Here is a 72,089-nt window from a genome sequence, read left to right as displayed (position 1 = left end):
CGCATTTGCCGTGACTATTGTATGTTGATCTGCCTAACCTGCAAGGTCAGATAATTGTCTGACTATTGTGGTATTGTGATTTGAATAATTGTTTCCAGTCAGGAGATTGCATGCTAGCCTAGCCTAGGTTGGGTTTAGGGTTGAACTTACTGAGAAGTGTCTCACGGTTGTTTTCAACCAAATATTTCAGAACCCAAACCTGAGCCGTGAATAATCCTCCAGTACGTTTTGGAGTTCCAGTGCATACAGAGTATGAGACAGCTGAGTTTCAAATGGGAGACGGGATGATGTGGAGTTAGATTCTGAGTGGACGCCAAGCAAGGGGTGTTAAAGGTTGTTACGGGTTGGATGGCAGGTCATCGGTTTTTGTTCTTACTCTTGAAGGGTTAGTAATGTGTGCACCGGTAAACTAAGGTTTGTATTTTGTAAATATGGTGGTACAAGTTTGACCGAGTAATGGAAATGTATATATTCTCCCAATGTTTCCCCAGTTAAATTTTTGTTCGGGTGTTTTATGGATTCCGTGTGCGCAATTAAATCTCTGATGTTTAGATGAGGTCGGCGACAACCTGGGACGTCGCAACTGATCGACCGGAGGCGGGCTCGTGACGTGACATCGCCGTTTGAATTGGTATCAGAGCAAGGTCAGCTCGATCTAGAACTGGTCGAAAATTGGAGAGATAAGGAGCGGAAACCCTGGGGTAGTAATTGGGGAGATCTAGGTGGGTTGTAGGGTGAAATGAGCTACACGTGCCTCCAGATTGTTTATTGTGATTGTTTGTGTAAGTTAAATTGTTGTGTGATAATAGAATTGCAGGTGCGTCTGGACCTGAGGTAAGTGTTCAGGCTTTTGCAATTGTGATTTCGTGATTGATAGTAGGAAATGCTTGTTGAGTGAGCGGTCGAGTTAATTCACTGCTTAGAATTGGATTGAGCTAGTTGGTTTAGACCACTAATTCCTGAATGGAATTATAGCAGGTAGGTGAGTAGCAAAGGATTGTAAGGATAGGAAAGGGGAAAAGAAACTCAAGGACAGTCCAGTGTAGTGGGCTAAGGGGCCCGAGAATCCCAAATGAGATGAGCTTGAGAGATAGGAGTATTTTATAAAGGGCCAATGAAGTCGTGAGAACCAAGTAGCAATGAACTCGTAAGTAAACGAGGGTCGTGAGGACTTGAGGAAAATTGGTAATTTTATGGGTGGATAAGCTCAAGAGCAAGCTGTCACTAAAGCCCAGACTGTTGAGGCCGTTGCATTTACTACTATTGGTGAAAATGAGAATCCTAACTGGAGTCAAGGAAATACGATTAGATAGAGGTATTAGTTGATTGAGCAGTTTCTGAAACGGAAGCCTTTAAGTCTAATGAAAAAAAAATGGGATTCTAGCAGTATACCGGCTACAAGAAAATGCAAGTAATTGGTAGAAAACCCACCAGAGGAAAAATATTTCCTGCTAGTACCGCTTGGATTTGAGTTATGTTTGTGAGGCCTTCAAAGGCAAGTGCTACCCCGAGAGGGCACGAGAGTGGGAATTGGCTAAATTTATGAGATTCCATCAAGAATAGATGATAGCGAACCTGTATGAAGTTGAGTTTGCTCGAGTACCCAAGTTTGCCCCAAAAATGGTGAAGGACCTATTGGATAAGGCCCGGAAGTTCGGAGATGGGTTGAAGCCGGACCCCCCATAGTCAGATGATGTCACTGAGTCCGACGGGTTATATTGAGGATTATGAGCGGACCTAAGCAATTAAATATGATGAGATAGAAGAGGCCAATGTTTTTGTGATTGGGGGTAGAGAAGAAAGGATCAACTTGATTGTGTTGGTCAGGTGCGATTTTGAGTGGGGAATTGAAATAGATTGGCTAATAAGACAGAAAATCGTTATGGATTGTGACTATAAGACGATCCAGTTCAACCTAGTTGGACGTCTTAGGATTGATCTTCAGGAAAATCGAGGAGGAATCTCGATTCCTTGAATGCCCTCGTTTGAGGTGACTAGATACCCGATGATAGTTGCGAAGGATACGAGGTGAATATGGTTGACCCGATCGTGACGGAACTAAAGTTGAAAGAATAAACGAGGTGTGTAACCTTTCGAGGTCTTTCCTTAAGAATTGCCGAGTTGCCACTAGAACGAGAAGTGGAATCGTGACAGATTTGGCCCGGGAGTTGAATTGATTTCGAGGGAGTTGTATTGAGTGTCCTTGCCGGAAATCAAAGGAATCGAAGGTTCATATGTAAGAACTCGGGGACAAAAAAAAAATGGGTATCCATTACCGAGGATCGATAGCCTGTTCGATCAATTGCAAGGAACTTTAGTGTCCTCTAAGGTTGAACTATGAACGGATGTCACCGGCAAAGAATTTAGAAAGAGAATGTTCCGAAGATTGTGTGACGGACTGGAAATTTTTCGTTAAGGACATGAAAAGAAGGTGTAATTACGACTGCTTAATAGACGAGGTGGCTACTACGCATTCATAGTAATGCCCATTGAGCTAAGGGATGCCTCGCTGCTTCTGTGGACCTAATGAACCGAATGTTCCAAGAATTATGGGATTAGTTCATGACAATCTTCGTTAATGATGTATTGAGAGACTCGAGGAACCTGCGAACAAGAAGCAAGTTTGACTGAAGTGCTGCGAACCTTGAGAGAACTCGCACTCTACACCAAGTATGGCAAGTGTGAATTTTGGCTCAATAGAATAATATTCCCTGGACATATAATATAGGGGAAATGGAATTACAGTGAACTCGATTAAGGTTGAGGTGATGACTAAGTGGCCAAGGTTGATGCCAATAACGGAGGTTGGTAGTGTCTTAGATTTGGCCGACGATTATCGACGTTATGTGGAAGATTTTCGTCGATAGCCGTGCTATGGGCATGATTGATTGAGAAGGAAATCCGTTTGAATGGAATGATCATGGTGAACAGAGTTCCCAAGAACTGAAGCGTAGGTTGATAATTGCCCCGGTATTAAATATTCAACCTGAACCGGGAGGATTCGAAATCTATAGTGACGCTTCATTAAGAAGACTTGGGTGTGTGATGATGCAACACAGTAGAGTAGCAAATTATGCGTCGTGCCAGTTGAGGCAACGTGTAAAGAATTACCCAACGCATGACAGAAAATTGACTGCAATACCCTGTATCGCTATAGATAGACTGGATGAGTAATAGATACGTTAAGTCGTGAGTCGATTGGGACGTATGGGGTGATCAAGGAATGAACCTCGTCGGGAAGGTTTAGGGACTTGGAAATTAAGTTTGAGGTGAACTGGATGTGGAATTTGTTGATCGCCTTAAGGATTAGTTGGAAATCCAGGCCCAGGACAAGGAATGGCATTATGTGGATCGCGAGATACGAAGAGTCATTAAGGTGGATGCCGATAAGAGGAAGTCAAATTTCCATATACTTGGGGATAGAAATCTTGAGGTTCTAGGAATGATTGTGTGTACCCGATGAGGCGAAACTTGAGGAATAAAAATTTGAATGGAAATTTACACAGTAAGCATAAGGTTCACTCAAGTAACATAAAGGTGTGTCCAACGACGTAGGGAGTAAGAAAGAAATCATATTTGAGACCCACGAGAGCAATTATGACGTTCACACGGGCAATACGAAATGTGCTAGAATTTGTGGCGACACTGCCGGAAAAATGGGGTGTAAGTAAATATGGCCAAGTAGATGGCCAAGTGTTTGACGTGCCTATAAGTGAAGACACAGCACAGTAAGCCTAGAAGGCTATTATAACCGTTGAATGGAAATGTGACATGATCCCGCGAATGTAGTAACAGGATCAAAGTGAAGCCGGAGGAAACCCGATTCCATCGGAATAGTAGTTGATAGACTGACTAAGTCGGTACGCTTCCTGACATTGTGAACGGACTTTTAGTCGGACACAAAAGTAAAGTTGTCGGAAAGGTCTCACAATCGAAGACGATGACTTTTAAAGCTTGAGATTGGGAACTAAGTGGCAGCCCAAGTGTTTATCAATGGAAAGATTATCCTAGTTTGACAGAAAAGGGAAGTTGAGCCGAGGCATGTCAGATTATTCGATATTCGGGAAAAGATCGGAGATATGATCTAGCAAATTGCCTCGTTGCCTAATCTGTCCTAAGTATACGATGTATGCCACGTGCCGACGTTGAAGAAGTATAAACCAAATATGACTCACGTTAAGGGGAAACGGACATGGACAATAAAGTGTCGTACGTGGAAAAGGCCGATGAAGCTTGAGGACAGAAAGATCATGGGCCGCATAATAAGTCAGTCCCAGTGATCCAAGTGTATGGAAGTACCGAAGGACAAAAGGTGTCGTTGGGAAAGCGAAAAGATGATGCAACGTCAGTACCCCCAGTTGTTTGAGTAGCAGTAAGGATTGTAATTTTAAGTATTAGTGAGATTGTAAATTTCGAGGACGAAATTTCATAAGGGGGGAAGATTGTGACATTCCGAAATTTCCGCCAATTGGATATTATGAAATAACTGAGTTTTATGAAATGTGCTCGCAGTAAATTCTCGCCCGGAACTGATCATTCCTGGGAATGCTAACCATTAGGGAAAGGCTAATAGGGGAATTAAATTCGCGCGACTAAAGAAAATTCGACCGTGAACGAACTTCGATCATTAAATCGCGTAAGTGATATTTTGAGCCACTGTTGGCCGATCCAAGGACAGTTAGGGGTCAGTTCACCACTGTCCTAGTAGTGGATCGCGGGTGATTCCATAGGACCACGAAACGACGTGACGAATGATTCTGAAATTATACCGAACGATCGTACCCCTCAGATAAAGTGATTGATCTTCGCGATTTTAATGACAACCGAGGTTGTCACGCACCGAACGGACTTGCACGTGACTCGATTCAGTATTAGTCATGAGTCGATTCTGCGAATTTCCCGAGCAAGCCGCCCGTTGGCTCGAGAAACGCTCGAGTTGCGTTTAATAGAATTTAATTATGGAATTTTTGCCCAAATTGGACACCGGAAAATTAGGAAGTCACGCCGGAAGGTTAGGATGACGTTGCACGTGACACGTGTGAATTTTGGTACGCTCAATTCCTTCGGAAAAATTCGATTTGGACAAGAAACGGAGAAAGTGACCAAAATACCCCTAGGATTTATTAAAGGGTATGTTTTAAGGGTAAAGGGCATTTTGGTCATTTCCGCATTTAGTCAAAATTTACTATTTAGGTCAAGAATGTCATCTTTCTCACCTCATTTTTCTATTCCTTTGCCGTGAAACACCTCCCCCAAAATTGCCGTGAGCTCTCCCTCTCTCTCCCGTGAATTTCCTTGGCCATTCTTCTTCACGCCGGCACCACCGCCGCTTGCCACACCGTCGGACCGCCACCTTGCCGTCGCCGTGCCGCCCTCCAACCTCACCGTCTCTCTCTCTTTCCCCGCTCTTTCTCTCTTTCCCCGTGACCCATTTCCGGCCGTGCAAGACCACGCCGCTGCCGGACCGCCGCCGTGCAAGCCGGAAACCACCGTGAGTTGTTCGCCTTCGCCGTAGAGCCCCACCGCTTTACGTTCTAGCCGTTTTAGCCTAGAACGCGGTAAGTCATACTCTAATCCCGATTTAGGATTTTGGGTATCGCCGAACAATTTGATTTTGGGTAAAATTGGACTTGTACGGGTGTGAAATGTTGGGCCTTTAGACCGGGAATGTATGGCGGGCCTTAAGGAATTAATTTGGAATTTTTGGAGGACGATTTGAGGGAATTTTAAGCTAAGAATCACTGTTCACGAGCTGTGATTCACTGTTCACGAGGCTGTCATGCTCGGTTCGGGACGCAAGTTGGATTTTTAGAACCGGTATTTAATGGCGAGAAAGTCCCATGAAGGATCGGAATTAATCCGACGCCACTAGACTGCGGGTAAGTCGCGCCTAAACCTAATTTAGGACTTCGGGTATCGACAGGTAAATTCGAACAAAATCAGTATGGAGTTAGGTGCGGAATCACATGGATAGGGGGTGAAAATTTTATGGCGGGCCTTAGGAATTAATTCGGGTAATATTTATTGGAAATTCAGAAAATTAGGGGCTGCGAATTACTGTACATATGCCTCGAATCACTGTTCACTGGCTGTGGGTTACTGTTCACCGAGCTGTGATGGTCCGATTGGGACGCAAGTTGAATTTTTGGAACCTAGATATTTTGGCGAGAAAGTCCCGTGAATGATCGGAATTAATCCGACGCCGTTTGGTTGGAGAAAAATGGGAATTATCGTATTGGATGCATATTTAAATTATTAGTAAATTGTGGTAATTAAGTTGAGTATGCTGTGGCGTGCTGTTGGGTACGAGAATGATACCGTTGAGTCCGGCTCAGAGTTTCATGTAAGTGTCGGGAAGAGTCGGTGGTGTGATTTTGTGGTTTGAGTGTAGAAATTACTGTTCACGAGCTGTGGGAGTACTGTGCACTGTGCTGTGGTGAGTCGTTTGATGCGAGTTCGGTACCGTTAGGTCCGTCTTGGAATTTTATGAAAATTCCGTGAAGGGCTGAAAATGATTTGAAAATATTTGAACAAAGAAAAATGTTGTTTTATGCGAAAATGTGCTTTTGTGTGAAAATGGTGATGTGGTGAAGTGTTGGGTGCAAGTGTGCACGGAATTTGAGGCAATGGCATGAGAAAGTGAATGTGGGATCGGACCGAGGCGTGTGATGCTCGGGGCGCGATCGAGGGGCCTGAGGAGTGAACGAGTACGCGGGGCGGATGTGGTGAGTGGTTGCAGTGTACCTGAGGCGTGTACGTTTACGCGGGTCACTGGCGAAGAATGAGAAAGAGGAAATGAGAATGGTCGGAATAATGGGATAAAAGTGGTATATGCGCGTGTTTACATCTGACAGGATTGAGTTTGAATGATGTTGTGCGCATGTTTGAGCCTGGCAATATTATGTGTTGTGTCTGCAATGTGATGTTTCAGCATGTGGTGATATTGAGTGTTTGAATTTAATTGGCGCTCATGGTGCATTGCATTGCATAACATGGACACGCATTATGTATGCCGAGAGTAAGGTATGTGATGAAATTGTGTGAGAATGCGTGTCTGCCATGAGCATGTGATTACCTAAAATGCCCTGAAGCGTTATACGCTGGGTTCAGATAATAATAAGTTGTGTGATCACCGAAGGACCTTCGGGTCGTCACCTTCGGGTCGATACCATCCTCATGCACTTTGAAGTAGGACGATGCCCGGTACGTCTGGAAGACGACCATCCTTATGCACTTTGAAGCAGACTCTGGTTCGTAAGAACATCAGTGTTGCGCCTCATGCACTTTGAAGCAGGCTAGAGACACTGGGCCAGATCCATTGTTGCGCCTCATGCACTTTGAAGCAGGCTAGACGCACCGGGCCGTTAATAATGTGGACTCGAGTCGTAATTAATAATAATTGGGAAATTGCCAGTGTGCCAGTGTGGGCCAGTGGGCCGGAGAATGCGTATGACATGTAGACGATATTTGCATGCATGGAACATGCATAGACTGGCATGCGAATGTATGAGAATCGGTGCATGAACGTGTGATTGACATACGTGTGATTATGCGTGCCACGCATATGCCGTGACTATTGTATGTTGATCTGCCTAACCTGCAAGGTCAGATAATTGTCTGACTATTGTGGTATTGTGATTTGAATAATTGTTTCCAGTCAGGAGATTGCATGCTAGCCTAGCCTAGGTTGGGTTTAGGGTTGAACTTACTGAGAAGTGTCTCACGGTTGTTTTCAACCAAATATTTCAGAACCCAAACTTGAGCCGTGAATAATCCTCCAGTACGTTTTGGAGTTCCAGTGCATACAGAGTATGAGACAGCTGAGTTTCAAATGGGAGACGGGATGATGTGGAGTTAGATTCTGAGTGGACGCCAAGCAAGGGGTGTTAAAGGTTGTTACGGGTTGGATGGCAGGTCATCGGTTTTTGTTCTTACTCTTGAAGGGTTAGTAATGTGTGCACCGGTAAACTAAGGTTTGTTTTTTGTAAATATGGTGGTACAAGTTTGACCGAGTAATGGAAATGTATATATTCTCCCAATGTTTCCCCAGTTAAATTTTTGTTCGGGTGTTTTATGGATTCCGTGTGCGCAATTAAATCTCTGATGTTTAGATGAGGTCGGCGACAACCTAGGACGTCGCAACTGATCGACCGGAGGCGGGCTCGTGGCGTGACATCCCCGTTTGAATTGGTATCAGAGCAAGGTCAGCTCGATCTAGAACTGGTCGAAAATTGGAGTGATAAGGAGCGGAAACCCTGGGGTAGTAATTGGGGAGATCTAGGTGGGTTGTAGGGTGAAATGAGCTACACGTGCCTCCAGATTGTTTATTGTGATTGCTTGTGTAAGTTAAATTGTTGTGTGATAATAGAATTGCAGGTGCGTCTGGACCTGAGGTAAGTGTTCAGGCTTTTGCAATTGTGATTTCGTGATTGATAGTAGGAAATGCTTGTTGAGTGAGCGGTCGAGTTAATTCACTGCTTAGAATTGGATTGAGCTAGTTGGTTTAGACCACTAATTCCTGAATGGAATTATAGCAGGTAGGTGAGTAGCAAAGGATTGTAAGGATAGGAAAGGGGAAAAGAAACTCAAGGACAGTCCAGTGTAGTGGGCTAAGGGGCCCGAGAATCCCAAATGGGATGAGCTTGAGAGATAGGAGTATTTTATAAAGGGCCAATGAAGTCCTGAGAACCAAGTAGCAATGAACTCGTAAGTAAACGAGGGTCGTGAGGACTTGAGGAAAATTGGTAATTTTATGGGTGGATAAGCTCAAGAGCAAGCTGTCACTAAAGCCCAGACTGTTGAGGCCGTTGCATTTGCTACTATTGGTGAAAATGAGAATCCTGACTGGAGTCAAGGAAATGCGATAAGATAGAGGTATTAGTTGATTGAGCAGTTTCTGAAACGGAAGCCTTTAAGTCTAATGAAAAAAAAAATAGGATTCTAGCAGTATACCGGCTACAAGAAAATGCAAGTAATTGGTAGAAAACCCACAAGAGGAAAAATATTTCCTGCTAGTACCGCTTGGATTTGAGTTATGTTTGTGAGGCCTTCAAAGGCAAGTGCTACCCCGAGAGGGCACGAGAGTGGGAATTGGCTAAATTTATGAGATTCCATCAAGAATAGATGATAGCGAACCTGTATGAAGTTGAGTTTGCTCGAGTACCCAAGTTTGCCCCAAAAATGGTGAAGGACCTATTGGATAAGGCCCGGAAGTTCGGAGATGGGTTGAAGCCGGACCCCCCATAGTCAGATGATGTCACTGAGTCCGACGGGTTATATTGAGGTTTATGAGCGGACCTAAGCAATTAAATATGATGAGATAGAAGAGGCCAATGTTTTTGTGATTGGGGGTAGAGAAGAAAGGATCAACTTGATTGTGTTGGTCAGGTGCGATTTTGAGTGGGGAATTGAAATAGATTGGCTAATAAGACAGAAAATCGTTATGGATTGTGACTATAAGACGATCCAGTTCAACCTAGTTGGACGTCTTAGGATTGATCTTTAGGAAAATCAAGGAGGAATCTCGATTCCTTGAATGCCCTCGTTTGAGGTGACTAGATACCCGATGATAGTTGCGAAGGATACGAGGTGAATGTGGTTGACCCGATCGTGACGGAACTAAAGTTGAAAGAATAAACGAGGTGTGTAACCTTTCGAGGTCTTTCCTTAAGAATTGCCGAGTTGCCACTAGAACGAGAAGTGGAATCGTGACAGATTTGGCCCGGGAGTTGAATTGATTTCGAGGGAGTTGTATTGAGTGTCCTTGCCGGAAATCAAAGGAATCGAAGGTTCATATGTAAGAACTCGGGGACAAAAAAAAAATGGGTATCCATTACCGAGGATCGATAGCCTGTTCGATCAATTGCAAGGAACTTTAGTGTCCTCTAAGGTTGAACTATGAACGGATGTCACTGGCAAAGAATTTAGAAAGGGAATGTTCCTAAGATTGTGTGATGGACTGGAAATTTTTCGTTAAGGACATGAAAAGAAGGTGTAATTACGACTGCTTAATAGACGAGGTGGCTACTACGCATTCATAGTAATGCCCATTGAGCTAAGGGATGCCTCGCTGCTTCTGTGGACCTAATGAACCGAATGTTCCAAGAATTATGGGATTAGTTCATGACAATCTTCGTTAATGATGTATTGAGAGACTCGAGGAGCCTGGGAACAAGAAGCAAGTTTGACTGAAGTGCTGCGAACCTTGAGAGAACTCGCACTCTACACCAAGTATGGCAAGTGCGAATTTTGGCTCAATAGAATAATATTCCCTGGAAAGATAATATAGGGGAAATGGAATTACAGTGAACTCGATTAAGGTTGAGGTGATGACTAAGTTGCCAAGCTTGATGCCAGTAATGGAGGTTGGCAGTGTCTTAGATTTGGCCGACGATTATCGACGTTTTGTGGAAGATTTTCGTCGATAGCCGTGCTATGGGCATGATTGATTGAGAAGGAAATCCGTTTGAATGGAATGATCATGGTGAACAGAGTTCCCAAGAACTGAAGCGTAGGCTGATAATTGCCCCGGTATTAAATATTCAACCTGAACCGGGAGGATTCGAAATCTATAGTGACGCTTCATTAAGAAGACTTGGGTGTGTGATGATGCAACACAGTAGAGTAGCAAATTATGCGTCGTGCCAGTTGAGGCAACGTGTAAAGAATTACCCAACGCATGACAGAAAATTGACTGTAACACCCTGTATCGCTATAAAAAGACTGGATGAGTAATAGATACGTTAAGTCGTGAGTCGATTGGGACGTATGGGGTGATCAAGGAATGAACCTCATCGGGAAGGTTTAGGGACTTGGAAATTAAGTTTGAGGTGAACTGGATGTGGAATTTGTTGATCGCCTTAAGGATTAGTTGGAAATCCAGGCCCAGGACAAGGAATGGCATTATGTGGATCGCGAGATACGAAGAGTCATTAAGGTGGATGCCGATAAGAGGAAGTCAAATTTCCGTATACTTGGGGATAGAAATCTTGAGGTTCTAGGAATGATTGTGTGTACCCGATGAGGTGAAACTTGAGGAAAAAAAAATTTGAATGGAAATTTACACAGTAAGCATAAGGTTCACTCAAGTAACATAAAGGTGTGTCCAACGACGTAGGGAGTAAGAAAGAAATCATATTTGAGACCCACGAGAGCAATTATGACGTTCACACGGGCAATACGAAATGTGCTAGAATTAGTGGCGACACTGCTGGAAAAATGGGGTGAAAGTAAATATGGCCAAGTAGATGGCCAAGTGTTTGACGTGCCTATAAGTGAAGACACAGCACAATAAGCCTAGAAGGCTATTATAACCGTTGAATGGAAATGTGACATGATCCCACGAATGTAGTAACAGGATCAAAGTGAAGCCGGAGGAAACCCGATTCCATCGGAATAGTAGTTGATAGACTGACTAAGTCGGTACGCTTCCTGACATTGTGAACGGACTTTTAGTCGGACAGATAAGTAAAGTTGTCGGAAATGTCTCACAATCGGAGACGATGACTTTTAAAGCTTGAGATTGGGAACTAAGTGGCAGCCCAAGTGTTCATCAATGGAAAGATTTTCCTAGTTTGACAGAAAAGGGAAGTTGAGCCGAGGCATGTCAGATTGTTCGATATTCGGGAAAAGATCGCAGATATGATCTAGCAAATTGCCTCGTTGCCTAATCTGTCCTAAGTATACGATGTATGCCACGTGCCAACGTTGAAGAAGTATAAACCAAATATGACTCACGTTAAGGGGAAACGGACATGGACGATAAAGTGTCGTACGTGGAAAGGGCCAATGAAGCTTGAGGACAGAAAGATCATGGGCCGCATAATAAGTCAGTCCCAGTGTTCCAAGTGTATGGGAGTACCGAAGGACAAAAGGTGTCGTTGGGAAAGCGAAAAGATGATGCAACGTCAGTACCCCCAGTTGTTTGAGTAGCAGTAAGGATTGTAATTTTAAGTATTAGTGAGATTGTAAATTTCGAGGACGAAATTTCATAAGGGAGAAGATTGTGACATTCCGAAATTTCCGCCAATTGGATATTATGAAATAACTGAGTTTTATGAAATGTGCTCGCAGTAAATTCTCGCCCGGAACTGATCATTCCTGAGAATGCTAACCATTAGGGAAAGGCTAATAGGGGAATTAAATTCGCGCGACTAAAGAAAATTCAACCGTGAACGGACTTCGATCATTAAATCGCGTAAGTGATATTTTGAGCCACTGTTGGCCGATCCAAGGACAGTTAGGGGTCAGTTCACCACTGTCCTAGTAGTGGATCGCGGGTGATTCCATAGGACCACGAAACGATGTGACGAATGATTCCGAAATTATACCGAACGATCGTACCCCTCGGATAAAGTGATTGATCTTCGCAATTTTAATGACAACCGAGGTCGTCACGCACCGAACGGACTTGCACGTGACTCGATTCAGTATCAGTCATGAGTCGATTCTGCGAATTTCCCCAGCAAGCCGCCCGTTGGCTCGAGAAACGCTCGAGTTGCGTTTAATAGAATTTAATTATGGAATTTTTGCCCAAATTGGACACCGGAAAATTAGGAAGTCATGCCGGAAGGTTAGGATGACGTTGCACGTGACACGTGTGAATTTTGGTACGCTCAATTCCTTCGGAAAAATTCGATTTGGACAAGAAACGGAGAAAGTGACCAAAATACCCCTAGGATTTATTAAAGGGTATGTTTTAAGGGTAAAGGGCATTTTGGTCATTTTCGCATTTAGTCAAAATTTACTATTTAGGTCAAGAATGTCATCTTTCTCACCTCATTTTTCTATTCCTTTGCCGTGAAACACCTCCCCCAAAATTGCCGTGAGCTCTCCCTCTCTCTCCCGTGAATTTCCTTGGCCATTCTTCTTCACGCCGGCGCCACCGCCGCTTGCCACACCGCCGGACCGCCACCTTGCCGTCGCCGTGCCGCCCTCCAACCTCACCGTCTCTCTCTCTTTCCCCTCTCTTTCTCTCTCTCCCCGTGATCCATTTCCGGCCGTGCAAGACCACGCCGCTGCCGGACCGCCGCCGTGCAAGCCGGAAACCACTGTGAGTTGTTCGCCTTCGCCGTAGAGCGCCACCGCTTTCCGTTCTAGCCGTTTTAGCCTAGAACGCGGTAAGTCATACTCTAATCCCGATTTAGGATTTTGGGTATCGCCGAACAATTTGATTTTGGGTGAAATTGGACTTGTGCGGGTGTGAAATGTTGGGGCTTTAGACCGGGAATGTATGGCGGGCCTTAAGGAATTAATTTGGAATTTTTGGAGGACGATTTGAGGGAATTTTAAGCTAAGAATCACTGTTCACGAGCTGTGATTCACTGTTCACGAGGCTGTGATGCTCGGTTCGGGACGCAAGTTGGATTTTTAGAACCGGTATTTAATAGCGAGAAAGTCCCATGAAGGATCGGAATTAATCCGACGCCACTAGAACGCGGGTAAGTCGCGCCTAAACCTAATTTAGGACTTCGGGTATCGACAGGTAAATTCGAACAAAATCAGTATGGAATTAGGTGCGGAATCACATGGATAGGGGGTGAAAATTGTATGGCGGGCCTTAGGAATTAATTCGGGTAATATTTATTGGAAATTCAGAAAATTAGGGGCTGCGAATTACTGTACATATGCCTCGAATCACTGTTCACTGGCTGTGGGTTACTGTTCACCGAGCTGTGATGGTCCGATTGGGACGCAAGTTGAATTTTTGGAACCTAGATATTTTGGCGAGAAAGTCCCGTGAATGATCGGAATTAATCCGACGCCGTTTGGTCGGAGAAAAATGGGAATTATCGTATTGGATGCATATTTAAATTATTAGTAAATTGTGGTAATTAAGTTGAGTATGCTGTGGCGTGCTGTTGGGTACGAGAATGATACCGTTGAGTCCGGCTTGGAGTTTCATGTAAGTGTCGGGAAGAGTCGGTGGTGTGATTTTGTGGTTTGAGTGTAGAAATTACTGTTCACGAGCTGTGGGAGTACTGTGCACTGTGCTGTGGTGAGTCGTTTGATGCGTGTTCGGTACCGTTAGGTCCGTCTTGGAATTTTATGAAAATCCCGTGAAGGGCTGAAAATGATTTGAAAACATTTGAACAAAGAAAAATGTTGTTTTATGCGAAAATGTGCTTTTGTGTGAAAATGGTGATGTGGTGAAGTGTGGGGTGCAAGTGTGCATGGAATTTGAGGCAATGGCATGAGAAAGTGAATGTGGGATCGGACCGAGGCGTGTGATGCTCGGGGCGCGATCGAGGGGCCTGAGGAGTGAACGAGTACACGGGGCGGATGTGGTGAGTGGTCGCAGTGTACCTGAGGCGTGTACGTTTACGCGGGTCACTGGCAAAGAATGAGAAAGAGGAAATGAGAATGGTCGGAATAATGGGATAAAAGTGGTATATGCGCGTGTTTACATCTGACAGGATTGAGTTTGAATGATGTTGTACGCATGTTTGAGCCTGGCAATATTATGTGTTGTGCTTGCAATGTGATGTTTCAGCGTGTGGTGATATTGAGTGTTTGAATTTAATTGGCGCTCATGGTGCATTGCATTGCATAACATGGACACGCATTGTGTATGCCGAGAGTGAGGTATGTGATGAAATTGTGTGAGAATGCGTGTCTGCCATGAGCATGTGATTACCTAAAATGCCCTAAGCGTTATACGCTGGGTTCAGATAATAATAAGTTGTGTGATCACCGAAGGACCTTCGGGTCGTGACCTTCGGGTCGATACCGTCCTCATGCACTTTGAAGCAGGACGATGCCCAGTACGTCCGGAAGACGACCATCCTTATGCACTTTGAAGCAGGCTCTGGTTCGTAAGGAGATCAGTGGTGCCCCTCATGCACTTTGAAGCAGGCTAGAGACACTGGGCCAGATCGGTTGCTGCGCCTCATGCACTTTGAAGCAGGCTAGACGCACCGGGCCGTTAATAATGTGGACTCGAGTCGTAATTAATAATAAATTGGGAAATTGCCAGTGTGCCAGTGTGGGCCAGTGGGCCGGAGAATGCGTATGACATGTAGACGACATTTGCATGCATGGAACATGCATAGACTGGCATGCGAATGTATGAGAATCGGTGCATGAACGTGTGATTGACATACGTGTGATTATGCGTGCCACGCATGTGCCGTGACTATTGTATGTTGATCTCGCCTAACTGCGCAGGGGTCGATAATTGTCGACTATTATGGTATTGTGATTTGAATAATTGTTTCCAATCGGGAGATTGCATGCTAGCCTAGCCTAGGTTGGGTTTACGGTTGAACTTACTGAGAAGTGTCTCACGGTTGTTTTCAACCAACTATTTCAGAACCCAAACCTGAGCCGTGAATAATCCGCCACCACCTCCAGTACGTTTTGGAGTTCCAGTGCATACAGGGTATGAGACAGCTGAGTTTCAAATGGGAGACGGGATGATGTGGAGTTAGATTCTGAGTGGACGCCAAGCAAGGGGTGTTAAAGGTTGTTACAGGTTGGATGGCAGGTCATCGGTTTTTGTTCTTACTCTTGAAGGGTTAGTAATGTGTGCACCGGTAAACTAAGGTTTGTATTTTGTAAATATGGTGGTACAAGTTTGACCGAGTAATGGAAATGTATATATTCTCCCAATGTTTCCCCAGTTAAATTTTTGGTTGGGTGTTTTATGGATTCCGTGTGCGCAATTAAATCTCTGATGTTTAGATGAGGTCGGTGACAACCTGGGACGTCGCAACTGATCGACCGGAGGCGGGATGTCGCGGGCTCGACGGGAGCTCGGGGCGTGACACGCATGGATTGATTGGAATGAGTGGCGATTGAGTATATTATGGTGTGGTTTGATTATGTGAATGATATGGAAATTGATTGAATTATGTGGCGTGTGTGTTTGCTTGACCAAGCCCAGATTGATCGGAGGGTTGCCAACCTGTAGGGTGTTGACCCGGGTTGCGAGAAAGGACCTGTGGGGTATTGACCCGGGTCGTGAGAAGGGTCCTGAGGCATGTTGACGCGGGACAAAACCCGAATTGATCGAAGGGCTGACCTGAGGCGTGTTTACGCGGGTCATGAGAAAGTGAGAAAGGACCTGTGGGGTGTTGACCCGAGTCGTGAGAAAGGTTATGGAGCGTGTTGACGGGGGACAAAGCCCGGATTGATCGGAGGGCTGCCATCTTGGATCGTGTTGACGCGGGTGGCGAGAAAGGACCCGTGGGGTGTTGACCCGGGTCGTGAGAAAGTTGGATGGATGCGTATGTGTATTGTACTTGGTTAAATTTGGTGAATGTGAGTGTATATGGCGCTCGAGTGTTTATGTTACGATCTTGAGCTATTATTGCATTATTGTGATTTGACTAATGTGCAGAGTTAGCATGTGATTTGAGGCGAGGTAAGTGCGTGTATGTGAATTCTATACGTTACTCGTTAGATTGCATGTTAAGACATGTCTGGGTACGCATTGGCCTAGGTGGGGTATAAGTTGTCTGCTTATTGAGATTTATTCTCATTGCTGTAGTGTAAACAATTTCAGATCCGCGACCGTGAATGATTTGGAGATGCCGCCAGGGTACCTCGGGGATCGAGGACGAGTCAAGTTACCTCGTCTTTTGAGTGCCCCCTTTTATAGAGGAGTTAAGCTCACCAACCACCGCCCCCTTTTGATGAATGTGGTTTGAAGTGAGTGGCCTGGGTTGTTATTGTGTATTTATGAATGCTGTAAGTTATGACATGCAATGGAAATGCATTTATTGATTAGTGCATGTATTATCCCTTGTCATTAACTATCGTCAGGGTTGCTTAAATTTCGCTTCTGCTTGCATACGTCTTTGCGTTTTTCGTATGGGTCGGCGACGTGTCCTAGAACGTCACGTTCGATACGACCACCGTAGGGGTGTTGCGAGCCCGTTAGGGTTCGAGGTGTGACATCCCAGTTGATTTGGTATCAGAGCAAGGTCAGCTCAATCCAAGATGGTCGAAGCCTGGAGTGATAAGGAGCGATGACTTTAGGGTAGTCAGTTAGTGAGACTTGTGTGCCATGCGTATCCCAAACTGTGTGGTTGTGATTGCTGAGTGATCTTATGCAATAATGTGTGAAGTGTAGGTACGTCAGGACTTGAGGTAAGTGCACGAACTCTGTTGGTTGTGATTAAGTGATATTGTGATTGGCTGCCTGCTTAGTGAATTGTTGTTGTGATTCACTGCCTAGGGCTTTAGACTGGTATAGTTGACCTAGGTCTCTAATTTCTGGGTGGAATTATAGAAGGTAGGCGAGTGTGAGATCGAACAATGAATAGTTTTGCGACGAAGTTAGAAAAGAAAAAGAGAAAAAAAAAGTCAATAAAATAAAAAAAATTCGAATCGAGCAATGAATAGTTTTGCGACGAACCGTCTTCGTTGCCAATTAGTCACGAAATTAGCCACGACACTTACCGGCAGAAAAGTTTTGCCGAGATTGATTTGCGCGCGCACAGAGAGGTTTATCGAGAGAAATGAAAGAGGGAGAGGGAGGGAGAACACCAAAGAGGGATATGAGGAATTAGCAGGGAGAGAGAGAAATTGGGGGTGGGGGTATATTACAAGTAGTGAGGGGGACAATTAGCAACTAATTTATTTTCCGTCGCAAATTAGCGACGAATTTATTTTCCGTCGCAAAATTAGCGACGAAAAAAAATTCGTCGCTAACTCCGTCGCAAATTAGTAATGAATAATTTTTCGTCGCAAAATCCATTGCAAATTAGCGACGGATTTTTTTTCGTCGCAAATTCCGTCGCAAATTAGCGACGGATTTTTTTCGTTACAAATTAGCGACGACATTTTTTTTTTCGCAAATTAGTGACGGAAAAAAAATTAGTCGCTAATTCCGTCGCAAATTAGCGATGAATAATTTTTGGTGGCAAATTCCATCATAAATTAGCGATGGATTTTTTTCCGTCGCAAATTAGCAACGAATTTTTTTTTTGTCGCAAATTAGCAACGAAAAATTTTTCGTCGCTAATTTGCGACGAATTTAGTTTTCGTCGCAAATTAGCAACGAATAATTTTTCGTCCCTAATTTTCCGTGGCTAAATCCTTGTTTTTTTGTAGTGGTGGTAATCAACAATGTCGGCACTCCCTTGAGAGTAGACGTTGATCAAAGGGCTCGAGCCATCCTTAACGAGCCAGGAGAGCAACCCCCACTTTGAAGCCTTCTTGGCAGCGAACTTGAGCTCCGACATGTTCGAACCTGTCCCCAGTGAAATCACCAGCAGTCGAGTGTAGTTCATGGGCGGTTTGATGTCGAAGAAATCTGGGTCTTCGTTCAAGATCTGCTTGCTCACTTCGCTGATGGTGATCAATGTCTGAAAAGAGGGAAAATAATGTTTGCGATATTCCAACACCTTGAAATAGAATGAAGTACTAGGTACAACACTCATATCACGTGTCGTCAACTAGATGTCATTAGAATTCTTAAGTAAAATCATAAACCAGATGTTTATAGCCGCGGCATGGGTCGTCAACTTTAAACCAATATGAAGTAATTTTCCAGTCAATTTCACTGGTGTTTACTATGAGCATTTTCTATTAAGGGTTGATCTCGGCTAATATTTGTAATTGATAATAATTTTTATATGCCAAAAGCAGTTCTTTGTAGGACGTTCTTGAAATACAATTCTCGTGTGCCAAATCCTAATAACACGAAAAAGAAACCTTTTTGCTGTGTTAATTTGCGGTATCCGAACCTTCTGTTCAGTTAATCCCGTTGAATGTAGACAAATTCCTCCATTTCGACGTGCATCGTGCAAGGCTCCATTCACGCAAATTGTGACAATGACTCCCTAATGTTACCTTGTGAAAGAAAGACTTGATTCGAATATAAAGTACAAGGTTCTCAAATCAATTGCGCAGTTGACCAGAACTTGTATGAGACTTCTTTGGCAACAAGGAAAACAAAAACAACAGAGAATATTGTTGGAAATATGGGATAAATTGATGGGTGAATGAATGAGAAATTGATGCTCAAAGAACACCCTTGAGTTGGAAGTGGGAAGTGGAAAAACACTAGTCCCACATCGGAAAAGAAAGAAGGCTATGGAGTACTTTATATACAGTTACACTTATTTGAAGTGGTAACTATTATAGCACAAATACTATGCCTCGTGCGCAGGCGCAGGGGGGTGCAAATCCGACGCTCGACAAGTTGAAACTTGGGAGTGAGCGCACATCCCGCGTACACGATTGCAGGACCGAAAAGTGGGCCTCGCGACGAGCCCAATTTTGCCTTCTGATTTATTTTTTTTCAACTCAAACTGTTACGAATTTCGTAACGTGCGGATTTTATAACGGCAGAATTAATCGTCCGTTATTCGTATTGATTTTATAACGGCAGATTTAATCGTCCGTTATTCGTATTGATTTTATAACGGCAGATTTAATCGTCCGTTATTCATATTGATTTTGTAACGACAGATTTAATCGGACGTTATTATTCCCGAAATGCTCTCCCCTGCGTTCTATTTTTATCGAAATCATTCTTCCTCTGTTTTATATTCTCTGCATTTGCACGATTTTAGATAGTGTTCAGTTTCGCAATTTGTTCAAGTTCGCCGGAAGCTTTGAAGTCCTGATTACGTCTTAGCAGTCAACCATTGTATCCTGGGAGACAGACGTTCACGAAACCTCGGACGCGTCCTGAAGGGAACGAATCTGTTTTAAGGAAACTGTGTCAAACACAGGCCTCGGTATTCATTTGTATCGGTTGCAACTTTGTTATTGCAATTTCGTTTATTTGCGATTCTGTATTGTTTGTAATTTTTATACTAATGCCGATTTGAATTTCGCAACAATCTTAAAACAGATTCACGCTTTTAGAAATTCAAATGGCTACGGGTAAAGAAGTCATGGATGTGGCTGCTGGAAACGATGGTGTCGATGTGGCTGCTGACAATATCACCAAAAACTCTGCCTATGCCTCAGCTGTCCAATTGCCTGGCTCATCCTCTATCCATCCTGCGGTTTCTGTCCACCACGGTGAGAAACCTGAAAAGTTCGACGGATCGAACTTTAAAAGGTGACAACAGAAGATGTTTTATTTAACAACTTTGAATCTTGTGAGATTCTTGACTGAGGAAGCTCCTAAGATATCCGATGGAGAAACGGATAAGCAAGCCTTCAACGCTGTTGAAGCCTGGAAGCACTCTGACTTCCTGTGCAGAAACTATGTCATGAATGGTTTACATGACTCATTGTACAATGTCTATTGTGCAAAAAAGACGGCAAAGAAGTTATGGGAAGCCTTAGACCGGAAATATAAAACAGAGGATGCCGGAGCAAAGAAATTTGTTGTCGGTCGATTCCTTGATTATAAGATGGTGGACTTTAAGACTATGATCCGTCAAGTGCAAGAAATTCAAGTGATCTTGCATGAAATTCAGGCTGAAGGAATGATCTTGAGTGAAACCTTCCAAGTGAAACCTTCCAAGTGGCCGCTATTATTGAAAAGCTACCTCCTGGGTGGAAGGATTTCAAAAACTATATCAAGCACAAGCGAAAGGAAATGAACCTGGAAGAGCTGATTGTTAGACTTCGAATCGAAGAAGACAATAGAGGATCTGAATGCAAAGGGTTCAATCCTAATACAGCTAAGGCAAATGTTGTGGAGCTTAGACAAGGCCACAAGAACAAGAAGATTGCCAAGCCAAAGCTGGGGGCCAAAAAGAGGAGTTTCCAAGAACAAGTTCCAAGGAAAATGCTTCAATTGTGGTAAAATGGGGCATAGATCTATGGAATGCAGACTTCCGAAGAAGAAGAATTATGAGACAAATATGGTGAATGGCATCGCTCAAGACGTGTCAAACATAAACCTTTCTGCAATGGTTTCTGAAGTAAACTTAGTTGGGTCCAATCCAAAAGAATGGTGGATTGACACTGGTGCCACTAGGCACATATACTCTAACAAGGACCTATTCACAAATCTTGAACCAATTAATGGGGAAAAGGTTTTTATGGAAAACTCTGCCTCTTCTGCTGTCGAAGGCCAAGGGAAAGTGTTGCTCAAGATGACCTCTGGAAAAGAGCTGACTCTAAACAATATCCTGTATGTGCCAGAAATCCGAAAGAACCTGGTTTCTGGGTCTCTGTTGATCAAGCATGGATTTCGTATGGTGTTTGAGTCAGATAAAGTTATTTTGTCTAAATCCGGAATGTATGTGGGGAAGGGATGTGACATCCCGAATTTCGGCCCATTTTTGGGATTTATAAAACACGTAATTTGTCAGTGTGCTTATAGTAAAATCTCGCCCGGGAACTGATCACTCCCGGTTATCATTTTAAATTAGAGATTTCGCTAGAATCGCACTCGATCAAATTTGGCCGTTATTTGGATCCCGAACTTGGCAGTCGATTTCCGGGAGTTTCGGGACAAAATAAATTGGACGGTGTCAATATTATGGTAGCCAACGTTGAGATTGTCAGAAATGATGGAAAAATGGGAGTTTTTGACCACGTGCGAATTTGGACTAGTAGACCTCCCTCGTTATGATTTGGTCTAATTAATTTGGCCTTTGTCCCTTTTTATGTGCGAGGCTTATTTTGGACCCGTAGACCACTTTCGGTTTTTAATTTGGGCCATCGGATCGCGATTAATATTTGAATGTTCAAATATTTTCTTTTATTCTCTCTCTCTCTCTCTCTCCTCTGCCGCACATGTCCTCTCCGCGCACGTCTCCCCCTGCCCACGTCCCCTCAGCTCACCCACTCCCACTCTGCTCTCTCTCTCTCTCTTCGTTTCTTTTCCTTCTTTCTTTTTCTTTTCTTCTTTCTTTCTCTTCTTCTTCTTCCTTCTTCCTTCCCCGAACTCGCCTGGTTCTGCTTCGTTCCTGCTCTGCTCACCGGCTGCTGCTCGACCGCCGATCCAGCTCCGCCCGACGCCACCCTACTAGTCGCCGACGCCGCCGTCCTCCTCGCACCGGCGTCGCGCCGCCGCGCCGCGCGGCAGCTCCGCTCGACGCTGCTTCCTCCCCTCCCGAGCGCACGAGCTCGGCTCGTCGCCGCTCCACCAGTCACCGCCGCCAGCAAGCTTGGCCGCCGTCGCGCCCTCCGCCAGCCGCCGCCCCGACTGTCGCCTTCTCCTCCCTCGCGCGCATAGCGGCAGGCTCGCCTCTATGCGCCTTTCGCGCCCGACGGCCTCCGCTGATCGCCGGCTCGCCGCAGCCCGGCCTTGTCGCCTGTCGCCGCCTCCGGTGCCCGATCGCCGCCATGTTCCACCACAAACAACCGGCAAGCCCCCTTCCCTCCCCTTTCTCTCTCTCTCTCTCGGTTTGGCCGTGAGAGGCCTTGAGCCGGAGGAGCTCCGCCGCCGCCGTCACTGTTCCGGCGCGGATCCGTCGCCTCGCCCGGCCGTCCAGCCGTTCCATTTCCCTCTCTATCTCTGACCGTGCCCCTCTCTCTCCCTCTCTAGGCCGTGGATTAGCTTAGACCGTCGCCGCGCTCGCGCTGCTCGGCCGGAGCCGCCGCCGGCATCGTTCCGGCGAAGGACCGCCGCTGTCCAGCCGCCATTACCACGTGTTCAGCTCGGTTTGAAGCTTAGGACATCCGGTGAGTTTGACCCTAAGCCCTAATTAGGACAATTTGCATTTCTAGACGGGTTTTAGGGGTTAATTAGGTTAATTTAGGGGTTAAACGGTGGAGGCTGTTAGGGGCTGTTATCGTGGCTGTTTTGGTGGTGAGTCGTGATGATTTAATTGAGATTTAGAGTCCCGTATTGTGCTGTGAGTCGGCTGAGCTTGGGTGCTTCGATTCGGATCGAATTTGTGGATTTGGCGGGAGAAACTCGTGATCCAAACGGTGGCTGTTAGGGACTGATTTTGTGGCACATTTGGTGACCGAGAGTGATGATTTAATCGAGGTTTAGTGGTCTATAGAGTGTTGTGATGTGGCGAAGCATAGATGCCTTGATTTGGGCGAAATTGTGGACTTGGCGGATGAAATTTGTGGACCGTATGGTGGCTGATTTTGTGGCTATTTTACGGGCTTAGTGTGACAATTTAATTGAGGATTAGTGGCCCGTAATGTGCTATGCGATGGCTGGAAGTATTGGAATGAATTGGCCCGAGTTCGGTTAAGTTCGGGTTCAATTGTGGATTATAGTGCGCGCCTAGTTTGGTCCTCATGGTGGCTGATTCGGGTGATGCTTTGGGGAGTCTAATAGAGTATTTTGAGGGTATTTGTTGGCCTAGAATGACCTGCTTGGTGGCTGTCCATACCGGGATTTAATTGGACAAGGCGCGATCAATTTGAGGCTTGATTGTGTGATTATCGGGAATGATCGCATTGATCAATTGACTGGCTAAATGAGCCTTGTTGTGATTGATTTTAGGATGCCATGTTGCTTGTTTAGCGGGACTAAGAATGGAATAGCTTGGCGGGCCTCGAATGCGAGGGTTCTTGTTATCCCGGTTGTGTGGATTGTGCATGGATTGTGTGTCAAGTTGATGTCATGGCTGATTTGAATTGATTGTCTGATTGGGCATGTTGATTTATGAAATTGAATATGCGTGGTGCAAATGCGCATGATTGCATCGTGATTTGAGTAAGTGGTGCGGTGCAAGTGAATGCCCATATGTGAACGTTATAGCCATGAGTTTGCATCACGAGCATTGGCACGGCATGTGCATTTACAAGTGTGCTCGAGTGACATGTGCATTGTGATCACCTAAAATGCCCTGATGCGTTTAACGCGGGGTTCAGATGAAAATTGGTGCTTGTGAATGTGTGATCATAATAAACCCTGATGCGTTTTACGCGGGGTAGTGAACCCGTCCTGAAGCGTTTAACGCGGGACGATGCCCGGATTGCCGGAAGACGGCCAACCCGATGCGTTTACGCGGGTTCGGTCCGTATATGGAGATCGGTGTTGCGCCCGATGCGTTTACGCGGGCTAGAGACACTGGGCCTGATGCGTTTACGCGGGCCAGGAAGTGTTGGATAGTGATAGACCTGATGCGTTTTACGCGGGTCGGACCTGATGCGTTTAACGCGGGTCGGAGGAGAAATTGATAAATGGCAAGTATGCTAGAGTGCAAGCGTGCGAAAATACATTGATGAGGCGTGAGCACGCGTATGAGCACGAGCATAAGCATGACATGCGTTGTGACCAAATGATGTGTACATGTGCTGCGACTGGATCCTATGTTTTATGCTTGAATTGTAAGTGCCTAACCTGCAGGGCAAGGTGAGTGTTGGATTTGGGCCCTAGGGCCTAAGTCAATTATGATTTGCTTGGAGTGTTGATTTAGTACTCGTCAGGAGGTGCACTTTAGCCTAATTTAGGTTTAGGGAATTACTCGCTAAGATTTATTCTCACTGTTGTTGAAAATCAATTTTTCAGACCCCCGGCCCTGAGGATGGCAGGCATATTGAAACGTTTTGGGAGGAGCCCCGGCTAGATATAGTGTTTGATCGCCGAGCCACGTACCCGCTTTTGATTTTTGAGTGTGGGCTGTATATGAATATTGTATATGTTTCTCGATGTCAAAACAAGTGTATATTTATCCGTGCTGGTTGTTGTATGGCTATCCTGGATTATGTGTATTTTATTGTACGGGTGGTTTTAATTACTTCCGCATGTGCTTTAAATCTCTGTGTTGGGTGTTGGATCGGCGACGAGTCCTGGGACGTCGCGCACGAATCGACCTTTGCGAGGGATGTGGCGCGCCGAGGAGTGCGGGGCGTGACATCCCCGTTTGATTTGGTATCAGAGCAAGGTCAGCTCGATCCAATTAGGTCGAAGCTTGGAGTGATAAGGAGCGGTGACCTTGGGTAGCCAGTAAGGTGACCTCGTGTGCTATGTGTACCTCCTGACTGCTTGTGTTTGATTGAGTGCTTGTTTTAGTTGACCGTAAAGTGCAGGTGCGGCAGGACCCGAGGTAAGTACGCGAATCTCCTTGGTTGAGATGTTGTGCTGTTTGTGTAAGACCGCATGCTGGTTGCTTGATTGCTGCTGTATATACTTGCCTAGGACCTTAGACCGGTTTAGCTTGGTTTAGGTCTCTAATTCCTGAATGGAATTATAGCAGGAAGGTGAGCGTGCGAGTTGGAAAGATGAGTAGCCAAGGAAGAGGCCGTGGTAGAGCGAGGCCGAGGTCGTGAGCGGACCACGTAGAACCGCAAGTAAGGGCTGCCGAGGATCCGAGGGTAGATGGAATTTTAAGAGCTCTCGAGGAAGCCGGAATTCGGGGAGGTAGACTAGCCCAAGAGAGAGATGCCACTATAGCTGCTGCTGTTGAGGCCGCCATGGCTGCTGCTGCCAATGGGGCCAATGGGGCCAATGGGAATGATGGAAACGATGGTGATGATGGGAATCAGGGGAATCAGGAGGATCCAATTCCAGCACCAGTGAATGTGGGCAGGCCGATGTCCAAGTTAGTAGAGCAGTTCCTGAAATTAAAGCCGCCGAAGTTCAATGGGAAAGGTGACCCTGAGGCCGCACCCCGTTGGATTGAGGGGTTGGAGAAGGCTTTCGAAGTGCTAGGGTGTACCGAGGCCGAAAAGGTGACATTGGCGGTATATCAACTGCAGGACAACGCCGATGATTGGTGGAAGGCCACCAAAGGAAGGGTATTTCCCGAAGGGACCGCCCCGACTTGGACCGTATTTTCTGAGACTTTCCTGGGAAAATTCTTTTCTGAGAGCGCCAGGGAAAGGAAATTGGCAGAATTCATGAGGCTCCGCCAGGGATTGATGACCGTAGATCAGTACGAGGCAGAATTTGCGAGACTGTCGAGGTTCGCGCCAAGGATGGTGGAACACCCTGAGGATAAGGCGCGAAGGTTTCGGGATGGCCTGAAAGCCGACATTCGCGGCCAGCTGATACCTGTGAATTTAAAGACTTATGAGGACTTATATGAGAGAGCTCAGGCTATTGAGCGAGAGCAAGTAGATAGAGCGGCCGCATCTGGATCGCGGTTCGCCCCGGCTAAGGACAACCGCCGTTTTGGGAAGAAACCAATGGCGGGAAACAGGAGGTTCGTCCCACCGATCAGGAAGAACATTGAAAAGCCGAATCCCCAGCAAAACAGGTTTGGGGCTTGCTTCAAATGCGGGAGTATGAACCATCAAATCGGGAGTTGTCCCCAAGCGGCGCCTCGCAGACCCCGATGCAACATCAACCCCGAATTGGGAATCGAGTGGGAATCTACCGCCGGCTAATGTGAACAGGCCGCAAGCACAAGGACGGTGTACGCTATGGCGCGAAGAGAAGTTGAGAATGCGCCGGGCGTGGTCACGGTACGATTTCTCTTTGCGGTCATGTCGCGTATGCATTATTTGATCCGGGAGCATCGCATTCGTTTATATCTGCTCAGTTTGTTGAGTTGGCTGGATTAAACCCTGTTTTGCTAGAAGTGCAGTTGTGCGTGACTACGCCGTTAATGGATAAGATATGCATATTGTTAGGATGTCCGGATTGTGAGATAGTGATTGGTGGCGTAGAAAGCAGGATAGACCTAGCGGTTTTGCCAATGTATGATTTTGATTTAATTGTGGGCATGGACTGGTTAGTTAAGCGGGAATGCCGTAATGGACTGCAGAGAAAGGTGATTCGGTTTAGCCCGGCTGGACACCCTAGATTCGAGTTCGTAGGGAGTCGAGGAGGAACCTCGATCCCTTGGGTTTCTTCGGTTGAGGCAACTAAATTGTTGGATGAGGGCTGCCAAGGTTATTTAGCGAGCGTAGTTGATTCGACGGCAGGAGAAGTGCGGCTAGAGGATATAGCAGTGGTGTGCAACTTTCCCGATGTCTTTCCTCAGGAATTGCCGGGATTGCCACCAGAAAGAGAAGTGGAATTCGTTATCGAGTCGGCATCCGGGACTGAGCCAATCTCGAAGCCGCCGTATAGGATGTCGTTGTCGGAATTGAAAGAACTTAAGGTTCAGATGCAAGAATTGCTAGACAAAGGTTTTATCCGACCAAGTGCGTCTCCATGGGGAGCGCCAGTCCTATTCGTCAGGAAGAAGGATGGGTCGTTGAGGCTATGTATCGACTACCGTCACCGAATCAAGTGACGATTAAGAATAAGTATCCCTCCCAAGGATAGACGACCTGTTCGACCAGTTGCAGGGAGCCTCGGTATTTTCTAAGATCGACCTAAGGACAGGTTATCATCAGTTAAGGATCCAAAAGGAGGATATCCCAAAGACGGCATTCAGGACGAGGTACGGACACTATGAATTCACGGTGATGCCGTTTGGACTGACGAATGCCCATGCTGCATTCATGGACTTAATGAACCGGGTATTCAAAAAGTTCTTGGACCAGTTCGTCATTGTCTTCATCGATGATATTCTAGTGTATTCAAAGAGCTCCGAGGAACATGAGGTACATCTGGAAAGAGTTTTACGGACGCTAAGAGAGCACGCATTGTATGCTAAATTTAGCAAGTGCGAATTTTGGCTGAATCGAGTTGCATTTCTTGGGCATATAATTTCCGGAGAAGGAATCTCCGTGGATCCGGCAAAGATTGAAGCAGTAATGGATTGGCCGAGACCGACGACAGTTACTGAGGTTCAGAGTTTCTTAGGACTGGCGGGATATTATCGGCGATTTGTGGAAGGATTCTCAGCGATAGCCACTCCGCTGACGAAGCTGCTTAAGAAGGAAACGAGGTTTGAATGGACAGAAAAGTGCGAAGAGAGTTTTCAGAAACTGAAGCAGAGATTGACGACGGCGCCAGTGTTGACGATTCCTTCAGGATCGGGCGGGTATGAGATCTATAGCGATGCTTCGCTCAAAGGATTGGGATGTGTGCTAATGCAAAATGGAAGGGTGGTTGCTTATGCATTGAGACAGTTAAGGCCTCATGAGATGAACTACCCGACCCACGACTTGGAACTGGCAGCAATTATTTTCGCACTCAAGATCTGGAGGCACTACTTATGTGGAGAAAGGTTTCAGATCTACACGGACCATCAGAGCCTCAAGTATTTGTTTTCGCAGAAAGAATTGAACATGAGACAGAGACGTTGGATGGAATTATTGAAGGACTATGACTGTGACATATTGTATCATCCCGGGAAGGCCAACCGAGTAGCGGATGCCTTGAGCAGGAAATCGAGCATCGCGCATTTGCTGGTCAAAGAGTGGATTTTATTGGAAGGAGCGCGGGACTCAGAATTTAAATTCGAGGTAGGACACCTCTCCAGTCTGATGGCGACGTTACGGATTGAACCAGAAGTGCAAGCCAAGATTAAGGCGTTGCAGTCTACGGACCCTGAGATTCAGAAGATCCTAGAGATGGATGGCACTAATAGGAAACCGGACTTCCAAGTGTCCGAGGACGGAATTCTTAAGTTTCGAGGACGGTTATGCGTGCCCGATGATTTGGGACTTAAGGAAGAGATTCTATCGGAAGCTCATAGGAGCAGTTTTAGTATTCACCCGGGCAGCACAAAAATGTACCAGAATCTCCGACAACACTATTGGTGGAACGGAATGAAAGCGGATGTGGCCAGGCATGTGGCTAAGTGCTTGACGTGCCAACAAGTGAAGGCACAAACATTGTAAGCCTGGTGGGATGTTGCGGCGTTGGAAATCCCGAGAATGGAAATGGGAGCACATTACAATGGATTTTGTAACAGGCGCAAGAAGCCGGAGGGGATACGACTCAATTTGGGTGATAGTGGACAGATTGACCAAGTCAGCGCATTTCCTGGCGGTGCGAAAAGACTTCGAGCTAGAAAGGTTGGCAGAATTATATGTGCGTCAGATAGTTCGCCTTCATGGAGTACCGGTATCAATCACATCGGACCGTGATGCCCGGTTTACTGCGAATTTTTGGAAAAGTCTGCAAGTGGCCATGGGGACTAAGTTGCAATTCAGTACGGCCTATCATCCTCAGACGGACGGCCAGTCTGAAAGGACGATTCAGACATTGGAAGACATGCTGCGAGCATGTGTTTTGGATTTTAAGGGCGGTTGGGAGGAACAGCTGCATTTGGTCGAATTTGCCTACAACAATAGCTACCAACAGAGTATCAGAATGGCACCATTCGAAGCACTATATGGCAGGGCTTGCAGAACACCGTTGTGTTGGGATGAGGTAGGAGAAACAAGTATAACGGGTCCAGAGTTGGTTCAGTAGTCAGTGGAAACAGTAAAGACTATCCGGGAAAGGTTGAGAACAGCTCAGAGCCGTCAGAAAAGTTACGCGGATCGAAGGCGTAGACCATTGGAGTTTCAAGTTGGCGACCATGTATTTCTTAAGGTCTCGCCGATGAGAGGACTATCTAGGTTTGGCAAGAAAGGGAAACTAAGTCCAAGGTATATAGGCCCGTTCGAGATTTTGGAAAGGATTGGGACGTTGGCCTATCGTCTCGCCTTGCCGCCGAATTTGTCGCAGGTTCATAACGTCTTCCACGTGTCGATGTTGAGGAAATACGAACCGGACCCGACCCACATGCTAAATCATGAGGTGGTAGACGTGGACGACAGGGTGTCGTACGTGGAAAAGCCAGTGCGAATCGAGGACAGAAAGGAGCAAGTTTTGAGAAACAAGACGATCTCGTTAGTCAAAGTTGTCTGGGAACATCACGGGACGGAAGGCGCCACATGGGAAAGCGAGGAAGTGATGCGACACCAATACCCCCATTTGTTCGAGTAGTCGGGTTTGGATTGTAAATTTCGAGGACGAAATTTTTATAAGGGGGGAAGAGTTGTGACATCCCGAATTTCGGCCCATTTTTGGGATTTATAAAACGCGTAATTTGTCAGTGTGCTTATAGTAAAATCTCGCCCAGGAACTGATCACTCCCGGTTATCATTTTAAATTAGAGATTTCGCTAAAATCGCACTCGATCAAATTTGGCCGTTATTTGGATCCCGAACTTGGCAGTCGATTTCCGGGAGTTTCGGGACAAAATAAATTGGACGGTGTCAATATTATGGTAGCCAACGTTGAGATTGTCAGGAATGATGGAAAAATGGGAGTTTTTGACCACGTGCGAATTTGGACTAGTAGACCTCCCTCGTTATGATTTGGTCTAATTAATTTGGCCTTTGTCCCTTTTTATGTGCAAGGCTTATTTTGGACCCGTAGACCACTTTCGGTTTTTAATTTGGGCCATCGGATCGCGATTAATATTTGAATGTTCAAATATTTTCTTTTATTCTCTCTCTCTCTCTCTCTCTCTCTCTCTCTCTCTCTCTCTCTCTCTCTCCTCTGCCGCGCATGTCCTCTCCGCGCACGTCTCCCCCTGCCCACGTCCCCTCAGCTCACCCACTCCCACCTGCTCTCTCTCTCTCTTCGTTTCTTTTCCTTCTTTCTTTTTCTTTTCTTCTTTCTTTCTCTTCTTCTTCTTCCTTCTTCTTTCCCCGAACTCGCCTGGTTCTGCTTCGTTCCCGCTCTGCTCACCGGCTGCTGCTCGACCGCCCATCCAGCTCCGCCCGACGCCACCCTACTGGGCCGCTGACGCCGCTGTCTCTTCCTCGCACCGGCGTCAGCGCCGCCATTGCCGCGCTGGCAGCTCTTCCGCTGACGCAGCTTCCTCCCTCCCGAGCGCACGAGCTCGGCTCGTCGCCGCTCCACCCATCGCCGCCGCTCGCCAAGCTCGGCCGCTGCCGCGCTCTCACTTGCCCGCCGCCCGATCGCCTTCTGCTCCCTTCCTCGCGCAGCACGGCCGAGCTCGCCGCTCTGCCGCTTTTTAGCGCCCGATCGCCATGCTTCGCTGGCTCGCTGGCCGGCCCCGGCCGCTCGCCGCCGCCTCGGTGCCGCTAGGCCGCCGCCATGTTCCACCACAAACAACCGGCAAGCCCCTTCCTCCCCCCTCTCTCTCTCTCTCTCGGTTTGGCCGTGAGAGGCCTTGAGCCGGAGGAGCTCCGCCGCCGCCGTCACTGTTCCGGCGCGGATCCGTCGCCTCGCCCGGCCGTCCAGCCGTTCCATTTCCCTCTCTATCTCTGACCGTGCCCCTCTCTCTCCCTCTCTAGGCCGTGGATTAGCTTAGACCGTCGCCATCGCTCGCGCCGTTCGCCGGAGCCGCCGCCGCCGTTACTGTTCCGGCGAAGGACCGCCGCTGTCCAGCCGCCATTACCATGTGTTCAGCTCGGTTTGAAGCTTAGGACATCCGGTGAGTTTGACCCTAAGCCCTAATTAGGACAATTTGCATTTCTAGACGGGTTTTAGGGGTTAATTAGGTTAATTTAGGGGTTAAACGGTGGAGGCTGTTAGGGGCTGTTATCGTGGCTGTTTTGGTGGTGAGTCGTGATGATTTAATTGAGATTTAGAGTCCCGTATTGTGCTGTGAGTCGGCTGAGCTTGGGTGCTTCGATTCGGATCGAATTTGTGGATTTGGCGGGAGAAACTCGTGATCCAAACGGTGGCTGTTAGGGACTGATTTTGTGGCACATTTGGTGACCGAGAGTGATGATTTAATCGAGGTTTAGTGGTCTATAGAGTGCTGTGATGTGGCGAAGCATAGATGCCTTGATTTGGGCGAAATTGTGGACTTGGCGGATGAAATTTGTGGACCGTATGGTGGCTGATTTTGTGGCTATTTTACGGGCTTAGTGTGACAATTTAATTGAGGATTAGTGGCCCGTAATGTGCTATGCGATGGCTGGAAGTATTGGAATGAATTGGCCCGAGTTCGGTTAAGTTCGGGTTCAATTGTGGATTATAGTGCGCGCCTAGTTTGGTCCTCATGGTGGCTGATTCGGGTGATGCTTTGGGGAGTCTAATAGAGTATTTTGAGGGTATTTGTTGGCCTAGAATGACCTGCTTGGTGGCTGTCCATACCGGGATTTAATTGGACAAGGCGCGATCAATTTGAGGCTTGATTGTGTGATTATCGGGAATGATCGCATTGATCAATTGACCGGCTAAATGAGCCTTGTTGTGATTGATTTTAGGATGCCATGTTGCTTGTTTAGCGGGACTAAGAATGGAATAGCTTGGCGGGCCTCGAATGCGAGGGTTCTTGTTATCCCGGTTGTGTGGATTGTGCATGGATTGTGTGTCAAGTTGATGTCATGGCTGATTTGAATTAATTGTCTGATTGGGCATGTTGATTTATGAAATTGAATATGCGTGGTGCAAATGCGCATGATTGCATCGTGATTTGAGTAAGTGGTGCGGTGCAAGTGAATGCCCATATGTGAACGTTATAGCCATGAGTTTGCATCACGAGCATTGGCACGGCATGTGCATTTACAAGTGTGCTCGAGTGACATGTGCATTGTGATCACCTAAAATGCCCTGATGCATTTAACGCGGGGTTCAGATGAAAATTGGTGCTTGTGAATGTGTGATCATAATAAACCCTGATGCGTTTTACGCGGGGTAGTGAATCCGTCCTGAGGCGTTTAACGCGGGACGATGCCCGGATTGCCGGAAGACGGCCAACCTGATGCGTTTACGCGGGTTCGGTCCGTATATGGAGATCGGTGTTGCGCCTGATGCGTTTACGCGGGCTAGAGATACTGGGCCTGATGCGTTTACGCGGGCCAGGAAGTGTTGGATAGTGATAGACCTGATGCGTTTTACGCGGGTCGGACCTGATGCGTTTAACGCGGGTCGGAGGAGAAATTGATAAATGGCAAGTATGCTAGAGTGCAAGCGTGCGAAAATACATTGATGAGGCGTGAGCACGCGTATGAGCACGAGCATAAGCATGACATGTGTTGTGACCAAATGATGTGTACATGTGCTGCGACTGGATCCTATGTTTTATGCTTGAATTGTAAGTGCCTAACCTGCAGAGCAAGGTGAGTGTTGGATTTGGGCCCGAGGGCCTAAGTCAATTATGATTTGCTTGGAGTGTTGATTTAGCACTCGTCAGGAGGTGCACTTTAGCCTAATTTAGGTTTAGGGAATTACTCGCTGAGATTTATTCTCACTGTTGTTGAAAACCAATTTTTCAGACCCCCGGCCCTGAGGATGGCAGGCGTATTGAAACGTTTTAGGAGGAGCCCCGGCTAGATATAGTGTTTGATCGCCGAGCCACGTACCCGCTTTTGATTTTTGAGTGTGGGCTGTATATGAATATTGTATATGTTTCCCGATGTCAAAACAAGTGTATATTTATCCGTGCTAGTTGTTGTATGGCTATCCTGGATTATGTGTATTTTATTGTACGGGTGGTTTTAATTACTTCCGCATGTGCTTTAAATCTCTATGTTGGGTGTTGGGTCGGCGACGAGTCCTGGGACGTCGCACACGAATCGACCTTTGCGAGGGATGTGGCGCGCCGAGGAGTGTGGGGCGTGACAAGGGATATGTAACTGATGGGCTTTTTAAGCTCAATGTAATGACAATTATCAATAAAGAAAATAAGTCTTCCGTTTATTTGCTTGAGTCTTCCAATTTATGGCATGGTAGACTAGGACACGTTAATTATGATACATTGCGTAGATTAATTAACTTGGAACATATACCTTCATTTCAAATTGATTCAAAACATAAATGTGAAATTTGTGTTGAGGCAAAATTAACGAGATCATCATTTCAAACAATTGAAAGAAACACTGAACCCCTTGAATTAATTCATAGTGATGATTGCGATTTGAAATTCATTCAAACGAGAAGTGGTAATAAATATTTTATTACTTTTATCGATGATAACACCAAATACTGCTATGTGTATTTGCTTAAAAGCAAAGACGAAGCCTTAGAGAAATTTGTTCTCTATAAGAATGAAGTTGAAAATCAACTCAATAAGAAAATTAAAAGATTGAGAAGTGATAGAGGTGGCGAGTATGAAGTACCAATTGGTGAATTCTGTGCACAACACGGAATTATACATGAAATAACTGCGCCTTACTCTCCTCAATCAAATGGTGTTGCTGAACGTAAAAATCGCATATTGAAAGAAATGATGAACGCGATATTACTAAATTCAGGTTTGCCTCAAAATATGTGGGGAGAAGCTATATTGTCAAGCAATTACCTTTTAAATAAGGTACCTCGAAAGAAAAAGGATAAAACCCCTTATGAGTTATGGAAAGGTAGAAGACCATCCTACAAACACTTACGAGTGTGAGGGTGTCTTGCAAAAGTGGCTGTTCCAACACCAAAGAAGACAAAGATAGGTCCTAAAACGGTGGACTGTATTTTTATAGGCTATGCACATAACAGTAATGCATATCGATTTCTTGTGCATGAATATAAAATTCCAGATATACATAAGAATACGATCATGGAATCTAGGAATGCATCATTCTTTGAAAATGTATTTCTTTGTAAATCCAATGATGGATCAAGTTCATCTAAACGAAAGAATGAAACTATGAATGAAGAAAGTCATGATTCGGCTCATGAAATTCATGACTCAGATCATGAACTAGAACCGAGACGTAGCAAAAGAGCAAGAGTGGAAAAATCTTTTGGAAATGATTTTCTAACTTATTTGTTAGAAAAGGAACCATTAAATTATGCAGAAGCTGTGAATTCTTCTGAGGGACCTCTATGGAAAGAAGCAATAAAAAGCGAAGTTGATTCTATTTTGTAGAATCATACTTGGGAGCTAGTGAATCTTCCTCCTGGCTGTAAGCCTTGAAAGTCCAAATGGATTTTTAAAAAGAAAATGAAAGCAGATGGCTCCATTGATAAGTGTAAAGCCAGACTTGTGATCAAAGGATACAATCAACGAGAAGGCTTAGATTACTTAGATACTTATTCTCCTGTGACGAGAATAACTTCCATTAGGATGATACTTGCAATTGCAGCATTGCGAAATCTAGAAGTACATCAAATGGATGTAAAAACACCTTTCCTAAATGGTGATTTGGATGAAGAAATCTACATGGAACAACCTGAGGGTTTTATAGTTCCAGGACAAGAAAGGAAAGTCTGTAAATTGGTGAAATCATTGTATGGCCTAAAACAAGCACCAAAGCAGTGGCATGAAAAGTTTTATAATACAATGATTACCAATGGTTTTAAGATCAATGAATGTGATAAATGTGTCTACATTAAAGTGACAACAAATGGCTATGTCATTTTGTGTCTTTACGTAGATGACATACTAATTGTTGGTAGTGATGATAAAATGATCAAATCTACCAAGTATATGTTGAATTCAAGATTTGACATGAAAGATATGGGACCTACTGATATGATTTTAGGAATTAAAATCACAAGAACGTCAGAAGGTCTTATTTTAAACCAGGCACACTATGTGGACAAGATTCTTGAAAAATTCAACATGAATGATTCTAGTATTGCTAGAACACCATTAGACAATAGTCTTCATCTATCCAAGAATAGAGGAGAGGGTATTTCTCAAGTAGAGTATTCTAGAGTTATTGGAAGTCTAATGTACTTAATGAGTTGTACTAGACCAGACATTGCCTATACGGTTAGTAAATTGAGTAAATATACAAGCAATCCGAGTGCTTACCATTGGAAAGCAATAGTGAGAGTATTTAGGTACTTACGATATACTCGGAATTATGGCCTACATTATATCAGATATCCAGCTGTTCTAGAAGGATATAGTGATGCGAACTGGATATTTGATATAAAAGACTCAAAATCTACTAGTGGATATGTATTCACACTAGCAGGAGCAGCCGTATCTTGGAAATCCTGTAAACAAACTGTTATAGCCAGATCCACAATGGAATATGAATTTATAGCTTTAGATAAATGTGGTGAAGAGGCTGAATGGCTTCGCCATTTCTTAGAGGATATTCCAAAATGGCAAAAACCTGTGCCACCAATAAGTATACATTGCGATAGTCAATCTGCAATTGGAAGAGCACATAGTAATATGTATAATGGTAAGTCTAGACATATACGTCGTAGACATAATACCATTAGACAACTACTCTCAATAGGAATTATCTCTATTGACTACGTAAAGTCAAGGGATAATATTGCGGATCCGTTAACCAAAGGGTTAAACAGAGAGTTAGTTGAAAAATCGACAAGAGGAATGGGACTGAAGCCCATGAAAGAATAAGTTGGTATAAAGGAAACCCAACCTAATTGACTGGAGATCCCAAGATCTAGGTTCAAAGGGACAACCTAATTATATAAACTTAGTGATGTCACTGTGGGGGTTATCCCTAAAACCATTCCTATATAAAATATCAGTGATATTGTAAAGGAAAGGATATCATTTTGCTTTAATGATTCTTAAAATTACTCAAAATTAAGTAATCACCTATGTGAGAGAGAAGTGGGGCCGCTTCAAAGGAGAATTTAAGGGCTAAATTCTTTAGAAACTCTTGCAGAACCAGGTTGATGTTCATGGCCAAAACGAACATAACTATAAGAACTGAACAAACGCTTAGATGATTCCTGTGTGAAGTGTATGATTCATTTACATAAGAAAGCTGGACAGTTCAAGGACATCATGTCTACTGGACAACTAGTAAAGTAAATATACTTTCACAAGGGAAGGTTCAAAGGGTAACACCTACCTATCCTATGCAGGTTTCAATTGTTGAACACTATCATAGAGTCAAAAACTAAAACAATTTTCATTCATGTGGGGGATTGTTGGAAATATGGGATAAATTGATGGGTGAATGAATGAGAAATTGATGCTCAAAGAACACCCTTGAGTTGGAAGTGGGAAGTGGAAAAACACTAGTTCCACATCGGAAAAGAAAGAAGGCTATGGAGTACTTTATATACAGTTACACTTATTTGAAGTGGTAACTATTATAGCACAAATACTATGCCTAGCGTGCAGGCGCAGGGGGGTGCAAATCCGACCCCGACAAGTTGAAACTTGGGCGCGAGCGCACATCCCGCGTACATGATTGCAGGACCGAAAAGTGGGCCTCGCAACGAGCCCAATTTTGCCTTCTGATTTATTTTTTTCAACTCAAACTGTTACGAATTTCGTAACGTGCGGATTTTATAACGACATAATTAATCGTCCGTTATTCGTATTGATTTTATAACGGCAGATTTAATCGTCCGTTATTCGTATTGATTTTGTAACGACAGATTTAATCGGCCGTTATTATTCCCGAAATGCTCTCCCCTGCGTTCTATTTTTATCGAAATCATTCTTCCTCTGTTTTATATTCTCTGCATTTGCACGGTTTTCGATAGTGTTCAGTTCCACAATTTGTTCAAGTTCGCCGGAAGCTTTGAAGTCCTGATTACTTCTTAGCAGTCAACCGTTGTATCCTGGGAGACAGACGTTCACGAAACCTCGGACGCGTCCTAAAGGGAACGAATCTGTTTTAAGGAAACTGTGTCAAACACAGGCCTCGGTATTCATTTGTATCGATTCCAACTTTGTTATTGCAATTTCGTTTATTTGTGATTCTGTATTGTTTGTAATTTTTATACTAATGCCGATTTGAATTTCGCAACAAATATAACAAATCATCAAGCTAGACGTGGCTTGCCGTCAGCTGGCCTGTCATCTCAAGATAACTATGTATTATGAGAAAAATTATGACTTTTGTTGATTAGCAACTTCTGAGGTGTTATCCGTAGGTTTCACACCTTAACAAAACATCCCATCGTTGGACCACAGATGAACATAGAATTGTGATTCGACGCAGAATTGTCACAGCCGAATAATCTTGATCGCATTCAATTATTTATTCATTTAAAAAATCATATTTGGTAGCTTATACCACGTCGACTCCATATTTTCAACTTTACGAAGGACTCCATATTATGGATTGAACTTACCTGTCTAGATTAGGTACATGTTAAACTCTTCATAATGTTAAGCATAATTCATGTTTCGGCCATTCATCTTGTGCCTCGGTTCATATTTCACGACTTGGACCATGAAATTAACAGGTATTTCTCGGGTCAAGGTTGCTTCACTTAAAGTGAACTTCCTCGTCGCAAAAGAAGAAGATATAGTAAAGGCACTCCGTATTAAAACCAGGCGATTCTATTTTAGCCGCATTATTTTATTTTTACGGTCTTTGATATCAAATAGGCTCTATTAATTTATGATCGTATATATACCTATATACCTTTTCTTATGTGTACATGTATGTATGTAAGTTATGATCATGTGCGTTCATGAGACGTACTTACCGGATTGTTGGCAACCATACCACCAACGATCAGATTAAATTCATGGGCTCGTCCAGCTTCATCTACTATCCCGAAGTAATGGACGGCGAGGTACGTCGGAGCAACGGATGTGCTGATGCATATGTCAGATACTTGAGCGTCCAAGGATGAGTTTTTCGACACCTACACGAGATACAAATCAATTAAAGAAAACAGCTCCTATGATTAGCGTATATGCGTATAAGTTTCCCTCTATTAGGACTAAGTAATTGATCATAATTGTCTTTGTCAAACTTGCATTATCAATAATCCCTTTTTCAATTGGAAATCAGTAGTTGCAAGAAAAGTAAGATTCCATCACATCCCTTCACACTCCAAAACTTATACACTAGGCTACAATAAATTGAATATTTCATAACATGCGCGTGCTCACATAGGGTAGTTTCGATATGAATAAGGGATTGATGTAGATCGAATTCAACAATTGGCACTAATTCAAGTAATGTGCGATTAGATCATGTCTCGCTCAATCGGTCATATACATAATAATGCTAATGCGTCATCCCAATAGAAAAAAATGGGCTTTGCTAGCATAATAGTCTTTGGGTCATTGTGAGAGTAATAGTAAGTTGTGAGTCACAAATTTTTAAAGGAGTGGACCCCTACAATAATTTTTAATTATTTGTTATTTATTTTTTTGTGGTCCAGATACGTTGTTAATCTCACAATAAATTAAGGACTGTCACTTAATCATTTCTTTAAAAGGGCTTTGCTAGCATTTTGGGCCACTGTGAAAGTAACAGCACATTGTGTCAGGCCCCGCACCCTACGGCGCGCCACATCCCTCGCAAAGGTCGATTCAAGTGCGATGTCCCAGGACGCGTCGCCGACCCAACGCCTAAATTTCAGAGAACACAAAGCACAGCGGAAATAACCAAACACCCGAACAATTTAAAACCGCATAACCAAGGATAGCCGAACAACAACCAACATGAACAAACATACACTTGCATAGATACTGGGAACCATATACATCATCCATTTACAGATTGCGCTTAAAAATCAAAAGCGGGTCAATGGCCACTACTGACAAAAAGGGGTAAGTGGCCCAGGGGTCAGGGTTACTAAAATTAGAAGGGGCTCCGGTCAAAAAGGTACTGGCCCGATCTATCTAGGACTAAGGCTGGATCTACAGAACCCAGTCCGAGTCGGATCCCGATGACTCGGAAGAGCTATCAGACAGCTCAACCTCAGAGCCTAGGGAATCGTGCTCGGACTCGGCCCCAACTGACTCCTCCTCGGAATCCATCGGCTCGGCCTCGTCCTCCTGCTCCATGGGCTCTGGCTCCTCATCACCCGGCTCCATCGGCTCCGGATCAGTGTCCCCATCAACTGGCTCCAAGTCCATCGGATCGGGCTTATCCACCTCGTACTCTACAGGTACACCATCAGAGCTCGCACTCTCTTCGGCTGAAGAACCAGGATCAGTCACCTCTCCATCAGGGCACTAGGGGTACCTCGTGCCCAGCTCGGTAAACGGGACATCAAAAGTTCAGAGAGGACCATGCTCCCCAAAACGATCCCTAAAGCACCAGGCTACATATTCGTGGGTCTGGTAATGCGCTTCCCCCACATCCACCCATACTAAAGTATAATGTCTAATATACGACTCCCCGTTCCCTACGGGGTGTACCGTCCTCGTCCGCTCTATCTGATGCGGAATCCCAAAACGAACCGGAACATCAGGCATCCTCAGGGTCGGGGGTCTGAAAGGATTGGTTTAAGCAACAGTGAGAATAAATCTCAGCGAGTAGGTTCCCTAAACCTAAGCTAGGCTAACATGCACCTCCTGACGAGTACTAAACAACACACAACCCGGAATATGAATGACTTAGGCCCTCGGGCCCAAATCCAAAACTTACCTTGGCCTTGCAGGTTAGGCACTTATAAATCACAATAATAACACAGAACCTAATCGCGGCACATGCACGCATCACTTGGTCACAACGCATGTCATGCATATTGTCGCGACCTAAAAAAAATTCCTCATTTTTCGGGCTAATGGATTATTAAGACTAATCTTAACTCGGGCCCTCCCAAGCCCTACCAATTCGCAACTTAGAGTTTAAGTTTTTAATATGCAAAAGTTTTTATGCTTGGAGTCGCCACTAATCAATTTATGGTAGGTTGATTAGAAACCTAAATAAAACATAGGGAGATATGTTTTATTCCTACGAACCAGAGATTCTAAGCCCGGGGACTTGATTACGCTAGATCTGGTCTAATGCCCTTTCGGTACCTTTTCTTTTCAAAAATGTTTTGGCAGGCAGTTTGGATCCATTTCAACTTAGTTACTAACATGTGAGGTGTTCATGCGAGTGCGCAAACCACCAATTTAACACCCAGAAAGCATTAAATAAATTGCAAGTTTGGAAGAATTACTTACCTGGAAGCAACGTAAGCATCTGCATTGTTAGCTAGAAAATCACATTGACACCCTAATATGATTTCTAATTAACAAGCAATTCACTTAATTTCTTTTTTTGGATTTTCACTTATTTAAATGAAATCTAGCCTATATGCAATGACATGCGAAAATGACATGCGATTAATGCAACCTAGCATGCAAACTATATGTCGTGCGACGACGTGACCTATTTCTAATGACAGGATGAATGATTATTTTTGGTATTTTCTCAATTTAAATTCGGAATAATAAAAATGCCTAAATTAACATGCAAACTATGATGACTTAATCTACCCTAGCATGATTTCTTTTTAGGATTTCTATTAAAATTCGAAATAATGAATTACTTAAATTAAGAATACAATCTATCCTAATCTATCCTAAAACAATTCATTCTTCTTTTTTGGGATTTTCATGGAAATTCGAAATAATAAAATAACCTGAATAATCTATTAAGATTAGAATATTACTTAATTTAAACTAGGAAATAGATCATCTCAAGTCCTCATTTAAATTAAACAACTACTCTATCTTCTAGATATATTTAGGATTCCTAGACATGTGAAAACTCTAATTCAAATCTAATTAATATTTTTTTTGAATTTTCTGTTTATTTGAAAAAGGAAAGCAATTAAATAAACAAGGATAGCAACCACATTCAAAACGTCCACGGGATCCGCCATATTTGTTTCAAACTCGGATTAGGCACAAAAATCAAACTATCGGTCATATCTATAGGGTTATAGATATCGACGGAAAGCCGATTATTCAAATTTGGAAAGCGGATAAAAATCATTATCGTAGTCGAGTGGTTATGGATAGGATAATAATTTTCCGTATCGCCGCGTATCGAACCTTAGGGATAAGGTCGGATAGTCGTCCAGATACGTTGCTAAATTAGGAAGTTTTCCTAATTTTGAATATTTAAAAATATTGCGGATATATCGAACATTATCCTAAGATATCTAAACATCCACATGATATTCACGAAATATTCAAACACCCATATTAGGAAATTAAATATTCTGAAAATATCGGATAATGTTGAATTACCTAATTTGCAGATAATTCCCAAATTCAAATCGACTCGGGATCGAGTTTACGGATCGGGATCGGACTCGGACGACGGGCGACGCGGCGTCGGCGCGGCAGCTCACAGTGGCGTCCGGCGACAGGCGCGGTGGAGCGCGCGGTGGTGGCGGGACCAACGGCGGGAGACTCGCTGAGGCTGAATTGTCACTGTTGGAGACGTCGGTATGAGCCGGTAACCTCCTGGAGTTCACCGAGAAACCTGCAGAAGATAAACAGATGGATGGGTCTCGCCGAGATGCTCGAGGAACTCGCCAGTCACTGCTGTGTATTCGGTGACTCTGTCGATGACTCGATGGTGCAGGCAAGAGCGCTTCCGTTCGGCAAAGGTGTAAAGACCGTCTTGGAAAGAAATCCGGACGTTGCTGACGCGGCTGATGCAGGGAAGTCAAGGAGCAGCAAACCACCGAGAGTGCAGAGAAGAGATGATGACCAGGGAGGTCTTCGAAGAACTCTGACTTTTCAGAACGTGCAGTGGGAGGTCCTTTCCTTTTCTTTTTCTCTGGTGCAATCCCTGTTTTGCATGTGAAGTCTCGCAAGAAGCAAGACAGCCCCTCTCTTTTCAAAGTCAAACTCTCTTCTTTCTGTACGTGATGAACATTACAGAGAAGGAGAGCTCTTTTGGCCGTCTCCCTTCGTCCAGAACGTGGAGACCTCCTCTTGAACGAAGCCTCCGACTTCTCCGAATTTCTGAACCGAAAATTCTCTCCCCCCCTAAAAATCTGACCTAAACATGTTTATATAATGCTAACCTAGGTCAATTAGATGGGCTCTATAGTCCTAATGGGCTTAGGCTTGGGCTTAGGTTTAATTTAATTTAAATGGGCTGATTTATCTTGGGCTTTTGTTTAATTAAGCATAATGGGCTGAATTAAACTCAAATTAAAACAACCGAGCCCGTTTGACTTGTAATTCCCGGCCCTTGCATTCCAAGCGAGCTGAGTCCCATTCGAAGAAATTTAAGCTCCTTCGTCACCGCCGGTCCGATGCAAAATGCAATTAATCTAAAATGAATTTAAACTATATGTTATGCAACCTAGATATTTTTGTTTAGGGGTTAAAAATTTAATCCCTAATTTTCTATACAAATTACGACTAAATGATACGCCAAAATTTAGGTGTCAACAGCTGCCCCTCTTTGAAGGTGAGCTCGTAGAGGTTGCATTCAAAGACTAAATGATACCTAAATTTCAACCATGCAAATGCAATGAATGTTGTTTTTGTCGGGATTATGAGTCCCATTTTAAAATGCATTAAGTAATGATGTATGCTAACATGAGTGGAAAACATACTTGGAATTACTTACCTGACAAGAGTGAGATAGCGCAATTCAAGGCACGACTCGGACTTTGTATGTTGTTTGGCAAATGTCTGGGCTCATTTCCATAGTTATTGCCTGATATACGTTGATGAACTTCGGTGATCTGCAGTTAAGTCAAAACACATGAAGAAAGCTCGACGTATCCAATCATCATCTGGATTCGTGAGAACAGTTCCGATCTTTACCAACTACCTATACATCTCCATAGGTGTTTGCAAAGATTTGGCCGCTTCACTTATACCTGCTCATAAGTGAATTGCGGGGAGAACTTTTGAAGTCAAGAGGATATTCCGACCTTTACATATACCTACTCATATGCAAAGATTTGGCTGCCTCACTTATACCTGCTCATAAGCGAGTAGCGGGGGAACACCTGGGGTTGAAAGAATATTCCGACCTTTACATATACCTGCTCATATGCAAGGATTTGGCCACTTTACCTATACCTGCTCATAGGCGAGTAGCGGGGGAATACCTGAGATTTGGGGAAAATTCCGACCTTTACATATACCTGCTCATATGCAAAGATTTGGCCGCCTCACCTATACCTGCTCATAGGTGAGTAACGGGGGAATCTTCTCGAGATTGTATGAAAATCTGTGATTTGGTGAACAAAGGGGCTAGCCCAAGTGTTCAAGGGTTCCTTGACAAAGTACCTGGATATCATCAGAGGTACCTGAAAAAGCTTGATCAATAGACACCTAAACATCATCAAAGGCATCTAGAGATCGCAAAAATGATCAAATGTGGGTCCTGACGATTGCTCGAACAGGTTAGGGACACCTAGATAGTCATAGACATCCTAGGGATAGAGATATACGTACCTGGCGATATCTCCAACTCTGAAGGTGTGTCTCCTGCTAGACACGGATTTAAGTAACATGTAATATGCATTCGCACACTGTCAAGAACACATATACACATGCATTATGATTTTCAACTGATTTTCATGCACGATGATTTTGTCAAATCGGTATTACAAACTCCACTGGGAAACAATCATGACAAGATAATCCGAACTTACAAGTGGGTGTCTTGAAAATGCCGAATGGGGGACTTCCGATCTAAAAGGGCTTTCTCTCATTCTCATTGAAAAAGGCTGATTTATGATAATCACTCCATCTCACCTTCGTCGTGTGGACAAGGGTCCGAGTATTCTCGCAAGCGGTATGACCTTACCAATCTGAGAGGTCTTTGTCAGGACCGTAACATGGGCTTGGTCAATGGCTTAGCAAAAGGGGACTCTTTGAGTCAAGGCTATTGAAAGAACAATACTCCGCAATCGTCTCCGGGTTTACAAGTCAAGAACCCTGCAAAACGAGATAGAAATGGACTTGCTCGCACTTCTTCGAGCTAAGCTTATAAACATCTGAATCCTTCGTTAGTTCAAGTGCCCTAATCTGAAGAGACTTTACAAGGGACGTAACGTAGGCTAGGCTCATGGGTTGAGAAATGAATAGATCATTAGGCTCAAAATGTGTATAATTGGGGTGAATAAGTTGGTGATCATCTCGGCATTATCACCGGTCCTCTTTTCCGCCAGGGATTGTCTTCTCGGTAGATGATCCATTGACCTCGAGAGCTTATCACTTGACTCCTTAAGACTGTGGATGACTTTGACACATCTTAACATTTTCTACTCCGAAGTTCTCTCCTTTTCCTTCATTTTTTTTTCTCTTCTTCTTCTTTTCTTTTTTTTTTCATGGGCATTGGCCTTGCTTTTACCAGGCACACTGCTTTTTCATGCCCCCTAGTTTTTTTTTTCATTTTTGACTTTTGACACACACTGTCTACAATGCATATATTGGCCAGCCACCCTTTGGATTGTTTTGACCGAATGATTAACATTTGGACTTTCAGGGTCTTCGTCTTCTATCGGCGCTCCGGATATGATGCGTGGACAGTGATGACTTTTGTCTTGCCCCAGTGTGGGGGATGATCACCAATTGGGTTTTTATGAAATGAAATTGCAGGCTCAAGTGGGCTATACAATGGATATAAGTGTGTATAGGATAGAGAAAGAAATGCTCTTCGTCATCCTAAGGCACTTGAACTTCATGTGAATTCATCTGAAAAAGCAACACTCGAAGATTGATGCAAGTGAGAGCAAGACAATCTCTATTCATTTTTCACCTTATAATCCTGACTTACCTCCAGTTTGCCCCGATGTGGGGTGGTTCTTGACAGGGGTAATTTGAAAGAATTTCTCCAAGCGTTTAGGCTCAAAGTGGCGAAACAATGGATAACCTGTAGTGTTTGGGATAGAGAAATGAACTGCCTTTCGTTACTTCGGTTGCTGTACCTTTTGCGAGATAACCCTTTATCTTGCAGATATGGAATTTTTTCATTCAACTCACTGGGGATTAGTGCATGGGACTATGTATAGGATAGGGCTTGCCTTTCATCATCCCGATGTGCCTCATTCAACACATTCAATTAATTTCACATGAGTTATCAGATTGTCCAAATAGATTCCCCTTTGAAGTCGATGATGCATACCGACAAAATAACCATGCAGAATTTAAAGCCAAAGCACACATCTTTAAATTGATTGAAACCATTTATTCATAAGTGAAACGTTTGTGACTCAGAATATAAAACCAAACACTTGAAAACTTTTGCCGCAAAAATGTTAGATCCTATCAGGGATAATACATCTTCACATCATCAGAATTAACAGGAGTGGAAAACTAACGACCGTCCATTTCTGCGAGAATCAGGGCACCTCCGAGTAGCACCTTATTAACCACATATGGACCATTGTAGCTTGGGGCGAATTTGCCCCCAGGAACAGGAAAAACTGGCAGTATCTTCCTTAGGACTAGATCATTTACCTCGAAGTGTCTTTGACGCACTTTTTGGTTGAAAGACTTACCTACTCATGCGGCAACTGGATCGAGGCATTTCGTCTCACTCTCAGGGGGATTTGCCCCTCTCTGCACTTTTCTGGGTTCTCCAGAATCACTCAGGTTAATAGTGATAGTTTGGTCTGATGTGAGGACTTTGGGCCTTTCATGCCGCTCTAGATCACGCTCAATATCTCAGGAATCGTTGAGTTCGTCGGTGTCATTGGGATCAAGCTCGGCTGCACATGATTCATCAGATTGGACCGTTTTCATACCCTTACGTGTCACAAGATTGCCCCTGAAACATAAAGTAGGGGGTTCAGAAGGACAAACAGGGCTAAATAGTGTATTTTCATTTCTTTTGATTTTTTTTTTTGACTTGTTTTCGAAATTCTTTTCAAAAAAGTTTTAACACGAGGAAGCATGAAGAAGCCCAGGCCTCAGAATTCTCCTTGGACTATATTTTTCTTTTATCGGTTGGATATCATCAACGGGCTGGTTTGATGTACCTCAACATGCCCTAAAAAAATGAAAATAATTTGTAATTTCATTGATTATCTCCAAATGAATTACATTTATTGAATAGAAATTGCAACGGTAAGACCTAGAAATGAAAAATCCTAAAAAGCAGCTCCCGAGACGGGGCAAGTCCTAGAAAGCAGTAAAAATTCCCGCGTAGGGGAGTGTACGGAAAAAAGTAAAGGTGTTACTCTTGCGGGCTAGTGCCCATTCCCTCCAACGGTCCTTCCTCGATGGCTCCAATAAAGAAATTATCGAACAGGGCAGTGATTCCCTCCATTGCATCATCAGGATCTTCTGTCACTAGAGGTGTTGGATCATCCATACCTCCCCATCCGTCGCTCAGTTGCCCCAATGTGTCGATCACCTCTTTTTCTTCATCAGCTTTAGGTGTGCTCTCTACGATCTCTTCATCATCGGACGCATCTTCGAGCGGAGGCATGTCTTCAAGCAAAAGACCGAGCTTGTCATTCCCGATGTTCAATGTAGCAAACTCTTCTTCCCAATTAATAACTACTTCGGAGATAGGGGAAACGATGCCAGTGTAGTCAGCATAAATGATCATCCCAGCTTCTACCATTCTTGAGATTCTTTCTCTCATGATAGCCAGGGGAAGGACCTCATTACTCGAGTAATAACCGGCTTTCACTAACTCACCGTAGACGTCGGTGGTATTCACCTTGACATTCTTGATTCGACCAGCATCGAAACTAAATATGGCATTCACATTGCCCGCGTGATCACGGAGCGGGTTGCTATGAACATTCGGCTTAGCGGGTTGAAACGAGAAAGCCTTCGTGTTTAGGAGGTTCTGGATTCGGTGCTTGAGGGTAAAACAATCGTCAGTTGAGTGCCCCACCTCGTCCATAGGATAATCGCATTTCTTAGATGGATCATAGTTATAGAATTGCTCAGGATTGGGCCGCTTTGGCTCAGTGGTAAGCAAGCCTTTCTTTCGGAGGACCGCCAATACTTGAGACAACGACCCGGGGAGGGGGGTGAATTGCCTCTTGTTGTTCTTCTTCTGAAAGGGTTGACGACCCATATTTTGTTGTCGAGCTTCTGCTACTTGGATTGCTGGGACATGGTTAGCATTCCGCCGGCCCGGTTGGGTATAAGTCACATTCACTTCAGCTGCCGGCTCTTTCTCCTTTCTTGCACCAAATCTTTTGGTCAAGGAAGACGGCTCCACAAACCACCCATCTTTCAGCCCTATCTCAATCTGTTCGCCTATAGGGATGAGTTGATTGAAGTTGTCAGCCGGAGTGGCTACCATCCGATTACGGTATTCGAACGGAAGAGTTTTAATAAACATCCTCTTCAATTCACTAGCTATGGGTTCTGGGACAACCTGAGCAGCTAAATTCCTCCATCTGATAGCATAGTCTTTGAAGGACTCGGTCTTTTCATTTGAGCACGTTCGAGATCATCACGGGTAGGAATGATGTCCATTATGAATCTGCATCGCTTTAAGAATGCTTCACTGGCTTCTTTCCAAGTTTTGAGGCCATTTATCTTCTTCATGAGATACCAGTTCAAAGCAGGACCCGTCAAACTTGCTTGAAAGGCATGGATCATCAGGAGTTCGTTGTCAACTTACGAAGTCATCTGTACGTGATAGAGCTGCAGGTGGGCTTTTGGACATGTGGTGCCATTGTACTTGTCAAAATCTGGCATTTTGAACTTCTTTGGGATTTTGATCTGTGAGTACAGGGACAGATCGATCGAAGGTGAATCCTGCGAACCTTGCAGCTGCTTCACTCTTTCTTTAAGCTTGTTGACTCGTTCGTCAGGTTTGTCTTTGTTGTCGATAATCTGGACGAGGTCATCTTCTAAATCAGGAATATCGTCATCTCCGTCAACATCGACACTTTTTCTAACTTTCTGCTTTGGGACTGATGTTTCGAGGGATGCCGGAACAGGGATCGACCGAAGAGCTTTGATCTCAGCGGACATTTGTTGCATCGCGATGACAAGTTGCTTCATCTGGTCTTCCATACCAACAACACGCTCTTGCAAGTCGGTTTGATCGGCCATTCTGGCTCTCGACCGTGTACGAATGGGCGATCGTGATCGGTCCGTAGTTACCTAATTTGCGGAACAAAATAGGCATACATAAGTGTCAAGTAAAATCATACGCCGATCCATGACATTGGTCTAACCGCTTTGAATTAAAAAGACCCCTTTATTGAAATGGTGAAAATTTTTACACCAATTAATGACTTAAAATTGAACTGAATATAAAGACAAATGACTCAATTCCTAAACAAATTTTAAAACTGAAACTGAAATGAGAAAAGAACTTCGAGCTTATTATTTAGCTTGATCTATAGACATATGGGAGGTGACTTCCTTCTTCAATTGCTCATAAGCTCGAGCTATCTTGGATGCCTTTTCTTCAGCTTCTTCGGCCTTCCTTTTGAGGCGATTGTTCTCTGAGCGATTGGCGGACTTGAGAGGCACCTTGGGTATCTTCGGGAGCAAATCCTGTGGGATTCTGTGTCGTCGAATGTACTGGGTCGTCGCGAAATAGGACTTCTGCTCTCCCTTTAATTCTCCTTCGGGCCGAGCTATCTTTAACACACGGCACTTCTTCCACATCTTATTGAGCTGAGCTACGGTCCCTTCGTGGTCTTTATCATCATCGGCGAAGTCGACCCGGAGGAGTTCCGGTTGTAACGCCGGAGGGAGTCCCTGGAGAATCTGGTACTGTCGGGACACTCTGGCAGGGTAGTACTCGATTGCGCTAGTGAAGCCCAAAAGTGGCACCGGTCTAACACCATTACACGTAAGCCGAGCTTCCTCGACCTTGAACCAATTAGCATGCCAATGGAAACCTTGGGGTCTAGCGTTTTTCATGAAAATGATCCATTCGGAATAATGATAATCAGGTGCATTTCCTTATTTTCCTTTATAGCTTAAAATGGGATGGCTAGAATCACTAAGCTCGGATATTGTGAGTAAATCGCCACATCCTTTTATGTGAGACAAAAACCAAATTTGCAAAAGTTCGAGGGGGGCATGAAACGTTTTGTCAACATGTTGCTTAAATTTAGTGAGTGAAATGAAAGTCTCGGCTAAAATGGTGTTGCCAAAATTCTTTTCAAGACAGACTTGTTGGACCAACCATGCGATTGACGGACTACACGCATTCTTACAGTGAGGAAAAATCACGAACCCGAAAAATGCTAACAAAAAGATTTTGCCCTTTTGAAAAGATGCGGATTTTTCAAAACACTGACTTAGGAATGAAAAAGGACATGTGCCGCGATTTGCTTTTAAAACTTTTCCCAATTCATCTTTTCCAACATTCAAAAATTCAGCCAACATTAAAGTAGAATCAATTCCCAAAGGTGGTGTGACTAACTCCGACTCCAATGATTTTCCAATGAGCACGCTATATTCTTCCAATGTCGGGGTGAGCTCGTGCTTACCGAATATAAAGGTAGAGGTCTCGGGACACCAGAAGTGCGCTAATGCTCGAACGAGGTCGGTACGGACTTTGACCTCCAGTAGGGGGAGCAGCCTCCCGATGTAGCCCTCAACTAGCTTGCGGTTGGTCGGACTGAGTACATTCCACCAGGCACGAAGCTCGTCCTTAGGAGCATCAAGAATCCGGATGTCTGCCCCTCCCATAGTGTATAGACCAAGACTCACGACCGACCTACTGTCATGGACCGACCAAAGAAAATACGGAACATAAATAAATTGCGAAATAAAGGTTCAGAAAACTTACTCAGTCGAAAGGATCATGGCAATCACATAGACACGCACATGAAATGTGAGGTTCGATTTCTATCTAGACTCTGGCTTGCAAAATGGAGACGCGAGGATTACCGGGCTAAACCAGTCATGGTTGTGGTTAGGCCGAGGTTCCCCTATCTCCGGCTCAATCAAGGAGCCGACCCGGGTTGCAAAGGGTGCAACCGTGGTGGGAACTCAATGACACCGTGAAATAACTTTCGGGACCAAGGAGGGCGACCCGTACCACGCAGGTGTGGTCGGGGTGTCCGCTGTCTCAGTACCATCCTAAACTTGTGCCGCCCAGGTCCGACAGCGGGTAGTGTGTGCGGTGTAGTGTAAATGCAAGGCATGCACAGCAAGTTATATCAAACAGCGCTTCGTGCATAAAATAAACCATACATCCAACACCTTCCTGTAAAACAAGGGTTAACAATCACGTCTCCCCTTATACCTCCTATTCTGCAAAAACATTTAACACCTAAAATGTTAGGGACGTACCTGGGATCCTCGCTGCCAAATAAAAATATTTTTTGAAAAGAAAAACTGGCCTGAGTCCACTAAGAGTTTTAACTCAATTCCCCAGCGGAGTCGCCAAGCTGTCGCGACCTAAAAAAAATTCCTCATTTTTCGGGCTAATGGATTATTAAGACTAATCTTAACTCGGGCCCTCCCAAGCCTACCAATTCGCAACTTAGAGTTTAAGTTTTTAACATGCAAAAGTTTTTATGCTTGGAGTCGCCACTAATCAATTTATGGTAGGTTGATTAGAAACCTAAATAAAACATAGGGAGATATGTTTTATTCCTACGAACCAGAGATTCTAAGCCCTGGGACTTGATTACGCTAGATCTGGTCTAACGCCCTTTCGGTACATTTTCTTTTCAAAAATGTTTTGGCAGGCAATTTCGATCCATTTCAACTTAGTTACTAACATGTGAGGTGTTCATGCGAGTGCGCAAACCACCAATTTAACACCCAGAAAGCATTAAATAAATTGCAAGTTTGGAAGAATTACTTACCTGGAAGCAACGTAAGCATCTGCATTGTTAGCTAGAAAATCACATTGACACCCTAATATGATTTCTATTTAACAAGCAATTCACTCAATTTCTTTTTTTTGGATTTTCACTTATTTAAATGAAATCTAGCCTATATGCAATGACATGCGAAAATGACATGCGATTAATGCAACCTAGCATGCAAACTATATGTCGTGCGACGACGTGACCTATTTCTAATGACATGATGAATGATTATTTTTGGTATTTTCTCAATTTAAATTCGGAATAATAAAAATGCCTAAATTAACATGCAAACTATGATGACTTAATCTACCCTAGCTTGATTTCTTTTTAGGATTTCTGTTAAAATTCGAAATAATGAATTACTTAAATTTAGAATACAATCTATCCTAAAACAATTCATTCTTCTTTTTTGGGATTTTCATGGAAATTCGAAATAATAAAATAACCTGAATAATCTATTAAGATTAGAATATTACTTAATTTAAACTAGGAAATAGATCATCTCAAGTCCTAATTTAAATTAAACAACTACTCTATCTTCTAGATATATTTAGGATTCCTAGACATGTGAAAACTCTAATTCAAATCTAATTAATATTTTTTTGAATTTTCTATTTATTTGAAAAAGGAAAGCAATTAAATAAACAAGGATAGCAACCACATTCAAAACGTCCACGGGATCCGCCATATTTGTTTCAAACTCGGATTAGGCACAAAAATCAAACTATCGGTCATATCTATAGGGTTATAGATATCGACGGAAAGCCGATTATTCAAATTTGGAAAGCGGATAAAAATCATTATCGTACCCAAGTGGTTATGGATAGGATAATAATTTTCCGTATCGCCGCGTATCGAACCTTAGGGATAAGGTCGGATAGTCGTCCAGATACGTTGCTAAATTAGGAAGTTTTCCTAATTTTGAATATTTAAAAATATTGCGGATATATAGAACATTATCCTAAGATATCTAAACATCCACATGATATTCACGAAATATTCAAACACCAATATTAGGAAATTAAATATTCTGAAAATATCGAATAATGTTGAATTACCTAATTTGCAGATAATTCCCAAATTCAAATCGACTCGGGATCGAGTTTACGAATCGGGATCGGACTCGGACGACGGGCGACGTGGCGTCGGCGCGGCGGCTCACGGTGGCGTCCGGCGATGGGCGCGGTGGAGCACGCGGTGGTGGCGGGACCAACAACGGGAGACTCGCTGAGGCTGAATTGTCACTGTTGGAGACGTCGGTATGAGCCGGTAACCTCCTGGAGTTCACCGAGAAACCTGCAGACGATAAACAGATGGATGGGTCTCGCCGAGATGCTCGAGGAACTCGCCAGTCACTGCTGTGTATTCGGTGACTCTGTCGATGACTCGATGGTGCAGGCAAGAGCGCTTCCGTTCGGCAAAGGTGTAAAGACCGTCTTGGAAAGAAATCCGGACGTTGCTGATGCGGCTGATGTAGGGAAGTCAAGGAGCAGCAAACCACCGAGAGTGCAGAGAAGAGATGATGACCAGGGAGGTCTTCGAAGAACTCTGACTTTTCAGAACGTGCAGTGGGAGGTCCTTTCCTTTTCTTTTTCTCTGGTGCAATCCCTGTTTTGCATGTGAAGTCTCGCAAGAAGCAAGACAGCCCCTCTCTTTTCAAAGTCAAACTCTCTTCTTTCTGTACGTGATGAACATTACAGAGAAGGAGAGCTCTTTTGGCCGTCTCCCTTCGTCCAGAACGTGGAGACCTCCTCTTGAATGAAGCCTCCGACTTCTCCGAATTTCTGAACCGAAAATTCTCTCCTCCCCCTAAAAATCTGACCTAAACATGTTTATATAATGCTAACCTAGGTCAATTAGATGGGCTCTATAGTCCTAATGGGCTTAGGCTTGGGCTTAGGTTTAATTTAATTAAAATGGGCTGATTTATCTTGGGCTTTTGTTTAATTAAGCATAATGGGCTGAATTAAACTCAAATTAAAACAACCGAGTCCGTTTGACTTGTAATTCCCGGCCCTTACATTCCAAGCGAGCTGAGTCCCATTCGAAGAAATTTAAGCTCGTTCGTCACCGCCGGTCCGATGCAAAATGCAATTAATCTAAAATGAATTTAAACTATATGTTATGCAACCTAGATATTTTTGTTTAGGGGTTAAAAATTTAATCCCTAATTTTCTATACAAATTACGACTAAATGATACGCCAAAATTTAGGTGTTAACACATATGCTCGTGCTCATACGCGTGCTTATGTCTCATCATGCACTTTCGCACGCTTGCACTCTTGCACACTTGCAATTACCAAGTTCACCGACCCGCGTAAAACGCATCAGGTCCATCACTTTGAGATCGATCTCCGGCCCGCGTAAAACACATCAGGTTGGTCATCTTCCGATAGTCCGGGCATCGTCCCGCGTAACACGCATCAGGACGGGTTCAATACCCCGCGTAAAACGCATCAGGGCTTTATGTGATCACACATTCATAATCACCAATTATTATCTGAATCCCGTGTAAAACACATCAGGGCATTTTAGGTGATCACATGCTCATGTCATTCGTGCACACTCGCATATGCACATGTTATGCCAATGTTTGAAATGCACATTCATGGCCATAACGATCACACTTGAGTATTCATGAAATTCACATTGGGCACTCAACATGATTTGGCTAATTATTCAAAACAACGCTACGACATGCTCAATCCACATTTCAATGTGCCCAACCAACATATCAGCATGTCCATGAAGGCAACTCAAAGCACTCTTGCATGGTACATAATTCACACGTATAATTCACACAATTAGATTCACATGAACTCGCGCACTCGAGGCCCGCCATGCTACTCCCTTCTTGGTCACACTAAGCATATGACATGGCATCACAAAATTGATCACAACCAATGACAATTCAGCTACCCAATCAGTCAATCCAAATATTTCCGGTAATTACACCATTAAACCCCAAATTTATCGCGCCTTGTCCAATTTCATTCCGATATAGGCAGCCACCAAACAGGTCACTCTAGACCAATAAATATCCTCAAAATACTCCATTAGGCTCCCAAAACATCACCCAAATCAGCCACCATGAGAACTATACTAGGCGCGCACAATATTCCACAATTGAACCCGAACTTAACCCAAATTTGGGCCGATTCAATCCAACCTTTCCAGCCACCACCTGGCACATTCTAAGCCGCCAAACCTCAATTAAATCATCACTCTCGGTCACCAAATGCGCCTCAAAATCAGCCCATAACAGCCTCCACAAGCTAACTCCCAAATTACCCTAATTAACCCCTAAAACTCATCTAGAAACACACATTGGCCTAATTAGGGTTTAGGGTTGTACTCACTTGGATTCCTAGGCTCCTAATGAAGGCTGGACAGGAGGCGAGGGCAGCTCAACAGCGGCGGGGCAAGCGGCGGCGACGGGTGGCCTTCCCGGCGGCGCGAGCGGCCTTCCCGGCAGCGCGAGCGGCGGCGGCTTGAGGATGGCGGCGATCCTAGGCGGGGGCTGATCGGTGGCGGTAGAGGGGGCGAGAGGGAGAAAGAGAGGGATGGCTGGATGGTGGTGGTGAGGTGAGGGGGACGGCGGCACGCGGCGGCGGCACCGGCGAGCGGCGGCGCTCCGGCTTGGCTTGGCCTTCCACGGCCAAATGAAGGAAGATGAAGAGGAGGGAGTTGTTGTAGGGGAGAGGAAATGGCCGGATGAAATGGTGAGAAAAATCAGAGGAGAGAGAGTGAGTGGGGAGCTTAACCAAATTGGTGAGTGGGGTTGGTGACCAAACTACCCAACAAATGACTATCAAGTCCCTAGTCCAAAGGCTAAGATCTAAACTTGCTAAAAATCTTGGGGGCATTATGGACCTCAAATTTCAGCATTATTGGGTTGAAACACTTCAATATAAAACCTTAAAATAATCTCCAATTAACCCCAAAATTCGGAATACAAGGCTAGGGCACAAGGGCAAAACGGTAATTTTCCGGTCCCGGGTCAAATTTCCAATTTTTGACACTATCGATCCCAAATATGATTGGCCACATAAAAATGACGTCGTCCTTGCAAAAATAGTCGCGCACGCCTACGAAATTCGATGCCGAAGTCCGGACTCAATTCCACGATCGATTTAACTCAATTTACAGTTTTAGCGTCTCTCACTAACGGGAGGCTGTTTAGGGGTTACGCATATCGACCTAGGCTACTCGAGTCGCGAGGATGTCGATCTCCCAAAGAACACGAGGGTTTATCGCTAGTCCCGACGGTCGCGATCGTTCGGAATAAGTTCGGGATCGTCCGCCATGCGCACTTTCGGTTGCGCGGAATCACCCGCGATCCGATCGTACGTCGCTGGCCAAACTGAACCCGTCACTCTCCTTAGATCGGCCCACCTTAGCACAAAATATTCCCTGCGTCGCTTCTCGGAATCGGACTCGATTCACGGTCGAGTTCTTAGGTCCACGCACCGTTTTCCTAATTAGCCATTCCCTAATGGTTAGTATCCCGAAAATGATCAGTTCCGGGCGAGACTCACTAAAACGAAATGAGAAATAATCATCTATTTTATTAATCCCGGAAGTGGGCGAATTCAGGACGTTACAAGTTGTGCGCCACAAATTTTTGAAAAAGTTGACCCTACAGTTGTCAAGCCCTGAACCCCGACGAGCGCGCGACACCCCAAGCTCGGTCGAAAAGTGCGACGTCCCAGGAAACATCGCCGACCCAACCCAAAACATTAGAATCAAATGCAGCGGAAACGATTACACAAATCCCTGAGGAAATAATCATCGGGTAATAGGGAGAGACAAATCACCAAACCATCAAACACTATATTACACCCGCAATATATACAATATCCATTACAAACTAGCACACCAGCAAACTTCCGAAACTAACGACCGCCAATAACAAAAAGGGACTAGCGGCCCGGTAGACTAACCCTTTGTCAAAAAGACTCCTCACCAAAAACAGGTCCAACCCCTAAAACTCCTAACCCCTAGTCGCTCTAGAGGGGGGGTCCACTCAGAGTCAGATTCATCGAAGTCAGTCTGATTCCCTAAAGACTTTGAAGACTCAGCAGGCTCAAAATCAGCTTCGATCACAATGGGGTCACCTATATCTCCCGATTCCCACGGGACCTCAACCGGTTCCTCATCCTCAAGCTCCACTTCTTCAGGCTCTTCCTCCTGTTCCGCTTCGGGCTCTTCTTCTTTGGGTTTCTCCTCGGACTCTTCCTCGGGCTCCACCTCTGGATTCTCCACTGGCTCCATCTCTACGGCTTCATCGTCTGAGCCTAGATCCATTGGAATCGGTCCTTGGTAAGGTACCTCAAGCTTGGGTTGTGGTTCAGCCACCATAGGTGCGGACTCAGAGGGGGTAATCGAAGGGGCTGACTGTGCAGGGCCAGGGCCGGTACTAGTCAACTCACCATCAAGGGGAGGAACGGTAAAAGGATCCCAGTCTCTAAATGCATTGTAGGGAGCATCAAAACCTCTAACAGGCCCGAATTCCTCTGCCCCATCCCGGAAAGTCCAGGTTGTAGATATGTGAGTCTACCACTCTGGGACACCTACGTCTACCTGAATCTCACTGGTGTGCTTTATCCAAGTATACTGTTCATCTACAGGGAACTCTACTATTGAGTGGTCAAAAAGCATTGGTATTCCAAAACGGTGAGGCGGCTGATTATCCATTATCCAGGTCTGGGGTCTGAAATGGTTTTAAGTAAAACCATGAGATCACATCTCAGCAAGTAACACCCTAAACCTAACCTAGGCTAACACGTATCTCTGGTCACATTCAAGCATGTCAATCACACAATCAGTAAACCATAACAATTGCAGGCACCAACATCTCAACTTGATACACACGAAACTTCACATGCTAAATCAAGCGTTACCATTAATAACTGATAACATGCCACACTCAAAGATGTCATTCAAACCAAAACCACACCAATATTCGCATAATAGACACAACATCATACTTTCATCATTTCACTCAGGCACACGCATCCAATTCATTTCTGACCCGCGTAAACACGCCTCAGGTCCAAAAACTAGCCATCGAACTCGAACCACGTAATCACGCCTCAGATTCAACAATACTTCTATAGCCCGCGTAAACGAACATGCCTCAGGCTCAGTGTCTCTAGCCCGCGTAAACGAACACGCCTCAGGCACAACACCGATCTCCCCTTTTATAACACAACCCGCGTAACACGCATCAGGTTGAACAACACTTCTATAACTCGCGTAAAAACGCCTCAGGCTCAGTGTCTCTAGCCCGCATAACACGCCTCAAGCGCAACACCGATCTCCCTTTTACGGCACAACCCGCGTAAAACACATCAGGTTGGCGGTCTTCCGGCAAAACCGGGCATCGTCCCGCGTAACACGCCTCAGGACGGGTTTAATTTCCCACGTAAAACGCATCAGGGATTATGTTATCACACGTGCACACATTTTCTATTTATTATCTGGACCTCGCGTAAAAATGCCTCAGGGTATTTAATGATCGTGCAACACGTCGGGGCACCCAATCACATGCCAATTTCATATGACCAATTCGCACACATCATCCAACATATACAGGCTACCAGTAAGCCATGCCAACTCACAATTTTACCAATTCAATTCGTACGTGCACAATTTAACGCGAATTTTTGCATTTAAGCCAAATTTCACCACTCACGGGCGTCGTACTCCTACCGACAACCCCAAACCAACATGCACTATGTCTCAAACACCAATATGCATCAATTCAGCCACAGAATGAACAATGATTTTGCCACCACAGAAAAATCACTATAACGGCACATTTAGGCCCGTTTTTCACGTAATAAGTCACAATAATCACTCGTAATTATTCCAATCACAAAATCAATCAATTCTAACCTCCAATCCACCTCAAAAATCATCACAATTTCATCCAAAGCAGTCCAACCATTTCTCTACAAATAACCCCTAAAACTTGCTAAAACGGGCCCGAACTAACCCGAAATTACCCGTTATCCTAGGCGAGGGTTAGAGTATCACTTACTTGTGATTCCACGCAAAATCAAGCCCTCAAAGGTGGCTGGACAGAGAGCAAACAGTAACGGCGGCGGCGTCCCACGAAAAGGGGTACCGGCGACTCACCGGCGTCCACGAGCGGCGGCGATCGACAGCGATGGGCTGCTAGTTTCTCGGCTGTTCTTGCCTGAAAAGGGGTGGCTGGTGATGATGTTTCACGGTGGGAAACGAGAGAGAGAGACGGTGGTTGCGGTAGTAGTGCGACACGAAGAAAGGGCGAGCGACGGTTTGACGAAACGGCGACGAACGGACGGCGATTGGCTGGCCAGTTGGCCAACTCACATGAAGGAGAAGGGGCTGAGGAACTCACGACCAGAGAGGGAGGAGAGGGAGAGAGTGATCGTGAAAAATGAGGGAAGAGAGAGAGAAAAGAAAGAAAAGAAAACCTAGTCTAACCCCTAGGTAAAATTACCATTCTACCCCTCTCTCTACTTTTAATCTGACTGCCACGATTCGATCTTATCTAAAAATCGACGGCCCAGATCGAATCCCATCAAAAATATCCAAGGGCAAAGTTGGAATTTCACAAAAAGTGCAGGGGCAAAACCGTCCAAAATTTTTTATCTCTAAAGTTGGTGTGAAATGACCAAAATGCCCCTCTCATTTATACTTGGCCTTCATAAAATCTCAAGGGCAAAACGGTCATTTTCCATTTTCTTCCAAAATTCCAATTTTCTGATAAATTCAAGCCAATTCAAAACTGACCATGGTACTTCTGATGTCGTCCAAATATTGTATCATGACTATCGAAATTTTCGATGCCCAAACTCAGTCTCTATTTAATAACCAAACTCAAATAAACACATCTTGAGCTTATCTCAAACTAACGGGCGGCTTCTGGGAAAATTCGTGTATTCGACCCGTGGTCGATACTAAATCGAACCACGTTTAAGCTCACTTGAGTCATGGCGACCTCGATTGTCATATAATTGCAAGGATCAATCACTAGTTCTAAAGATCGCGATCGTTTGGAACAAGTTTGGGATCGTTCGCAAATTCATATCCTGGCGAGGCGGAATCACCCGCGATCCAGTTATATGGCATTCGCAAATCGATCCATGACCAACCTTAGATCGGTCTATATTAGCCCAAAATATCACCTCGACAATCCTTATGGTCGAAAGTCAGTCCATGATCAAGTTCTATGGCCGCGTGAATTAAATTCCCTAATTAGCCTTTCCCTACTGGTTAGTATCCCGAGAGTGATCAAGTCTGGGCGAGATTTGCTACAAGTGCGTTATTGAAATCATGCATTTCATAAATACCGAGTGGGTCGAAATTTGGAATGTCACAACAGTAAATTAAGGACTATCATTTAATCATTTCTTAAAAATAATTGTGAAGTTACATAGAGGATGTTATTAGATAAACAGTAATTGGGTTATATATTTTCCTCCATCCTCCATCCACACGTTAATCTAACTAAAATATGGATACGGTCGATGTCTATGGTTGCAACTCTCGTCGGTCAAAAGCCCATATGAAGAAAATAAAACTGACCCGTACGACTTTTACCGATCTATGACTGCACTCTGTTCAAGAAAAAAAAAGGAAAAACATACAGGAACTCACCTCATATGAAGAAAATAAAACTGGTTGAAGCTTTTTGATATCGAAAGTCGGGATAACCAAGCTGGTAAGGGTCTCGTGCAATCTCGTGCTTCCAAGCAACCTCCTTATTAATTTGTGAAGATAAACTCCATTGTACTTGGGCCCCCCCAGATTTTTGATCGTGTTCAAGACCGAACCCAGACTCGCCCTTTTTTTAAAAGAAGTAGCGGGAGCAAGCAGAAAAGAGATGTAAAGACGACTCAAATCAAATATATTATATGTGACGAGAGAAAAAAAGCTAAAGAAAATCATCAGTGAGCTTAAAAAACGATGAAAAGAAGTTCAATAATTTTAATCTAGCAACGCGAGAGGTATGTCGATGATCGATTACCATCCTTGGGGGAAGATTTTAGGACAATTCTCCAAGTAAAATGGGACTATGCCTTTCGCGGTGAAGAGAGGACGGTTATGACAATCAGGTGCAGCCAACATGGCTGTGATGAGACCTCCTGTGCTTGTTCCTGCTATTATATCGAAATAATCTGCAAGCCTCGCACCTTCACCATCCAGCTCCGGCACCCAAAAAACTCAAATGACTTCTGGATTAATGTCTCCTCAAGGGATGGTGTGGACATCGGCGATGCCCCACGTTTAGAATAAAAAAAAGGCTTCTCAAAAGCTGCTTCGACTCAAACCCTAAGCAGGGGGTATGTTTTCTTGATCATCATAGCACAATAATGTAACTCTTGCGTCCACTTTGTTCGCGAGGTTTGTTCATGTTAATACCTGAAGTTGGGCTTCGAGGTAACCGAGAATGACCCCCAGAATGATTCCTCGGACTCCTCTACCATCAATGCTAAGGATTGTGACAAGTTTTCCATACGTCGGAGGCTGAATTTTCACCGACGAAGCTTTTTTCTCCATTTCTTTTAACTGTTAATGCAAGAATTGAGAGAGAGAGAGAGAGAGAGATGAATGAAAGTGTGATATCTCCATTGCTGTGAAGCTCATAAATATATATATAGAGGGATGCAAGATGTGTACGTAATGGTTCAATCTGGGGAAACATAAAGATTAATACAGTCGGCCGTGTGGCTTTTGCTCAGCTCTAGTTTGGTCAATGTGAACGTTGCTCTCACGTGGGAATGAAGAAGGGATTAAGACTGAATCGCTTGTTTAAACTGACAAGGTCTTCTTATAGGCAAAAGGGTCGGTCCATGGAGGCAAAGTTAATTGCCTGCACACATTTTAGAGTGGTTGTGAGGCAAAGAGAGATACGGGGAGGAGGATAGAAGTTTTTTTTGATCATTCATGAAAAGAAAACGATCCCCGACCGAGAGGCGCTTTTTCAATCAGAGGCCTACACGACACACCTATGACTTGGGTTGATTGAGGGTTTTTAATTTGTCAATTTGCGGGAGACCTAATAGATAAGGTTAGTTAGGTACATATATACATTTAACATCATGTTTGAAAGTCTAACAAAAAACTTTAAAATAACAAGTGGAGAAAGACTATGTATAAAGAGCATATAAATTCATAGTTAAACTCACTTGCAAGGCATATTAGGAATGACATGCAGAATTTGATAAACAAGGGGCAGATGCACATATGAAATAAATCGGGGCAGAAGTTAGCTTTGATACCATGTTAGAATGTTAACCCAAAAGTTTAAGCTGATAGGTGGATGGAAACTACATATATATATATATATATATATATATATATATATATAAAGAGCATGTAAATTCTATAATCAAGCGATGTGGGATATTTCAATACCCTCTTTCATATGCATGCCATATTAATAATGACATGTGGAATTTGATGAAAGTGGACGCACATGGAAAATAAACAGAGGCAGAACCTGGTTAATATACTATGTAAAAAAGTCTAACTCAAAAGCTTAAAATGATACGTGAAGGGAAACCACATATATATGAAGAGTATATAAACCTATTATCAAGTGATGCAGGATGTTTCAACAGATCTAATAGAACCCAATGCTTTATTTATCATATAGTATTTTTATATAATCATCTTGCATTTCACTTTAAGTTTAGGAATGCAAGTAATATTTTAGAATCAACAAGTATAATGGTATGGAACTAGGACACAATGATTCCTGCCGTGATCGTAATTGAGCTTAGATGGAGTAATTAAAGTAGAAATCTAAGCCCATTAAGTCTATGCACCAAATCACCGTGTTGAAGCTCCTATTATGTGGCTAAAAGGTACTTGATGTCAATATGCTTTGCTCGCTCGTGATAAATCAGATTCAAAGTTAGATATATCGTGCCTTGATTGCATGGTGTAAATCAACGCTTTTAAGCTCCAACCTAAAGTCTAAGAGCAAACTCCTTAGCCATAGCACCTCCTTTGCTATAAAGTAGGTTAGTGCCATATACTCTACTTCAATCAAAGATAAGGTAACATCATCATATAAGGACGCCTTCCAACTCACTGCAACACTTGCCAAAGTAAAAAAAGCCTTGGTAAAGACCTTGTGACATTCCGAAATTTCGCTCATTTGGGATTTATGAAATGTACACGTAGTAAATTCTCGCCCGGAACTCATCATTCTTGGGATGCTAACCAAGAGTGAAAGGCTAATCGGGGAATTAAATTCACGCGATCAAGAGGAAATTCGATCGTGAATTGATTTTCGACCATAAAATCGCTGAGGTGATATTTTGAGCCATTATTGGCCGATCCAAGGATAGTCAGGGGTCAGTTCGCCACTGTCATAATAGTGGATCGCGGGTGATTCCGCTGGACCACGAAATGAATTGACGAACGATCTTGAACTTATACAGAACGATCGTGCCCCTCGGATCTAGTGATTGATCTTCGCGATTTTAATGACAACCGAGGTCGTCACGTACCGAACGAACTTGCACGTGACTCGATTTATTGTCAGTCACGGGTCGAATATACGAATTTCCCCAACAAGCCGCTCGATAGTCTGAGAAACGCTCGAGTTACGTTATACATATATAATTTGAATATTGATTAGAGACCAAACCGAGCATCAGAAAATTTGGAAAGTCACGACAGGGCCTTTGGACGACGTTGTAGTTGGAACGTGCAACTCGGGATTTCTTCGGAATTTTCAGAAATGTTCTATTTCGGCGAGAAACGAAGAAAGTGACCATTTTACCCTTGGGAATTAATAAAGGGTTAGTTTTATGGGCAAAGGGCATTTTGGTCATTTTGCCATCAAATTTGGAAAAGACAATTTTGCCCTTGGACTTTTTGAGAAATTATAAGATTGCCCTAGGATATTTTGGGTAAGATTCGATCTGGGCCGTCGATCTCAAGATAAGATCGAATCTGGACCGTCGAATGAAAAGATTAGAAAGGGGCATTTTGGTAATTTGTCAAGTTGGTCAAAATTTGACTATTTAAGTCAAATTTCTCTCTCTCTCCTCACTCATTTCCCCTCCCCCACGGCTCCCCCTCTCTCTCTTCTCTCCCCCTTCCACCGTGAGCTCCCCCTCCCGCCGTGTCACCGCCGCGCCACCGTCCGGATCGCCGCCGTGCCGCGTCGCCGCATCGCCCGTCCGCCGAGCCTCATGCCACCCTCACCCCACTGTGATTCTCTCTCTCCCTCTCGGTCTCTCTCTCTTGGCCGTAAGTCCCACCGGCCGCCGCCCAAGTCACCGTCGCCCGCCGTTCCTCTCGATCACCGCCGATCGTCACCGCCGCCGCAAGCAGCCGTTAGATCTTGGTTTTGCCACCGCTTTCGCTCTAACCGTGTTAGTTTAGAGCTCGGTAAGTTGCGATCTAACCCTTGCCTAGTTTATCGGGTATTATCGAACCCGTTTAGACGCGATCGAGTGTAGTTTAGGGGTTGATTGGAGTATCGGGCCTTAGGATTGAAATCGGGAAATTTTGGTGGAATTTTAGAGGCCAATCGATGGCTGTGATTTGCTGTTCTAAGTGCTGTGATGTGCGGTTGGGCGTGTGGTTTGCGCCATTAGATCCGGCTCGGAATTTCATGAAAGTGTCGTGAAGGGCCGGGATTGAAATATGGTCATTTTGAGTGTGAAAAATGCCGATTTGGGTGTTGGTTGTATGTTGTGGTGTGACTGGATTGGAGTGTTTGATTTGGGCGCGTCTGAGTGCGCGTATTTGATGCTCGAGTGTGTGCACGTGTGAGACTTGTGATGTGGGACGTGCGTGTGATCACTAAAAGGCCCTGAGGCGTGTTTACGCGGGGTTCAGATAAAATCTGGTATGTTGGTGTGTACGTGTAATCACTAAATCCCTGAGGCGTGTTTACGCGGGGAATTGAACCGGCCTGAGACGTGTTTACGCGGGTCGTGATATGACTATGGGATCGGGCCGAGTATTATAAGCCCGGGTCCCGATCATGTAGGCCTGTCGCATTTGGTGCGGGCTGAAGAAAGTGGAAATCGGTCCGAGGCATGATCAGCTCGGGTGAGACCGGGATCGGACCGAGGCATTGTAAGCTCGGGTTTCGGTCACGTAGGCCTGTCGCATTTGGCGCGGGCTGAGGAATGGGATCGGACCGAGGCGTGTAATGCTCGGGGCGCGATCGTGTGAGCCTGAGGCATGTTTACGCGAGCCGAGGAAAGTGAGATCGGGCCTGAGGCGTGTTTACGCGGGCCGAGGAAAGTGAGATCAGGCCTGAGGCGTGTTTACGCGGGTTGCGATGGCAAGTTAATGAAAATGATGTGATTGGTGCGTGATCAAGTATGGAATGTGGGATTGGAAATGTGGTATGTTCGATTTGTACGTGGGCTTGAGAATGCGAGTGATTTATAGTGCGTGTGGTTGAGATGCGTGTAAGAATTGTTTGTTATGATTGCGGACTATTGTGCAGGCTGTTTATGCCAAGAGTCCAGGTTAGTATGATCGTGTGGATGACGATGTTTGTGTTTATTGCTTGGTTGTGTTTGGATATGTCTGGAATACGTGGTAGCCTAGGTAGGGTTTAGGTTGTGACTTATTGAGAAGTGTCTCATGGTTGTTTCAACCAAACCATTTCAGAGCATCCGCCCGAGCCTTGAACCTTCTGCCGCTACCACCGCAGCATTTTGGGGATCCCGATGCACACCGAGCATTCAGGAGTAGAATATACCTTGGCTGCAAATCCCTTTTGAGGTCGAGGACGCGATCCGTAGAAGCCAGTTGGTGTGCGTGTATTATAGGTTTGATATTAAATTAGTGAGTGTTTGATGTGAATAGTTGGTGGTGTAATCAGGAAATCCGTTCGGGTGTGTACTATCAGTTGATGTAAATCTGAGGAATGTTGGAAGTATTTGGTTGTAAAGAATTGGATGTTGTATATTTATATATCGAGGTATAGTTTTATATTTGGTGGTTTGGTGATTTATTTCTTCCTAGTGTTCTCCAATTTCATTGTCCGGGTTTATTTCATTGGTTTCCGCCGTGATCGAACTCTGATGGAATCTTTGGGTCGGCGACGATTTCTTGGGACGTCGCACTGATTCGACCTGAGTAAGGGATGCCGCGCGCTCGATGGGGTTTGGGGCGTGACAGACCTGCGCTCATCCAAATCAACTATGTGATCCAAATCTACAACACCTATGGTCTCATTGCCATTGCCGTCCCTCTAGTAAACTATACAAATGGTTGTTGGCCCTTTTGAATATCTAATGATCCACTTCACAACTTTCCAATAAGTCTTATTAGGATATTTCATGTAACGGCTAACCACCATGCTCATAGCTTATGAAATGTTGACCTTAATGTATACCATGGAGTGCATAATACTGTTAGCTGCATTAGAGTAAGGAACACAGGAAATATGCTCATCATCTCTTCAGTTTATGGTGATAACTTAATAGAAAGCTTGAAGTGCACTGCTAAAGGTGTACTAATAGATTTTTCTGACTATATGTTAGAACGTGTCATAATCTTCTCAATATATTTTCCTTCGAGACAGAGGCAAAACTCCTGCAGCCCTCACACGAAATCTCTCCACTCAATATCTTTGTAGCATTTAAACCTCTCATCTCAATCTCAGCACTCAGCTGCCGCTTCAGCACATTAGTATAAGATATGTCACTATTAACATGTCATCAACACATAATAATAAACAAATCAAAGACCCATCATCCAATATCTTAGAGTAAATACAGCTATTTGACTGACTTTTCGAATTGTCCTAACTAGCCATGTGAGCATTAAAACGCTTATACCACTATCTAGGAGACTATTTTACCCAATACAAAGATTTCTTTGATTAGTAAAAATGATCTTATATCGAAAATAGTAAATCCCTCTGGACGCCTCATGTAAGTCTGCTCTTTCAACTCATTGTGAAGAAATGTCATTTTCACATTTAGGCCCCATTTGGTTCAGTATTCCCAAGGGGCTTTCGAGGTCGAAAGCCCCTTGGGGAAATGATGAACCGTTTGGCAAGCATTCTTAATAGGCTTTTGATCGAAAGCCAGCATTGGGAATGCTCAAAGCCCAAAGCTAGTCCAGACCAACTTTGGGCTTTCAGCATTTGGCAAATGTTGAAACCAACTTTTTTGGCTCCAAACTACCCTCACTTATTCTAGCTTATTCCAGTTTTGCCCCTCTTATTACTATTCATCTTTTGCGCGAGGGCGGTCGACATCAGATTGGGTCGGTAAGGGGTCAACAAGGTCACACGACCCAGGCGATGGTCACCTGAGGTCGCGCAACCGCCTAGGCGCCGCCGGCTTGGGTCGCACGACCTCGTCACCTGGGTCGCGTGACCCTCGTCACCTGGGTCGCGTGACCCTCGCCGAGGATTGCCCAACCTCAAGCGACGGCCGTCGGGGATTGCCCAACCTCGAGTGACGGCCGCCGGCACCAAATCTAGCTCGCCGGTGATCGTAGGCCTTCGCCGGCTCCAGCGAAGGGTAGGGTAAGCTTTTTTTTTAATAAAAAGAAAATTCCTAAAGCCCTTTGCAAAAAAATTTATCAAACACTACTTGGGTCAAATTAGCTTCACAAAGGATTTTATATCAAACGCCATTTGCATTTCCCCAATGGGCTTTAACCTAAACGTATTTATATTCCCCCAAGGCTCATTTGCAAAGTTGAACCAAACAGACCCTTAGTTGCTTTAGCTCGAGATCTTGTGTAGCAACTGAGATTATAATAGAGGATTAGAAGTATGGCATACCATAGAAGAGAACACTATTGTAGTCAATGCCCTCCTATTGAGTAGACCCCTTCATGACAAGTCTCGCCCCTTTCCTTGCTATCTTGACATCGGGAATGCTCTCCTTCCATTTGTAGAGCCATTTGCACACAAAAATCTATTGGTTCTTGGGTACTTTGACCCGCTCCAATGTCCAATTTCGATAAAATGATTACATCTCTTTGCTCATAGCCACTGGCCACTACATCAACTCAACACTAACTGTAACATCCCCATCTCAAGGTTATTAATAAGACGTTCCAGGCACGTTGTTGCACCGCGCTTTTTGTTTTAGGGCTTTCAGGATTTGCGCGCTGAGGAGGTATTTCCGTGTAAGGGTCTCTCCCAGACCATACCTCACGTGACAGTAGAAGGTGATTTCTTATTTAGTCTAGGTTTGTGATTTTGGAGTCGCCACTAGTCATTATTGGTAGGTAGACTAGAAACCTAATCGAGGTACGGGAGAAATACCACGATTCTACGAACCAGAGATTCTGAGTACGGGGACTTGGTTACGTTATTGATCCCAAATTGAGATCCCTAACGCCCTTTCGGTACCTAAGAACGATATGATGTCTAAAGTGTCATGCGAATTTCCGAGGCTTACCCACTAATTCTATCCGTTCTAATCGCAGGAAAGACCAAACAAGTATTAAATGCACAATCAAAGTCAATCAAGTTAATCAATCCTAAGTGGTCTCTAAAACGAAAATCATTCAAAACACCCCATACCCTAATGAAGCTCTAGAAGCTTATTCATTTCATGATATGCATTTTTTACGGTTTTAGGATTTTTTTAGGGGTTATAACCCCTGAATTTGGAATTTTTCTAAAAATGCCACTTGGGCACTTCTGAAAATTCAAATTTCACTTTTTATGGTTGGCCACGATGTTTTTGGACCATTCTATGAATTTTAAAAAAAATTTATTTATTTTTTTCAGAAAATTTTTTAACCAAGAATTGATTTTTTATGATTTTCTGAAAATTGTTATGAATTTTTCTGAATTTTTTGGAATTTTTATGTATTTTCTGAAAAAAAATTTGCAATTTTTATGTATTTTCTGAAAATTTTCAACGTTTTTATGAATTTTCTAATTTTTTATTTTTCATGAATTTTTCTAATTTTTTTCAATTTTTATGAGTTTTCTAATTTTTTTTGTGAATTTTCTGTTTTTTTATGAAATTTTCATTTTTTTATTTTTTTTTATTTTTTTTTTGTATTTTCCCGCCAGGAGTCGAACCGGACCGGCCCGGTTCAGCCCGGTTCGGCTTGGCCGAACCGGGCTTCGCCGGCGCCGGTGCCGATCGTCCTCTCCGGCGGGCACGGTGCCAAAACGGCACAATTTCTTGCCTTCTTCACTGAGGCATTTTTACAAACAGTTGGTGGGCACAATTTTTCAGTTCAATGTTTTCGAGGCCACGACTTCGGATCGGAATCCGGCGACCTTCCGGCGACTGTCTCGCCGTTCCGATTGAACCATCATTAAGTTCATATATTCTAGTACTGATCTAGACTAATCAGATGGCCGCCAGACGTTCGCCGGCCGGCGAAAAACCGGTCGAAAAATGTCAATTTACCATTATTCCTGACCTAACATTACCAAAAACTCCAAGTTCCTATTTTATTCGCCCTAGCCGTCTACATCGATCGAAATGATTTCCAGAACATCAAACAAGGTAAGAACAGACTGACTTGACAGGCCTAGGGCCTCGGCGATGCTCCGGCGAGGGCCTCCGAATTCCGGCGAGATTTTCCAAAAATGGCCGACTCGGTTTATGCGTTTTTTATGCCAAAAAATGCAATCTATTCTGTTCGATGATCAAACAACTTCTCCGAGCTGATCCACTATCGTGAAGATGTTCCTCAACTCTCAGGCTTTAAGCTGATGGCCTTGTATCCACCGGAGAGGCTCCTGACACGCCAATAGGGACTCGTTTTCAGGCTATGGCGACCAGTCGTTCACTAGTCGTCTCAGGTGAGGACACTCACCTATGGAGATCACTTCGTCGACGCTTTTCCGACCGGAAAAAATGCCGATCACGCAGTCACAGGGAGTGTCGACTCAACCTTTCACTTGTTTCCTCTCTTTCTCTCTCTATTTCTCTCTCCTCTCTCTCGATAATTTCGTCAAACAGGTTCTCTCCTCAATGTTCAGTTTTTTTTTTCGTTTTTTGTTGATCGATTCCTGCCCAAATTCAGTTAGAACCGACTTGCAATCGGTTGGGATTGATTCCCTAGTGCCAACTGGATATTTTCCAGCTGGCAAAATCGATTAAAACGTGGTAAATTGATCGGGAATGATCGGTGAAGTCGCGGGCACGAGTTGTTTTTTTCTGGGTTTAGTGCGTTTTGGTTGAGTCGGGCGAAGAAGGTGAGTAACCCGGGTCAGGTCGGGTTGACCCGGTCGACCCGACAGACCCGGGTTGGTCTAAATTCTCAACTTCGACCCGATTTTGACCCAATTTTCCAAATTTAACCCCAAAATTGAATTCCCCATCATATTCCAAACCCAAATATATAATTTGCCCCAATTTTTATTATAATTGTGTCCAAGATTTTCTCATTTTTATATTCGGGTTAATAGGGTTTTGTTCAATTTGATGTCCTAATGACCTGATTAGGGAAAATTGATGCCAAAATTGAATTACCCACATCTGATTAACCCGAGAAATGATGGTCTTATGGTTCAACAATTTCATATTGGGCACGATTCCCAATTTGGGTTCAAAATTCTTAATTTTCAATCAAATTTTGGGGATTTTTTATTTTTATGTCAAATTGTGCAATTGGACCGACCATTATGCAATTCAAGGTCCCAGAATCATTTGTTGTGAAGACACTATGACTTATAAATGACTAGAAAAAATTTAATTGTATTTTTGGTTCAATTCGGGTTTAATTTTGCCCAATTTTAGGAAAAACATATACCCGATTGAGATTTTTCAAAATTGACAATGTATTCATGAAATTGGACCGACCATTATGGAATTTTCTGATTCCATTTGCTATTTTTCTTGATTTTCTCACCTATTTTGACTAAAAGAAATTAAGGAAAAATGTAGAAAAGTGCTAAAAAATTATTTTTTGGTTTAGAAATAGGTTTCTAGGCTTGGCCAAGATTCCTAGTCCTAATTTTGAAAATTTTGAAAGTATGGAAAAAATGAGCTAAAAATTAGGTGTCAACAGCTGCCCCTCTTTGAGATTGAGCTCGTTAGAGGTTGATCTCAAAGACAAGGTGACACCTGGATTTTTAGTCGACTCACTGAACAAGATAAGATGAAAATTTCACAAGAATTGATTAGGGTCTTGCTTTTGAAATCCGTGATCTAATCCAAAGGTTCTCTTTTCATAACATAATTCGAAAAATTCTTAATGATTGAGGGAGAGAAACTTACTTGTTTGTTAGAGTTTCATTATTGCTTATCCAAGGGCATGAATTGATGGTGGTGATGATTATGATGGTTATTCTGATTTCGTGGTTTAAGGACGAACTCACGAACCATGAATGCCTGAGGCTCTTCGCTCGAGGATTTTGGAGATTTGCCAAGTGGTTCCTCACACGTAGGATTTTGAAAATTGCCTAGAGGCTCCTCGCTTGTAGGACTTTGGATTTGCCTAGTGATTCCTCACCAGTAGGACTTGAATTTGCCTAGGGGCTCTTCTCCTGTAGGACTTTAAATTTGCCTAGGGGCTCCTCGCCTCTAGGACTTTGAATTTGCCTAGGGGCTCCTCGCCTGTAGGTCTTGAATTAGCCTAGTGGTTCCTCACCAGTAGGACTTTGAATTTGCCTAGGGGCTCTTCGCCTGTAGGACTTTGAATTTGCCTAGGGGCTCCTCGCCTGTAGGATTTTGAATTTGCCTAGGGGCTCCTCGCCTGTAGGATTTTGAATTTGCCTAAGGGCTCCTCGCCCGTAGGATTTTAATTTGCCTAGGGGCTCCTCACCAGTAGGACTTTGAATTTGCCTAGTGGTTCCTCACCAGTAGGACTTTGAATTTGCCTAGGGGTTCCTCGCCTGTAGGACTTTGGAAAAACTTCAAACAATGAACGCCTTAACCGTGAGTTTTGTGATTTGAGGTTTCACTAACCTTTGTATGGTTTTTTCGTTGACCAAAAACTATTTTGAAAAGTAGTTTTGAAATTGATCAAAACTGTCTAAAATGTGGTTTTTTTTTAGCTTACCACAAACTGTTTGAAAAATTGGTTTTAAGTTGACCAACAACTTTTTGAAACTTGGTTTTGAAATATGCATTCTTTGTATTAAATGCGTTTCAGGCAATCAAATTTCCTTTTCAAGGAATTATTTGAACAAAATGCTTGCAAACTTTCAAGCAATGCTTGAAATAATCGTTTGGAAGACCTTCATTAGAAAGGATTTGTTTCAATCTATGAACTTGGTCTTTTCTTCATTTGATTGAAAGGGGACTTGTTTGATGTCCCTCAATTTTATCTCTCTTAATCAATCCTTAGGTGTTCGGAGATGTTCGCAATGTATACAATCCAATTGATCCGATAAGGTTTTTCAAAGGGCTATAATGCTGGCTTGGTCAATGGCTATTCAAAGGATAGGCATTCTGAGGCCAAGAAAAGGATTTCGTCACATCTGACTTCGGGTCTACAGTTAAGAACCTCGAGGATAAGACAAGATATTATTGCATACACTTCTTTGAGTGATAACTTCTTGTCATAAAGTCATGTTTCTACTCTCAACATCCCAATCTGAAGAGTCTTTGGGGAGAGGTCGTATTGTTGGTATTAGGTAGGCTTAAAAGGCTCATTTGTTTGAATTCAAGGTTTTTATGAAATCGGTGATCTTCTTGGCATCACCACTTTTCTTTTCTTCTCTTTTTTTTTTCACTAGAGATCTTTTCTTCTATGAACATCAAAGTCTTCTAAACATTCATCACAATCTCTTTTCTTTTGCTCATTCTCACTTGCTGTGATCTATGATCTCTCATGATCTTAACTTTGCTTTGTCACGACTTTTGTCGTTTTGAGCTTTCTTTTGCACTCTCTTTTCTTTCTTATTTTTCTCAGGCATTTGGCCTTGCTTTTATCAGGCACACTGTTTTTTCATGCCCCAGACTCTTTTGTCTTTGATCTTTTTGAATTCTAAGGACTCTGTGTTCTACCCTTTTGTTTCTTATCTATTAAAGTGGATCATACGCTCATGCTCCAGTGTGAAGAGATGATCACCAATTTGGGGTTCTGAAATGAATATTCAGGCTCAATTGGGCTTTGCCAAAGGTAATGTGTTTAGGTATAAGAAATGAAGTGCTCTTCTTCATCTTGGGATGTTTTGAGCTTCCATATGACTTCATATGAAGTTATCACAAAAAGATT

General features: G+C 44.0%; 1 protein-coding gene across 1 annotated transcript; it reads right to left on the bottom strand.

The window, feature by feature from the left end:
• Positions 1-18,035: 18,035 nt before the first annotated feature.
• LOC130138716 (patatin-like protein 1) lies at positions 18,036-60,503 on the bottom strand. The gene is made up of 5 exons (XM_056313606.1): positions 60,366-60,503; positions 59,971-60,149; positions 59,601-59,787; positions 37,961-38,122; positions 18,036-18,311 (listed from the first exon to the last, which is right to left on the bottom strand). The coding sequence occupies exons 1-5, from the start codon at positions 60,501-60,503 to the stop codon at positions 18,036-18,038; spliced, it is 942 nt and encodes a 313-aa protein (XP_056169581.1).
• Positions 60,504-72,089: the final 11,586 nt, after the last annotated feature.

This window comes from Syzygium oleosum, unplaced genomic scaffold (genome assembly GCF_021117445.2).
Source record: "Syzygium oleosum isolate NSW1041296 unplaced genomic scaffold, Sole_v2.1 Sole_v2.08, whole genome shotgun sequence".
Classification (NCBI taxonomy): domain Eukaryota; kingdom Viridiplantae; phylum Streptophyta; class Magnoliopsida; order Myrtales; family Myrtaceae; genus Syzygium; species Syzygium oleosum.
The sequence above is the reverse complement of the archived record's forward strand: the minus strand, read 5'-3'. Positions and strand labels throughout refer to the sequence as shown.

Excerpts from the sequence above, each read along its gene's own strand:
- LOC130138716 (XM_056313606.1), bottom strand. The coding sequence starts at position 60,503 with ATGGAGAAAAAAGCTTCGTCGGTGAAAATTCAGCCTCCGACGTATGGA. Across the intron at positions 59,788-59,970 it reads AAAATCTTCCCCCAAGGATG|GGCGAGTCTGGGTTCGGTCT; the intron begins GTAATCGATCAT and ends TTTTAAAAAAAG. Across the intron at positions 18,312-37,960 it reads GTATGGTTGCCAACAATCCG|ACATTGATCACCATCAGCGA; the intron begins GTAAGTACGTCT and ends CCCTCTTTTCAG.